We start from the raw sequence: 72089 nt of genomic DNA, 5'->3' as shown, positions 1-72089 counted from the left end.
AACTAGACAACATCAAAGTCGGGAGCATCTAGATTAAAAGGCTCGACAATCCGGGGTCTTTTTGCAAGAGAAATGGCAATAGGAGAAGAAGTAGTAGCAGAGGTCTGTGGAGGATCAACTAAATAGACCTGAGGTGTTGGGATCACCCTCCTCGGCCCAGAAGAACTCGAGCTCGGTCTCTTAGGAGGAACATGAGAAGATCCCTCCCCTGCAACCTTGGCCAAAATATTCTGCGCAGAGGTAGCATTCCTCGCTTTTATAAAAGCTTTCATGGAGTCATTATTCTTGGCCATCTCTGAAAAACAAAATCAAACCATAGAAACATGTTACAAGCTGGAAATAAAAGCAAAAAACAAAGTAAAACAAGACAAAAGGAAGTCGGTCACTACCCAACTCAGCTTGAACAAGAGAAGGGTCCCCTAAAGATCTCTTTGTATCGAGATGAGGAAGCTCCCCCCAAATGTCTTCCAACACATTTACAAAGGCCTGCTCAACCTCATCAAGCATCTCCCATGAGTACCGAGACACCACAACATTCTTTTGCCAACACAAGGGGAAGGTAGGCTCACCATTTGACTCTAAGAAAAATGGTCGAGCTCCCTCAACAGCTCGGACCTTAAAGAAGTAATTCTTAAAGTCCTTAAAGGACTCATCATGCATAGCAAACACCTTATATCCCTGGGCAGATCGAAAGAAAATCCAAGAAGCTTTCTTTTTGGAGGAAATTCTAGGCTTAGTCAAAATAAAGAGGTAAAGAAAGAGAGTTTGGGAAGGCTTGACATCCAACTCTTGGCAAAGCTACTGAAAGATCTTGATAAAACCCCAAGAGTGTGGATGAAGTTGGGATGGAGCAACGTTACATGATGAGCGGATAATTTGTACACTTTTTGGCATTATTTTTAGTATGTTTTTAGTATGATCTAGTTAGTTTTTAGTATATTTTTATTAGTTTTTAGTTAAAATTCACTTTTCTGGACTTTACTATGAGTTTGTGTGTTTTTCTGTGATTTCAGGTATTTTCTGGCTGAAATTGAGGGACCTGAGCAGAAATCTGATTCAGAGACTAAAAAGGACTGCAGATGCTGTTGGATTCTGACCTCCCTGCACTCGAAGTGGATTTTCTGGAGCTACAGAAGCCCAATTGACGCGCTCTCAACGGCGTTGGAAAGTAGACATCTTGGGCTTTCCAGCAATATATGATAGTTCATACTTTGCCCAAGATTTGATGGCCCAAACCGGCGTTCAAAGTCACCCTCAGAAATCCCAGCGTTAAACGCTGGAACTGGCACCCAAATGGGAGTTAAACGCCCAAACTGGCACTAAAGCTGGCGTTTAACTCCAGGAAGAGTCTCTACACGAAAATGCTTCATTGCTCAGCCCAAGCACACACCAAGTGGGCCCGGAAGTGGATTTTTATGTCTTTTACTCATCTCTGTATACCCTAGGTTACTAGTTTTCTATAAGTAGGACCTTTTACTATTGTATTTTCATCTTTGGACATCTAGTTCTTAGATCATGATAGAGAGATCGGGGTAGCTATCTTCATTTTATGCTATCTTAGATCATAGGGAGGCTGGCCATTCGGCCATGCCTAGACCTTACACTTATGTATTTTCAACGGTGGAGCTTCTACACACCATAGATTAAGGTGTGGAGCTCTGCTGTACCTCGAGTGTTAATGCAATTACTATTGTTCTTCTATTCAATTCCGCTTGTTCTTGTTCTAAGATATCACTTGTTCTTCAACTTGATGAATGTGATGATCCGTGACACTCATCATCATTCTCACCTATGAACGTGTGACTGACAACCACCTCCGTTCTACCTTCGATTGGGTGAATATCTCTTGGATTCCTGATTGCACGATGCATGGTTGATCGCCTGACAACCGAGCCAACCATTCCGTGAGATCAGAGTCTTCGTGGTATAGGCTAGAACTGATGGCGGCATTCAAGAGAATCCGGAAGGTCTAACCTTGTCTGTGGTATTCTGAGTAGGATTCAATGATTGAATGACTGTGACGTGCTTCAAACTCCTAGCAGGCGGGGCGTTAGTGACAGACGCAAAAGAATCGATGGATTCTATTCCGGCCTGACCGAGAACCGACAGATGATTACCCATGCTGTGATAGAGCATAGGCAACGTTTTCACTGAGACGATGGGAGGTAGCCACTGACAACGGTGAAACCCTACATAAGCTTGCCATGGAAAGGAGTAAGAAGGATTGGATGAAGACAGTAGGAAAGCAGAGAGACGGAAGGGAAGGCATCTTCATGCGCTTATCTGAAGTTCCTACCAATGAATTACATAAGTATCTCTATCTTTATCTTATTGTTTATTTTCGTTCATCATCATATCCATTTGAGTTTGCCTGACTAAGATTTACAAGATGACCATAGCTTGCTTCATACTAACAATCTCCGTGGGATCGACCCTTACTCGCGTAAGGTTTATTACTTGGACGACCCAGTGCACTTGCTGGTTAGTTGTGCGAAGTTGTGTAATGCCATGGTATTGTTCACAATTTCGCGCACCAAGTTTTTGGCGCCGTTGCCGGGGATTGTTCAGTTTGGACAACTGACGGTTCATCTTGTTGCTTAGATTAGGTATTTATTTTTTTCGAAATTCTTGAAGATGAATTCTAGAGTTTCATGATGATTTGTTGAAGTCTGGCTGGCATAGAAGCCATGTCTAATCTCATTGGACCGAGGTTTCAACTTATCATCACAAGAGCTTGTTGATTTTTATCAATCCTGCTTTTGGAGCAGTGATCTGCTAAGGCTTGGCTGGCCATTGGCCATGTCTAGTGTTTTGGACCGAAGCTTTCTTTGAGAGCTTGGCTGGCTATGAAGCCATGTCTAATTCCTGGACCGGAGTCTTAGACTAGCATTGCACTGATTCCTATAATTCTCATTAAGAATTTTGATATCTTTTTCCACTTAATTTTCGAAAATCACACAAAAAAATTACAAAATCATAAAATCCAAAATTTTTTTGTTTGAGTCAAGTGTCTCATTTTAAGTTTGGTGTCAATTGCATGCATTCATTCATGTGTCTTAAGGATCTTCAAATAACTATTGATGATTTCTTACTCTAATCTTTAAATTCTCTTGACTTGAGTGTTTTGTGTGTCTCATATGCATTCTCATTAGTGTCAGTAGTATACAAACTGCTAAGTTTGGTGTCTTGCATGCATTGTTATTTGATTCTTGTTGCATTTTGATTTTTCCTTACTATCAAAAATCCAAAAATATTCTTAATTTGTGTCTTCTCAAGTCAATAATACAGAGAATTGAAGATTCAGAACATACAGCAGAGGAATTATACAGAAAAAGCTGGGCGTTCAAAACGCCCAGTGAAGAAGGACAGACTGGCGTTTAAACGCTAGCCAGGATACCTGGTTGGGCGTTCAACGCCTAAAAAGGTATAGTTTTGGGCGTTAAACGCCAGAATGTGCACCATTCTGGGCGTTTAACGCCAGGATGGCACAAGAGGGAAGATTCTGTTTTCAATGCAATTTTTTTTCAAGTTTTCAAAGTTTTTCAAAATCAAATCTTTTTCAAATCATATCTTTTCAATCATATGTTTTCAAAATTGATTTCTTTCTATTTTCAAAGATACTTGCTATCAATTAATGATTTGATTCAACATTTCAAATATGTTGCCTTTTCTGTTGAGAAAGGTTTAATGTTTGAATCATATCTTTTCTTGATAGCCAAGTCATTAATTTTCAAAATCAAATCTTTTAAAATGTTTTTCAAATCATATCTTCTCAATCACATCTTTTTAAAAACTAATCATATCTTCTTAACCACATCTTTTTCAAAATAGTTTTCAATCAAATCTTTTTTATTTCTAATTTCAAAATCTTTTTCAAAAATCACTTGATTTCTTTTCCACTTTCATTTTCAAAAATCAATTAGTGTTTTTCAAAAATGTTTTCAAACTCTTTTAGTTAATTTTCGAAAATTACCTCCCTTCTTCTCACATCCTTCTATTTATGGACTAACACTATTCCTTAATGCAAAATTCGAACTCCATCTCAATTGACAAGTTCAAATTTTCTACTTCTGTCTTCTACTCTTCTTTTCCTCTGACACTTCAAGGAATCTCTATACTGTGACATAGAGGACTCCACATTTCTTGTTCTCTTCTCTCTCATATGAGCAGGAGCAAAGACAAAGGCATTCTTGTTGAGGCTGATCCTGAACCTGAAAGGACCTTGAAGAGAAAGCTAAGAGAAGCCAAAGCACAACTCTCTTTAGAGGACCTGACCGAATTCTTCAAAGGAGAAGAACACATGGCAGCTGAAAACAACAATGCCAACAATGCAAGGAAGGTGCTGGGTGACTTTACTGCACCTACTCCCGATTTCTATGGGAGAAGCATCTCTATCCCTGCCATTGGAGCAAACAACTTTGAGCTTAAGCCTTAATTAGTTTCTCTAATGCAACAGAATTGCAAGTTCCATGGACTTCCACTGGAAGATCCTCATCAGTTTTTGGCTGAGTTCTTGCAAATCTGTGACACTGTCAAGACTAATGGGGTTGACCCTGAAGTCTACAGACTCATGCTATTCCCTTTTGCTGTAAGAGACAGAGCTAGGACATGGTTGGACTCACAACCTAAAGAAAGCCTGGACTCTTGGGAAAAGCTAGTCAACGCCTTCTTGGCAAAGTTCTTTCCACCTCAAAAATTGAGTAAGCTTAGAGTGGAAGTCCAAACCTTCAGACAGAAGGAAGGAGAATCCCTCTTTGAAGCTTGGGAAAGATACAAACAATTAATCAGAAAATGTCCCTCTGACATGCTTTCTGAATGGAGCGTCATAGGAATTTTCTATGATGGTCTCTCTGAACTGTCCAAGATGTCCTTGGATAGCTCTGTGGGAGGCTCTCTTCATTTGAAGAAGACGCCTACATAAGCTCAAGAGCTAATTGAAATGGTTGCAAATAACCAATTCATGTACACTTCTGAAAGAAATCCTGTGAACAATGGGACTAGTCAGAAGAAAGGAGTTCTTGAGATTGACACTCTGAATGCCATATTGGCTCAGAACAAAATATTGACTCAACAAGTCAATATGATTTCTCAAAGTCTGTCTGGAATGCAAAATGCACCAAGCAGTACTAAGGAGGCTTCATCTGAGGAAGAAGCTTATGATCCTGAGAACCCTTCAATGGAAGAGGTGAATTACATGGGAGAACCCTATGGAAACACCTATAATCCTTCATGGAGAAACCATCCAAATTTTTCATGGAAGGATCAACAGAGACCTCAACAAGGTTTCAACAACAATAATGGTGGAAGAAACAGGTTTAGCAATAGCAAGCCTTTTCCATCATCTTCTCAGCAACAGACAGAGAGTTCTAAGCAGAATAACTCTGACTTAGCAACCATGGTCTCTGATCTGATCAAAACCACTCAAAGTTTCATGACTGAAACAAGGTCCTCCATTAGAAATTTGGAAGGACAAGTGGGTCAGCTGAGCAAGAAAATTACTGAACTCCCTCCTAGTACTCTTCCAAGCAATACAGAAGAAAATCCAAAAGGAGAGTGCAAGGCCATCAACATGGCCGAATTTTGGGAGGAAGAAGAGGCAGTGAACGCCACTGAGGAAGGCCTCACTGGGCGTCCACTGGCCTCCAATGAGTTCCCTAATGAGGAACCATGGGAATCTGAGGCTCAAACTGAGACCATAGAGATTCCATTGGACTTACTTCTGCCATTCATGAGCTCTGATGAGTATTTTTCCTCTGAAGAGGATGAGTATGTCACTGAAGAGCAAGTTGCTAAATACCTTGGAGCAATCATGAAGCTAAATGACAAGTTATTTGTAAATGAGACTTGGGAGGATGAACCCCCTTTGCTCACCAAAGAACTGGATAACTTGTCTAGGCAGAAACTGCCTCAAAAGAGACAGGATCCTGGGAAGTTTTCAATACCTTGTACCATAGGCACCATGACCTTCAAAAAGGCCTTGTGTGACTTAGGGTCAAGTGTAAACCTCATGCCTCTCTCTGTAATGGAGAAGTTAGGGATCTCTGAGGTGCAAGCTGCAAAAATCTCACTAGAGATGGCAGACAATTCAAGAAAACAAGCCCATGGACTTGTAAAGGATGTTCTGGTTAAAGTTGAAGACCGTTACATCCCTACTGATTTCATAGTCCTAGAGACTGGGAAGTGCATGGATGAATCCATCATCCTTGGCAGACCCTTCCTAGCCACAGCAAGGGCTGTGATTGATGTTGATAGAGGAGAGTTGATCATTCAAGTGAATGAAGAATCCGTGGTGTTTAAGGCCCAAGGATATCCCTTTGTCATCATGGAGAGGAAGCATGAAGAGCTTCCCTCAAAACAGAGCCAAACAGAGCCCCCACAGTCAAACTCTAAGTTTGGTGTTGGGAGGCCACAACCAAACTCTAAGTTTGGTGTTGAACCCCCACATTCAAACTCTAAGTTTGGTGTTGGGAGGTTCCAACATTGCTCTGAGTATTTCTGAGGCTCCATGAGAGCCCACTGTCAAGCTACTGACATTAAAGAAGCGCTTGTTGGGAGGCAACCCAATGTTTTATAATTAACTATTTTCTTTTGTTATCTTATTTTTTTTTTTGTAGGTTGATGATCATGAGAAGTCACAAAATTAATGAAAGAAGCAAAAACAGAATGAAAAACAGGAAGAAAAATAGCACACCCTGGAGGATGCACCCACTGGCGTTTAAACGCCAGTGAGGTTAGCTGTTGGGCGTTTAACGCCCAGTCTGGCACCATTCTGGGCGTTTAACGCCAGAAAGGGGCACCAGACTGGCGTTAAACGCCAGAAATGGGCAAGAAGCTGGCGTTAAACGCCAGAAATGGGCACCAGCCCGGCGTTTAACGCCAGAAATGGCTAAAAACGTGATTTTGTTTGCCATTTGGTGCAGGGATGACTTTTCCTTGACACCTCAGGATCTGTGGACACCACAGGATCCCCACCTACCCTACCACTCTCTCTCTCTTCTTCACCCATTCACCAATCACCTCAACACCTCTTCCCCAAAAACCCTTCACCTATCAAATCCCATCTTTCTCTTCACCACTCACATCCATCCTTCATAAAACCCCACCTACCTCACCATTCAAATTCAAACTACTTTCCCACCCAAACCCACCCTCAAATGGCCGAACCCTACCCTTCCCCTTCTCCTATATAAACCCTCCTTCACTCCTTCATTTTCACACATCCTAAACACCATTTCTCTCCCCTTTGGCCGAACACAAAGCCATTCCCTTCTTCCTCTTTTCTTCTTCTTCTACTCTCTTCTTTCTTCTTTTGCTCGAGGACGAGCAAACCTTTTAAGTTTGGTGTGGTAAAAGCATTGCTTTTTGTTTTTCCATAACCATTTATGGCATCCAAGGCCGGAGAAACCTCTAGAAAGAGGAAAGGGAAGGCAAAAGCTTCCACCTCCGAGTCATGGGAGATGGAAAGATTCATCTCAAGGGTGCATCAAGACCACTTCTATGAAGTTGTGGCCTTAAAGAAGGTGATCCCCGAGGTCCCTTTTTCACTCAAAAAGGGTGAATATCCGGAGATCCGACATGAGATCCGAAGAAGAGGTTGGGAAGTTCTTACCAACCCCATTCAACAAGTCGGAATCTTGATGGTTCAAGAGTTCTATGCCAATGCATGGATCACCAAGAACCATGACCAAAGTGTGAACCCGAATCCAAAGAATTATCTTACTATGGTTCGGGGGAAATACTTGGATTTTAGTCCGGAAAGTGTGAGGTTGGTGTTCAACTTGCCCATGATGCAAGGAGACGAGCATCCTTACACTAGAAGGGTCAACTTTGATCAAAGGTTGGACCAAGTCCTCACAATCATATGTGAAGAGGGCGCCCAATGGAAGAGAGATTCAAGAGGAAAGCCGGTTCAATTGAGAAGGCATGACCTCAAACCCGTGGCTAGAGGATGGTTGGAGTTTATCCAACGCTCAATCATTCCCACTAGCAACCGGTCCGAAGTTACCATAGACCGGGCTATCATGATCCATAGCATCATGATTGGAGAAGAAATAGAAGTTCATGAGGTTATAGCCCAAGAACTCTATAAAGTGGCGGACAAGTCCTCTACCTTGGCAAGGTTAGCCTTTCCGCATCTCATTTGTCACCTCTGTTATTCAGTTGGAGTTGACATAGAGGGAGACACCCCCATTGATGAGGACAAGCCCATCACTAAGAAGAGGATGGAGCACACAAGAGACCCCACTCATCATGAGATCCCTGAGATTCCTCAAGGGATGCACTTTCCTCCACAAAACTATTGGGAGCAACTGAACACCTCCCTAGGAGAATTGAGTTCCAACATGGGACAACTAAGGGTGGAGCACCAAGAACACTCCATCATCCTCCATGAAATTAGAGAAGATCAAAGAATCATGAGGGAGGAGCAACAAAGACAAGGAAGAGACATTGAGGAGCTCAAACACTCCATAGGATCTTCAAGAGGAAGAAAGAGCCGCCATCACTAAGGTGGACCCGTTCCTTGATTTCCTTGTTCTTTATTCTTCTGTTTTTCGAATTCTAGTGCTTATGTTTATCTATGTTTGTGTCTTGTGATCATTAGTGTCTTAGTGTCTATGCCTTAAAGTTATGAATGTCTTATGAATCCATCACCTTTCTTGAATAAAAACGTGCTTAATTGAAAAGGAAAGAATTGCATGAATTTTGAATTTTATAACAGTTTAATTATTTTGATGTGGTGGCAATATTTTTGTTTTCTGAATGTATGCTTAAACAGTGCATATGTATCTTGAATTTGTGGTTCATGAATGTTGGCTCTTGAAAGAATGATGAAAAAGGAGACATGTTACTGAGGATCTGAAAAATCATTAAAATGATTCTTGAAGCAAAAAAAAAAAAAAGAGAAAAAGAGAAAACGAAAAAAATAGAGAGAAGAAAGAAAAAGAAAGAAAAAAATAATAAAGTTGTGATCCAAGGCAAAAAGAGTGTGCTTAAGAACCCTGGACACCTCTAATTGGGGACTCTAGCAAAGCTGAGTCACAATCTGAAAAGGTTCACCCAATTATGTGTCTGTGGCATGTATGTATCCGGTGGTAATACTGGAAGACAGAGTGCTTTGGGCCACAGCCAAGACTCAATAAGTAGCTATGTTCAAGAATCATCATACTTTACTAGGAGAATCAATAACACTATCTGGATTCTAAGTTCCTAAAGAAGCCAATCATTCTGAATTTCAAAGAATAGAGTGAAATGCCAAAACTATTCAGAGGCAAAAAGCTAAAAGCCCCGCTCATCTAATTAATACTGATCTTCATAGATGTTTTTGGAATTCATTGCATATTCTCTTCTTTTTATCTTATTTGATTTTCAGTTGCTTGAGGACAAGCAACAATTTAAGTTTGGTGTTGTGATGAGCGGATAATTTGTACGCTTTTTGGCATTATTTTTAGTATGTTTTTAGTATGATCTAGTTAGTTTTTAGTATATTTTTATTAGTTTTTAGTTAAAATTCACTTTTCTGGACTTTACTATGAGTTTGTGTGTTTTTCTATGATTTCAGGTATTTTCTGGCTGAAATTGAGGGACCTGAGCAGAAATCTGATTCAGAGACTAAAAAGGACTGCAGATGCTGTTGGATTCTGACCTCCCTGCATTCGAAGTGGATCTTCTGGAGCTACAGAAGCCCAATTGGCGCGCTCTCAACGGCGTTGGAAAGTAGACATCCTGGGCTTTCCAGCAATATATGATAGTCCATACTTTGCCCAAGATTTGATGGCCCAAACCGGCGTTCAAAGTCACCCTCAGAAATCCCAGCGTTAAACGCTGGAACTGGCACCCAAATGGGAGTTAAACGCCCAAACTGGAACTAAAGCTGGCGTTTAACTCCAGGAAGAGTCTCTACACGAAAATGCTTCATTGCTCAGCCCAAGCACACACCAAGTGGGCCCGGAAGTGGATTTTTATGTCTTTTACTCATCTCTGTATACCCTAGGTTACTAGTTTTCTATAAGTAGGACCTTTTACTATTGTATTTTCATCTTTGGACATCTAGTTCTTAGATCATGATAGAGAGATCGGGGTAGCTATCTTCATTTTATGCTATCTTAGATCATAGGGAGGCTGGCCATTCGGCCATGCCTAGACCTTACACTTATGTATTTTCAACGGTGGAGCTTCTACACACCATAGATTAAGGTGTGGAGCTCTGCTGTACCTCGAGTGTTAATGCAATTACTATTGTTCTTCTATTCAATTCCGCTTGTTCTTGTTCTAAGATATCACTTGTTCTTCAACTTGATGAATGTGATGATCCGTGACACTCATCATCATTCTCACCTATGAACGTGTGACTGACAACCACCTCTGTTCTACCTTCGATTGGGTGAATATCTCTTGGATTCCTGATTGCACGATGCATGGTTGATCGCCTGACAACCGAGCCAACCATTCCGTGAGATCAGAGTCTTCGTGGTATAGGCTAGAACTGATGGCGGCATTCAAGAGAATCCGGAAGGTCTAACCTTGTCTGTGGTATTCTGAGTAGGATTCAATGATTGAATGACTGTGACGTGCTTCAAACTCCTAGCAGGCGGGGCGTTAGTGACAGACGCAAAAGAATCGATGGATTCTATTCCGGCCTGACCGAGAACCGACAGATGATTACCCATGCTGTGATAGAGCATAGGCAACGTTTTCACTGAGACGATGGGAGGTAGCCACTGACAACGGTGAAACCCTACATAAGCTTGCCATGGAAAGGAGTAAGAAGGATTGGATGAAGACAGTAGGAAAGCAGAGAGACGGAAGGGAAGGCATCTTCATGCGCTTATCTGAAGTTCCTACCGATGAATTACATAAGTATCTCTATCTTTATCTTATTGTTTATTTTCGTTCATCATCATATCCATTTGAGTTTGCCTGACTAAGATTTACAAGATGACCATAGCTTGCTTCATACTAACAATCTCCGTGGGATCGACCCTTACTCGCGTAAGGTTTATTACTTGGACGACCCAGTGCACTTGCTGGTTAGTTGTGCGAAGTTGTGTATGGCCATGGTATTAAGCTACCAAGTTTTTGGGGTTCATGACCGGGGATTATGAGAGTTGTGAAAAGTATTGTTCACAATTTCGCGCACCATTACACGACCACAACAAGTCAGTCTTGAAGGAAGTAAAAGGGAAAGTAATGTTCAGCTGGCTGAAAAAATAGTCATAGGCATAAAAGAAGGGACGCTCCCCCTGAACCAAGGTCGGGAAACAAACCCTCTCATCAGAATCAGGTGGTACAAGCTCATAATCTTTCTCCTGGGCATGACTACTACAAATCCTATGACGTTTTCTCAGCTCTGCACAAAACTCAGCATTTACCACGAAGACACACATCAACATGAGGGAGTCCAGCCAGTCGGACATACCCTCAGGAATCTTGGAAGACGTCTCAACAATATTTTTACGAGAAGACATGGCCAACTAGTCCTACAGCAAGAAAAAGAAAATGGATTACTAACCAAAACAGCTCGGGTGACATGAAAACATCTCGGACAAACATGACTTCGAGCAACACAAACAGTAAAAGGAAAGCCCCAAGACACACACCAAGGTCCAGGGACATCGTTTGGAGGCAGGGACAAGAGTAAGGACCCAGGAAAAGGCTACTAGGCTACACCCCAACAAATTCTTCACAAAGAAAGATGATCCCATTCCAAACAAGCAACAACACATGAAAGAAAATCAAAGCAAAACATCAAAAAATCGAGTGTCTTCTACAAGTTTATCAAAAAATCACTAACATAAGCAAGAATCGTCAAAGGAGCAATCTTTCTTGAAAAGCAAACAGTGGTTCATCAGAAGTACGATCAAGAAAAACAGCGACAACATGCAAAAACCCTAGGAACGTCAAAACTGTCATCTACCTAAGAGTATACATAAGGTCGATCGAAAACCAGAAAGCACACATCACAGTAACAATCAAGCATGGTAATACAAAAAGGCTCTAGCCTTCCAAACACAAACTCAAGCAAAACTGGAACTTTCCCAAGGATAGAACAAAATAAAGAAGTAGAAAGAAAGAACCAACCTGAAAGAGGAAGCAACGAGAGAGGGGCAAAAATCCAGAAGTTGCCTTGCAAACGGAGGAAGCTCTAGTAACCACCAATGATGCCATGAAGAAAAGCGCGAAAAAGGCTCAGGCAAAGACAAATAAAAAAGAAGAAAGATGGAGTTACAGCGAGCAGAAAAGAAATTGCAGATAAGCAAAGAGGAAGGAAATGGAAGCGAAAGGTTTTTTGAAAAGATTTCAAAGTAAGAAAAGGAAACGGCGAAGGGAGGAGTTAATGGGTTTTTAAAACCCTCGCACGTTTCCAAGAAAATGTAAAACACGCGCCACAAGAAGAAACGTCACACATTTAAAGCTACTTAAAGGAAGTTCCACAAACAGATCCAACAAAAAATCCTCGAGTCTGGCTTCCCCAAAAGAAATTGAAAAACTCGACTTCAAAAGAAAGACTGAGCTCGAGCAGGGGCACTGTTCATACCCTAGGTCGAGCTGTTCGACCCGGGATGTTTACGACAAGTCGACCGACCTCTTCAGGACAGGACCATCCGACCTCTTCTCAAAGAGCTTGGCCAAATCACCAGGAAAGCCCAAAAAAGGGCCCAAATAGAGGAGCTCGACCCAAACCCAAAGGCAGCCCAAGCCTAGGGAGAAAAGGGCGGTTTCCTTGAAGATAAGATAACCCCACTCAAAGATAAGATAAACATAAGATAAATATCTTATCTCTAGGAAGGTCATTCCACATCATATACACTGGAGCATCCAAGTATAACTCATACTCTGATTCTACTAAAAACCTGCTTAATACCCTTGCTAACTTAAGCATCAGAGTCCCTTGCAGGTACCACCACCCTCCGGTAACGAAGGATCAGCATGACCCTCCAGTCCAACAAGTCGGACACGGCGGCTCCGGCCACCACCATCAAGTCAGACACACAGCGCTGACCAATACAAAAGATCTCATCTGAGATCGACGTACAGTTTCAGGTAACCCTTGGAACAGTTGCTAATAGCGACCGATTTAGTGACCGATACATAATTTTCAAGACCAGAAAAAAATTAGTCGCTAAATCAGTCGCTAAATTATATTTAGTGCTGATTTTAGTGACCAACAAAATCATTCACTAATAGCAACCAAATTAGCAACCGATAAATTTATTATACAACTAGAATAAAGTTGGTCGCTAAATCGGTTGCTATTTTTTAATTTAGCGACCGAATTAGCAACCAAAACAAGAGAAATAACATCTTTGGAATTCTTGGTCACAAAATCAGTCGCTATTTTTTAATTTAGCAACCAATTTTACAACTGATAGAGAAATAGGGTGAAAATGTGTTTGGTCGCTAATTCGGTCACTATGGCAATGGTTGCTAAATCGGTTGCTAATTTGTTAAGATAGTGATCGATTTAGCGACCAACCAAATCAGTGACTAATAGCAACCGAATTAGTGACCGATAAATTTATTATACAACCATAGTAAAGTTAGTCGCTAAATCAGTCGCTATTTTTTTATTTAGCAACCGATTTTACAATCGATAGAAAAATAAGGTAAAAACTTATTTAGTCGCTAATTCGGTCACCAAAACAATGGTCACTAAATCAGTCACTAATATTAATAAAATAATATAGTTACTCAAATAACCTCCCAAATCCTAACTCAATTCACCCACACCATTCTCATATTCTCCAAACAATTACCGAGTTACAGCATCGTCTTCCTACTTGCATCTATGCCGCTGTCGCAGTCTGCGACGGCCAACACCGCCGTTGCCTCGCACTCATGCTCCCTGTAGTTCTTGTACGACCTGAACAAAGACCAAAACGAATTCACCGACTGGCTCCCGTTCATAGCCGGTAAATCTCTCACACCGTCGAGATCTAAATCGGCGCTGGAGAACCTTGATCTTGAGCGGAGAAACGGAATCGCCATGGAGCACGAGCGGCAGAGTGAGGGCTTACGCTCGATGAGGTTTTAGATGCGACCGACGGCAGATGCGTCACTGGTGACAGAAAAACGATGGAAGGACGAAGAGAAGGAGGAAGAAGAAGACGAGCTGTTTGCGTAGCAGGAGCACGGTCGCATGTTAGCGCAGTCAGGGCAGAGAGTGACAAGTTGATCGCCTAGGCAAATAGGACAAATCTCGCTTCTCCGTCGCTTGGAAGGGTGCTTTGGACATTTCCATACCTCTTCTTCATCCAGGTACAATGCCATTTCCATAGCTCATTCCAGAACCACGAGGAGGAGGTTGATGATGCTAGTATGAATCCTAATGTTGATCTCTCTTACATTGATGTGAAAGTCGAGAAGATCAACACTCACTTTTTTGTGAAAGTCTAAGGTCACACTCACTTCCCCTCTTTTGACGCATTTTATGTCAGAATATAGAAATGCATGTCGCACTCCCTTGATTATTACATGCTCAATGTACAAAATTGTAGATGAGCACCAAAAGAACCATGAAGTAAGTTTCAAATTCACCTTGAAGAGTGGTTAGAATCACTGTTAGTTTACTTCCATTCCAGAAATTGAATCGAACAGACTGTGTTAGGAGACACTATACTAGTATGCTTGCACTTTCATATGAATATGAAACTTCAATGGAAACTGGAAACTTCAATGGAAACTAGTGTTTGCTTATTTTTTCTGAGTTATCAGCTTAACTTTTCTAGTTTATCTTTTGGTGGGAGTTGGTGGACGAAATTGTAATCATCAATAATGGATCCAAAGACTTGGTGCTCTCAAACATAAATCACACTTTGTCACAACTCCGCACAATAAACCAGCAAGTGTACTGGGTCGTCCAAGTAATACCTTGCGTGAGTAAGGGTCGATCCCACAGAGATTGTTGGTATGAAGCAAGGTATGGTCACCTTGTAAATCTCAGTCAGGTGGATTCAAATTGATAGTGGTTTTCAGAAAATATAAAGAGATACTTAATTAAATAATAAAGGATAGAAATACTTATGTAAATTCATTAGTGGGAATTTCGGATAAGTGTATGGAGGTGCTGTGTTCCTCCTGAATCTCTACTTTCCTACTGCTTTTATCCAATCTTTGTCACTCCTTTCTATGGCAAGCTGTATGTAGGGCATCACTGTTGTCAATGGCTACATCCCATCCTCTCAGTAAAAATGGTCCAAATGTCTGTCACAGCACGGCTAATCATCTTTCGGTTCTTGATCATGTTAGAATAGAATCCCTTGATTCTTTTGCGTTTGTCATCACGCCCAACAATCGCGAGTTTGAAGCTCGTCACATTCATTCAATCCCGGAATCCTACTCGGAATACCACAGACAAGGTTAGACTTTCCGGATTCCCATGAATGTCGCCATCAATTCTAGCTTATACCACGAAGATTCTGATTAAGGAATCCAAGAGATATGCGCCCGGTCTAAGGTAGAACGAAAGTGGTTATCAGTAACGTGTTCATAGGTGAGAATGATGATGAGTGTCACGGATCATGAAATTCATCATGTTGAAGTGCAACGAATATCTTAGAATAGGAATAAATCAAATTAAATAGAAACTCCACCGTTGAAAATACATAGGTGATGAAGGTCCAAGCATGGCCGAATGGCCAGCCCCTATGAACATGATCAATAGTCTCCTAAGATGAATATTGGAATAAAACCGAGACCAAAGATGTCTAATACACAAGTAAAAAGTTCTATTTATACTAAACTAGCTACTAGGGTTTACAGAAGTAAGTAATTGATGCATAAATCCACTTCCGGGGCCCACTTGGTTTGTGTTTGGGCTGAGCTTGATCTTTACACGAGCTGAGGCTTCTTTTGGAGTTGAATGCCAAGTTGCAACGTGTTTTTGGCGTTCAACTCTGGTTCGTGACGTGTTTCTGGCGTTTGACTCCAGAATGCAGCATGGAACTGGCGTTGAGCGCCAGTTTACGTCATCTAATCTCGACCAAAGTATGGACTATTATATATTGCTTGAAAGCACTGGATGTCTACTTTCCAACGCCGTTGAGAGCACACCATTTAGAGTTTTGTAGCTCCAGAAAATCTCTTTCGAGTGCAGGGAGGTCAGAATCCAACAACATCAGTAGTCCTTTGTCAGCCTTCTTATAAGAGTTTTGCTCAAGTCCCTCAATTTCAGCCAGAAAATACCTGAAATCACAGAAAAACACACAAACTCATAGTAAAGTCCAGAAATATGAATTTAGCATAAAAACTAATGAAAACATCCCTAAAAGTAACTAGATCATACTAAAAACTACCTGAAAACAATGCCAAAAAGCGTATAAATTATCCGCTCATCACAACACCAAACTTAAATTGTTGCTCATCTCCAAGCAACTGAAATTCAATTAGGATAAAAAAAGAGAATATACTATATTAGTTCTAATTAGATGAGCGGGACTTGCAGTTTTTTGCTTCTAAACAATTTTGGCATCTCACTTTTTCCTTTGAAGTTCAGAATGATTGGCTTCTATAGGAACTCAGAGTTCAGATAGTTTTAATTGATTCTCCTAGTTAAGTATGTTAATTCTTGAACATAGCTACTTTTATGAGTCTTGGTCGTGGCCCTAAGCACTTTGTTTTCCAGTATTACCACCGGATACATAAATGCCACAGACACATGATTGGGTGAACCTTTTCAGATTGTGACTCAGCTTTGCTAGAGTCCCCAGTTAGAGGTGTCCAGAGCTCTTAAGCACACTCTTTTTGCTTTGGATCATGACTTTAACCACTCAGTCTCAAGCTTTTCACTTGGACCTGCATGCCATAAGCACATGGTTAGGGACAACTTAATTTAGCCACTTAGGCCTGGATTTTATTTCCTTGGGCCCTCCTATCCATTGATGCTCAAAGCCTTGGATCCTTTTTACCCTTGCCTTTTGGTTTTAAGGGCTATTGACTTTTTCTTCTTGCTTTTTCTTTTTCTTTCTATTTTTTTCGCCACTTTTTTTTTCGCAAGCCTTATGCTTTTTCACTGCTTTCTCCTGCTTCAAGAATCAATTTTATGATTTTTCAGATCATCAATAACATTTCTCTTTTTCATCATTCTTTCAAGAGCCAACAATTTTAACATTCATAAACAACAAGATAAAAAATATGCACTGTTCAAGCATTTATTCAGAAAACAAAAAGTATTGTCACCACATCAATATAATTAAACTAAATTCAAGGATAATTTTCGAAATTCATGTAATTCTTGTTCTTTTGAATTAAAAACATTTTTCTTTTAAGAAAGGTGAAGGGTTCATGGGATTATTCATAGCCTTAAGACATACTTACTAACTACTAATGATCATGAAGTAGAGACACAAAACATAGATAAACATGAAGCATAAAAATCGAAAAATAGAAAAATAAGAGCAAGGAGATTAAGGAATGAGTCCACCTTAGTGAGGGTAGCGTCCTCCTCTTTGAAGAACCAATGGTGCTCTTTGAGCTCCTCTATGTATCTTCCTTGCCTCTGTTGCTTGATCCCTAGTAATTTTGGTGCTCCTATCCTTAGTTGCTCCCAGTAATTGTGTGGAAGAAAATGTATCCCCTGAGGTATCTCAAGGATCTCTTGATTTGCAGTTAAGTGTTCTACCACTGAGCTATAGACCCTTGAGATGAATCTTTCCATCTCCTATGACTCGGAGGTGGAAGCTTTTATCTTCCCTTTCCTCTTTCTAAAGTTTTCTCTGGCCTTAAGTGCCATTAATAGATATGGAAAAACAAAAAAGCTATGCTTTTACCACATCAAACTAAAAATGTTGCTCGCCCTTGAGCAAAAGAAGAAAGAATAGAAGAAGAAGAAGAAGAAGATATGGAGGAGATGGAGGGGTGTGTGTATGCGGCTATATGGGCGGGATTGGGTGCGAAAGAGCTTTTGAATTTGGAAGGTAGGTGGGATGTATGGGGAAGAGTGGTGAATGGAAAACCGAAGTGATGACCATGAATGGAGAGAGAGGGGGTAAGGTAGGTGGGGATCCTGTGAGGTCCACAGATCCTGAGGTGTCAAGGATTTACATCCCTGCACCAACAAGGCGTGTATAATGCTTTTGCATGCAATTCTGGCGTTTGAACGCCAGATTGATGCTCGTTTTGGGCATTCAACGCCCATCTATAGCATGTTTCTGGCGTTGAACGCCAGTTTCATGCTTGTTTCTGGCATTTAGCGCCAGCTCTTCTCAGAGTGTATTCCGGCGTTTGAACGCCAGGATGTTGCTTGTTTCTGGTGTTCAGCGCCAGATCCATGCTCTGTTCTGGCGTTGAACGCCAGCCAGATGCTCCTTACTGGCGTTTAAACGCCAGTAAGTCCTTCCTCCAGGGTGTGATTTTTCTTCTGCTATTTTTTATTCTGTTTTTAATTTTAATATTTTTTCGTGACTCCTCATCATCATGTACCTATTAAAACATGAAATAACAATAAAAATAAAATTAGATAAATAAAAATTAGGTTGCCTCCCAATAAGCGCTCTTGTAATGTCACTAGCTTGACAGTGGGCTCTCATGGAGCCTCACAGATATTCAGAGCATGATGAGGGCCTCCCAACACCAAACTTAGAGTTTGAATGTGGGGGCTTCTCAACACCAAACTTATAGTTTGGTTGTGGCCTCCCAAAACCAAACTTAGAGTTTGACTGTGGGGGCTCTTTTTGACTCTGTACTGAGAGAAGCTTTTCATGCTTTCTCTCTAGTGTTATAGAGGGATGGCCGTGTGCCGTAAACACAAGGTAGTCCCCATTCAATTGAAGGGCTAATTCTCCTCTGTTAACATCAATCACAGCTCCTGTTGTGGCTAGGAAAGGTCTTCCCAGGATGATGCATTCATCTTCTTCCTTCCTAGTGTCTAAGATTATGAAATCAGCAGGGATGTAAAGGCCTTCAACCTTTACTAACACGTCCTCTACTAATCCATAAGCTTGTCTTACTGACTTGTCTGCCAATTGTAATGAGAATAAGACAGGTTGTACCTCAATGATCCCCAGCTTCTCCATTACAGAGAGTGGCATAAGATTTATGCCTGACCCTAGGTCACACAGAGCCTTGTTAAAGGTCATGGTGCCTATGGTACAGGGTATTAAGAATTTACCAGGATCTTGTTTCTTTTGAGGTAAAGTTTGTTGAACCCATGTATCTAGTTCACTAATGAGCAAGGGGGTTCACCTTCCCAAGTCTCATTACCAAACAACTTGGCATTCAACTTCATGATAGCTCTTAGATATTGAGTGACTTGCTCTCCAGTTACATCTTCATCCTCTTTAGAGAAAGAATAATCTTCAGAGCTCATGAATGGCAGAAAGAGGTTTAATGGAATCTCTATGGTCTCTATATGAGCCTCAGATTCCTTTAGGTCCTCAATAAGGAACTCCTTCTTACTTGAGAGACGTCCCATGAGGTCTTCCTCATTGGGATTCACGTCCTCTCCTTCCTCTCTAGGTTCGGCCATGTTGACTATGTCAATGGCCTTGCACTCTCTTTTTGGATTTTCTTCAGTATTGCTTGGGAGAGTACTAGGAGGAGTTTCAGTTACTTTCTTACTCAGCTGGCCCACTTATGCCTCCAAATTTCTGATGGAGGATCTTGTTTCACTCATGAAACTTAAAGTGGCCTTAGACAGATCAGAGACTAAGTTTGCTAAATTAGAGGAGCTCTGTTCATAATTCTCTATCTGTTGCTGAGAAGATGATGGAAAAGGTTTGCTATTGCTGAACCTGTTTCTTCCACCATTATTAAAGCCTTGTTGAGGCTTTTGTTGATCCTTTCATGAGAAATTTGGATGATTTCTAAATGATGAATTATAGGTGTTTCCATAAGGTTCACCCATGTAATTTACCTCTGCTATTGCAGGGTTCTCAGGATCATAAGCTTCTTCCATCAAATTTGGACGTGGGTCTAGTATAATCACCAAGCATCCTTCTTGCATAATTGTTGTTGGGTTCGGCTGCCATCTCCTTTTCTTGTTCAAAAATTTCAGTAAGGTTGTCTCTGGATTGTTGTAATTTAGCTTCTCTTAGTTTCCTCTTTAGAGTCCTTTCAGGTTCTGGATCAGCTTCAACAAGAATTCATTTTTCCTTGTTCCTGCTCATATGAAAGAGAAGAGAACAGGAGAAGAAGAGGAATCCTCTATGTCACAGTAAAGAAGATCCTAATCATTAGTAGAAGAAGAAAGGAATAAAAGTGAAGAAGAATGGAGAATCCAAACACAAGGGTGAGGATAGAAGCAGTGATTTGAGATGAAGAGAAGTGTTGGTGAATAAATAAATAAATAGAAGAAGATGAGAGAGAGAATTCGAAAATTAATTTTGAAAAGGAGTTAAATAATTTTCGAAAATAAAAGGGAAGATAAAATTAAAATTAAAATTTAAAATAATTAATTAATTAAAAAGAATTTTTGAAAAAGAAGGAGGTATTTTCGAAAATTAGAGAGGGGGGAGTAGTTAGTGGTTTTGAAAAAGATAAGAAACAAACAAAAAGTCAAATAATTAGTTGGAAAAGATATTAAAATCAAATTTGAAAAGATAAGAAGGTAAGAAGTTAGATAAGATATTTTGAAATCAAATTTTTGAAGAAGATAAAATTTTAAAAAAGATATGATAAAAAAGATAAGATAAAAAGATATGATAAAAAGATATGGTTGAAAAAGATTTAAAATTTTTTTAAAATTAAAATTAATTACTTAACTAACAAGAAACGAAAGGTAAGATTCTAGAATTTAAAGATTGAACCTTTCTTAACAAGAAAGTAACAAACTTCAAATTTTTGAATCGATCATATTAATTGTTAGCATAATTTTCGAAAATAAAGATAAAACTAAGGAAAAGATTTTTGAAAAATATTTTAAAAGAAAAATTAAATTTTCAAAAATTAAATAAAAATGAAAGAGATTTTATTTTTGAAAAAGTTTTGAAAAGATAAGATTTTTAAAATTGAAAATTTGACTTGACTTGTAAGAAACAACTAATTTCAAAATTTTTGACTAAGTCAACTCAAATTTTCGAAATTTTGAGAGAAATGAGGAAAAGATATTTTTTATTTTTTTGAATTTTTAATGAGGAGAGAGAAAAATACAATTATGACCCAAAACATGAAAATTTTAGATCAAAACCAATGATACATGCAAAAACACTATGAATGTCAAGATGAACACCAAGAACACTTTGAAGATAATGATGAACATCAAGAACATATTTTTGAAAAATTATTGATGCAAAGAAAACATGCAAGACACCAAATTTAGAAATCTTTAATGCTTAGACACTATGAATGCAAGAATGCACATGAAAAACAACATACAACACAAAACAAGAAAATTTAAAGATCAAACAAGAAGACTTATCAAGAACAACTTGAAGATCATGAATAACACTATGAATGCATGAATTTTCGAAAAATGCAAGAAAATTTTTAAAGCATGCAATTGACACCAAACTTAAAAATTGACTCAAGACTCAAACAAGAAACACAGAATATTTTTTGTTTTTATGATTTTATTGATTTTTTTTGTATTTTTATTATTTTTTTGAAAATATTCTTTAGAAAAACGAAAAAGAGAAAAGGTTTTTGAAGGATTTTTTTGAAAACTTTTTTGAAAAAGAAAATAAAAAGAAAATTACCTAATCTGAGCAACAAGATGAACCGTCAGTTGTCCAAACTCAACAATCCCTGGCAACGGTGCCAAAAACTTGGTGGACGAAATTGTGATCATCAATAATGGCTCCAAAGACTTGGTGCTCTCAAACATAAATCACACTTTGTAACAACTCCGCACAACTAACCAGCAAGTGTACTGGGTTGTCCAAGTAATACCTTACATGAGTAAGGGTCGATCCCACAGAGATTGTTGGTATGAAGCAAGGTATGATCACCTTGTAAATCTCAGTCAGGCGGATTCAAATTGATAGTGGTTTTCGGAAAATATAAAGAGATACTTAATTAAATAATAAAGAATAGAAATACTTATGTAAATTCATTAGTGGGAATTTCGGATAAGTGTATGGAAGTGCTGTGTTCCTCCTGAATCTCTGCTTTCCTACTGCTTTTATCCCATCTTTGTCACTCCTTTCTATAGCAAGCTGTATGTAGGGCATCACCGTTGTCAATGGCTACATCCCATCCTCTCAGTAAAAATGGTCCAAATGCTCTGTCACAACACGACTAATAATCTGTCGGTTCTCGATCATGTTGGAATAGAATCCCTTGATTCTTTTGCGTTTGTCATCACGCCCAACAATCGCGAGTTTGAAGCTCCTCACAGTCATTCAATCCCGGAATCCTACTCGGAATACCACAGACAAGGTTAGTTCCCATGAATGCCGCCATCAATTCTAGCTTATACCACGAAGATTCTGATTAAAGAATCCAAGAGATATGCGCCCGGTCTAAGATAGAACGGAAGTGGTTGTCAGTCACGCGTTCATAGGTGAGAATGATGATGAGTGTCACGGATCATAAAATTCATCATGTTGAAGTGCAACGAATATCTTAGAATAGGAATAAATCGAATTGAATAGAAACTCCACCGTTGAAAATACATAAGTGATGAAGGTCCAGGCATGGCCGAATGGCCAGCCCCCATGAACGTGATCAATAGTCTCCTAAGATGAATAATGGAATAAAACCGAGACCAAAGATGTCTAATACACTAGCAAAAAGTTCTATTTATACTAAACTAGCTACTAGGGTTTACAAAAGTAAGTAATTGATGCATAAATCCACTTCCGGGACCCACTTGGTGTGTGTTTGGGCTGAGCTTGATCTTTACACGAGCTGAGCCTTCTTTTGGAGTTGAACGCCAAGTTCCAACTGTTTTTGGCGTTCAACTCTAGTTCGTGACGTGTTTCTGGCGTTTGACTCCAGAATGCAGCATGGAACTGGCGTTGAGCGCCAGTTTACGTCCTTTAATCTCGAACAAAGTATGGACTATTATATATTGATGGAAAGCTCTGGATGTCTACTTTTTAACGCCGTTGAGAACGTGCCATTTGAAGTTCTGTAGCTCCAAAAAGTCTATTTCGAGTGCAGGGAGGTCAGAATCCAACACCATCAGTAGTCCTTTGTCAGCCTTCTTATAAGAGTTTTGCTCAGGTCCCTCAATTTCAGCCAGAAAATACCTGAAATCACAGAAAAATACACAAACTCATAGTAAAGTCCAGAAATGTGAATTTAGCATAAAAACTAATGAAAACATCCCTAAAGGTAACTAGATCATACTAAAAACTACCTAAAAACAATGCCAAAAAGCGTATAAATTATCCGCTCATCAGGAATACATTTAATCGAAATATGCATCTGCATATTATAAATTATTATCTTATTTGGAAGTCTAGGGATTAGATAGTGAGGAATTTTTTAATGTGATCCTCCAAACCCCTATTTAACTATCCATTTGTATGAACATTTTGAAGTACCATAAATCTTGGAGGATTATATATTTATAATTATCCATTCCAAAGAAAGGAAAATCATCACTTAAAACACCCCCCACAATCAAAGAAAGGAAAATTTTAAAGATTAATGTTTTACTAACTCAATTACTACTGTTCTGTTTGCTTATTCTTTATTTGATAAGGTGCTTTACTAGCATCGCCTTTTGAAAATCTATTAAATAATAACATCATTCAATAAACGCAAACATATTTCAACTGAGAGCTATGTCTTGTAATGCTATAATGAAGGCCAGTAAACTTGTTATAAGCATTTACTTTTTCAGTAGTATGTAGATAATTATACTGATGTTATTGGGGTCATTCTTTAGCTTCTTGTCATATCTAATACTAATGTTGACGTAGATGTGAACACGTCTATTGATCAGCTCTCTGAAGATTTGAACATCAAGATGCCAGAGATTCTTTACTTTTGATTTACAATCTTTAGCATCTCAACTTGTTAATAGGTCTAAAACAAAAGTAAAGTAGTTTGGGGATTTCATATTAGATCTTTGAATATAATTGGTATGAACCAATTCTTTTAAAAGCTTAAACTATTTTTTTAGAAAGAAAGTGTGTTGCATGCCATTTAAAAAAATAATAATAAAAGAGTAGCTCAATTTATGTTCCACTAGGTTGAGAGAGCATAGGAGGAAGCATAAACATATATAAGATAGATAGATAGATAGATAGATAGGGGCAGAGGCAGGGGGCAGGGGGCAGGGACAGTGCACAGAGGTTGTACTGAGATAAAATAAAAACGCTCGTGCTGCTATGTTAATGCTATAGTTTAATTATTTGTGTGGGGAGTGATGCTAGTACTTGATTTTTGGTTCATTTTGGGGGGGTGGTAATGCCCTTGTGCTTGTGGACTGTGGTCCCAAACATTAATAACAAAGGGGTATGCAATGTTAATGTAACGTAATGTAATGTTTGAATTTTACCCTACTCCAAGTTCTTAGGGACATGGGTTCTTGTAAGATTTGCATGTTATACATCCCCTTTTCAGCGACCACAAAGGCCCTTTAACTCCTCCCCAAGTTCATTTACAGTGACACTACGGGGCCTTATACTACTAAATTGGGATACAGTGCCTTGTATACTTGCAAGTTCATTGACTGTTAGTCATTATATTATATTGAGCTACTCTTTTTATTGCATTTCAAATCATGATTGTGTTGAATTCTGTGGTGGTTGCAAATTATACTTTCTGCAGTCCAGCAGTTACCTTTAGTTTTTATCACCTTTTCGCATGGAGCATAAGCGAGGTGATTTGATTTTTAATTATTCTATGGATTGGATTGGTTTGGTTTCATTTAATTTTCTAGCATGACCTTGCCATGTGAACAGTCATAAGTTACTAAATCATTACCAAATTCTGATGCACATATGTGTTATATATGCACATGCATGACATGTCCATTTTCCTAATAAGATTTATTAATAATATAGATGATTGTGCTGCAATAATCTTTGGAGATGCAGGTCATTAGATACCACGTTATGCTTTTAGCTGCATTGGAAATTGCCCTTATTGGATAACCTATCTCAGGTAATTCTTCTATTTTATCAGAATTTCTCAAACTGTCACATAAATGAACTGAAATCTGAATTTAAAGTGTTCTGTTATTAGCACAATACATTTCAAATTTTTCTCAAGCCTAAGATTGACTTGTTTTATCCTTTAATTAAGTACACTGCGTTTATTGTGCTGTATCCTTTGGGAGTAGGTCCTGGTGAAAGTGAGTTCATATATTATATGGCTATCTGGTTTTCTGAATTTTGTTTCTGGTTGACTTTAAAATTCATCTTTTCCTTTCATATTGGAATGGCAAACTGTTTTCTTTTCTTTCTTTTTTTCATTATATTAAGTATTGCAACTGATCAGCGAATATCATGCCGTTTGGATCATGTACCGGGCACTTCCATTTGTAAAGAAGTTTCTCTATTCGGAAACCTTTTCAGGCCTCCCATTTAGCTACTATAATTTTCTCAAGGCACGTTTAACATTTTGTTTAGATATTTCAATAATTATCTACTCTTATAACTAGTTTAGTTATGGCTATTATCCCTTCAAAATAAAGAAGAAAAAAAGAAAGAAAAAATACAAAGATAACTGCTATGATATGTTTCCTATAAATGGAGCTGGTACTTTAATTTGCATTAAATAGAAATTAGAAAGTGGTTATATGATAAATGGCCTGACTTATACTTTGCTTTATATATTTCGTTCATAAAGGAACAAGCATTTTCTTTAAATGAAAAATGCAAGATGTTTTCCCTTTTTATTTTTCATTTGTGAAATTGCTTCCATACTGGTGGATTGGCTTTTCCTATTTTATTTATACGCATGAGTGTCAATTGTTCATCAAGAGAGTGGCTTGCACTTAATTTTATTTTCTCCTTTTGCCTTTTATTATTTTACCTATTTCTTATTGGAGCAGTACCTAGTGAAGTGGGCTTCACCCAGGCTTCACAGTGGTAGGCTAATTGAGGAGCAGCATTTGAACTGTATGAAAGTGAAAAAGAAAAATTAAGGTCAAGGGTAACTATGATTGAATACATTTATCCATAGAACTGAAAAGTACTAATTCTTCCTCTCCTGGGTTTATCTAGTGAATTTACGAAAGGGGTAAAAGAACTGATAAGTACTATGATTTTTCATGTGTGAAAATGTTGTGTGCTGAATTTGTTGTTAATTTGCAGCCGAACTGTATCAACTTTATTCTGAATATTTCCTTCTTGCAGTTGTTGATTCATTAGAGAAAATGAGAGAAGAAAGCAAAAAAGTATACTAATTTTTGACGTGGTGCCCTTGAAAGAAGCTTGAGTTATATCAAAGTGTACAAGCTGAGATAGATACAGTTGCTTAGTCTAAGTAGATATAGAATAGAGCGTAGTTATGTTGTTGGTGGACGAAATTGTGATCATCAATGTTGTATTCTTTGTTGTTGTATGGAATAATTATAATGGCTCTTTGCTATGTGTGGACACAACTCCGTTCAACTAACTAGCAAGTGTACTGGGTCGTCCAAGTAATAAACCTTACGTGAGTAAGGGTCGATCCCACAGAGATTGTTGGTATGAAGCAAGTTATGGTCATCTTGTAAATCTCAGTCAGGCGAATAATAATTGATTATGGATTTTCGAATATTAATAAATAATAAACAGAAAATAAAGATAATTAAAGTAGGATAGAAATACTTATGTAAATTAATGGTGGGAATTTCAGATAGGCGTATGGAGATACTGTGCCCTTTCTTTTTCTACTTTCCTACTTCTTCCTTCCAGTTCCTTCATTCCTTCCTATGGCAAGCTGTATGTAGGGCATCACCGTTGTCAATGGCTACATCCCATCCTCTCAGTGATAAAGGTCCAAATGCTCTGTCACAGCACGGCTAATCATCTGTCAGTTCTTAATCAGGTTGGAATAGAATCCCTTGATTCTTTTGCGTCTGTCACTAACGCCCAGCCTTCAGGAGTTTGAAGCTCGTCACAGTCATTCAATCCCAGAATCCTACTCGGAATACCACAGACAAGGTTTAGACTTTTCGGATTCTCATGAATGCCGCCATCAATCTAGCTTATACCACAAAGATTCTGTTTAAGGAATCTAAGAGATACGCGCCCGGCCTAAGGTAGAACGGAAGTGGTTGTCAATCACGCGCGTTCATAGGTGAGAATGATGATGAGTGTCACGGATCATCACATTCATCAAGTTGAAGTGCAACGAATATCTTAGAATAGGAATAAAGAGAATTGAATAGGAAATAGTAGTAATTGCATTAAAACTTGAGGTACAGCAGAGCTCCACACCCTTAATCTATGGTGTGTAGAAACTCCACCGTTGAAAATACATAAGTGAAAGGTTCAGGCATGGCCGAATGGCCAGTCCCTCAAAACGTGATCAATAGTCTCCTCAGATGAAGAATAAAATAAAACTGAGACCAAAGATGTCTAATACAATAGTAAATTATCCTACTTATACTAGACTAGCTACTAGGATTTATATGAGTAAGTAATTGATGCATAAATCTACTTCCGGGGCCCACTTGGTGTGTGTTTAGGCTGAACTTGATCTATCCACGAGCTGAGGCTTCTTTTGGAGTTGAACGCCAAGTTGTAATGTGTTTTGGGCGTTCAACTCCGGGTCGTGACGTGTTTCTGGCGTTTTACTCCTGACAGAAACATGGAACTGGCGTTGAGCGCCAGTTTACGTCGTCAATTCCCGAATAAAGTATGAACTATTATATATTGCTGGAAAGCTCTGGATGTCTACTTTCCAACGCCGTTGAGAGCGCGCCATTTGGAGTTCTGTAGCTCCAGAAAATCCATTTCGAGTGCAGGGAGGTCAGATTCCAACAGCATCATCAGTCCTTTGTCAGCCTCCTATCAGAGTTTTGCTCAAGTCCCACAATTTCAGCCAGAAATTACCTGAAATCACATAAAAACACACAAACTCATAGTAAAATCCAGAAATGTGAATTTAACATAAAAACTAATGAAAACATCCCTAAAAGTAGCTTGAACTTACTAAAAACTACCTAAAAACAATGCCAAAAAACGTATAAATTATCCGCTCATCACAACACCAAACTTAAATTGTTGCTTGTCCCCAAGAAACTGAAAATCAAATAGGATAAAAAGAAAAGAATATACTATAAATTCCAAAATATCAATGAATATTAATTCTAATTAGATGAGCGGGACTTGTAGCTTTTTGCTTCTGAACAGTTTTGGCATCTCACTTTTTCCTTTGAAGTTCAGAATGATTGGCTTCTCTAGGAACTTAGAATTTCGGATGGTGTTATTCATTCTCCTAGTTAAGTATGTTGATTCTTGAACACAGCTACTTATGAGTCTTGGCCGTGGCCCTAAGCACTTTGTTTTCCAGTATTACCACCGGATACATAAATGCCACAGACACATGACTGGGTGAACCTTTTCAGAGTGACTCAACTTTGCTAGAGTCCCCAGTTAGAGGTGTCCAGGGCTCTTAAGCATACTCTTTTGCTTTGGATCACGACTTTAACCACTCGGTCTCAAGCTTTTCACTTGGGCCTTCATGACACAAGCACATGGTTAGGGACAGCTTGGTTTAGCCGCTTAGGCCTGGATTTTATTTTCTTGGGCCCTCCTATCCATTGATGCTCAAAGCTTTGGATCCTTTTTACCCTTGTCTTTTGGTTTTAAGGGCTAATGGCTTTTTTTTTTGCTTGCTTTTTCTTTTTCTTTCTATTTTTTTTCTTTCACAAGCTTTTACTTTTTCACTGCTTTTTCTTGCTTCAAGAATCAATTTCATGATTTTTCAGATTATCAATAACATTTCTCTTTGTTCATCATTCTTTCAAGAGCCAACAATTTTAACATTCATAAACAACAAGATCAAAAATATGCACTGTCCAATCATTCATTCAGAAAACAAAAAGGTTTGTCACCACATCAATATAATTAAACTAAATTCAAGGATAAATTCGAAACTCGTGTACTTCTTGTTCTTTTGAATTGGTAACATTTTTCTTTTAAGAGAGGTGAAGGATTTATGGAATTTATTTATAGCCTTAAGACATAGTTACTAAACACTAATGATCATGAAGTAGAGACACAAATATAGATGACATAATAAGCATAAAAACTGAAAAACAGAAAAAAAAATATAAGAACAAAGCATGAGTCCACCTTAGTGGTGTCTTCTTCTTGAAGGACCAATGATGTCCTTAAGCTCTTCTATGTCCCTTCCTTGCCTTTGTTGCTCCTCCCTCATTGCTCTTTGATCTTCTCTTAATTTCCTCTTCAGAGTCCTTTCAGGTTCAGGGTCAGCTTCAATAAAAATGCCTTTTTTCCTTGTTCCTGCTCATATAGGGAAGAAGAGAACAAGAAAAGAAAGAGGAATCCTCTATGTCACAGTAAAGAGGTTCCTTATTGTTAGTAGAAGAAGAAAAGGAATAAAGAAAGGAGAATCCAAGCAGAAGGGTAAGGATAGAGGCAGTGATTGGAGATGAAGATAGGTGAAGAGAAGTGTTAGTAAATAAATAAATAAATAGAAGAAGAGAAGAGAGAGAGAATTCGAAAATAATTTTGAAAAAGTAGTTAATAATTTTCGAAAATTAAAGATAAGATATAATAAAAATTAAAATTTAAAACAATTAAAAAGAATTTTTGAAAAAGAGATGAGATATTTTCGAAAATTAAAGAGGGAAAAGTAGTTATGTGGTTTTGAAAAAGATAAGAAACAAACAAAAAGTCAAATAGTTAGTTGGAAAAGATATTAAAATCAAATTTGAAAAGATAAGAAGATAAGAAGTTAGAAAAGATATTTTAAAATAAAATTTTTTGAAAAAGATAAAATTTTGAAAAAGATATGATAAAAAGATAAGATAAGAAGATATGATAAAAAGATAAGATTCTTAAGAAAAAGATATTTTGAAAAAGATTTAATTTTTAAAATTAAAATTGATTACTTGACTAATAAGAAACTAAAAGATAGGATTCTAGAATTTAAAGATTGATCGAACCTTTCTTGACAAGAAAGTAACAAACTTCAAATTTTTGAATCAATCACATTAATTGTTAGTAAAGTTTCAATTTTTTTTTTGAAAAAAAAAAAGATAAGAAAATGATTTTGAGAATAAATTTTTAAAATTTCGAAAATTATTAAAAAAATGAAACAGATGTGATTTTTAAAAAAGATTTTGAAAAGATAAAATTTTTAAAATTGAAAATTTGACTTGACTTATGAGTAACAACTAATTTTAAAAATTTTTTTGACTAAGTCAACTTAAATTTTCGAAAATTTAGAGAAAATTAAGGAAAAGATATTTTTTTTTGAATTTTTAATGATGAGAGAGAAAAACACAATTATGACCCAAAACATGAAAATTTTGGATCAAAACACATGATGCATGCAAGAATACTATGAATGTCAAGATGAACACCAAGAACACTTTGAAGATCATGATGAACATCAAGAACATATTTTTGAAAAATTTTTGATGCAAAGAAAACATGCAAGACACCAAACTTAGAAATTTTTAATGCTTGAAAAATATGAATGCAAAGATGCACATGAAAAACAACAAAAGGCACAAAACAAGAAATCATCAAGATCAAACAAGAAGACTTACCAAGAACAACTTGAAGATCATGAAGAACACCATGAATGCATGAATTTTTCGAAAAAATGCATGAACAATATGAATATGCAATTGATACCAAACTTAAAAATTGATTCAAGACTCAAACAAGAAACACAAAATATTTTTGGTTTTTATGATTTTATGATTTTTTTTGGTATGTTCTTTATTTATTTTCGAAAAAAAAGGAAAAAAAATTTTTGAAAATTTTTTGAAAACAAAACAAAAAGAAAATTACCTAATCTGAGCAACAAGATGAACCGTTAGTTGTCCATACTCGAACAATCCCCGGCAACGGCACCAAAAACTTGGTGGACGAAATTGTGATCATCAATGTTGTATTCTTTGTTGTTGTATGGAATAATTATAATGGCTCTTTGCTATGTGTGGACACAACTCCGTTCAACTAACCAGCAAGTGTACTGGGTCGTCCAAGTAATAAACCTTTCGTGAGTAAGGGTCGATCCCATAGAGATTGTTGGTATGAAGCAAGCTATGGTCATCTTGTAAATCTCAGCCAGGTGGATAATAATTGATTATGGATTTTCGAATATTAATAAATAATAAAAAGAAAATAAAGATAATTAAAGTAGGATAGAAATACTTATGTAAATTAATGGTGGGAATTTCAGATAGGCGTATGGAGATACTGTGCCCTTTCTTTTTCTACTTTCCTACTTCTTCCTTCCAGTTCCTTCATTCCTTCCTATGGCAAGCTGTATGTAGGGCATCACCGTTGTCAATGGCTACATCCCATCCTCTCAGTGAAAAAGGTCCAAATGCTCTGTCACAGCACGGCTAATCATTTGTTGGTTCTCAATCAGGTTGGAATAGAATCCCTTGATTCTTTTGTGTCTGTCACTAACGCCCAACCTTCAGGAGTTTGAAGCTCGTCACAGTCATTCAATCCCAGAATCCTACTCGGAATACCACAGACAAGGTTTAGACTTTTCAGATTCTCATGAATGCCGCCATCAATCTAGCTTATACCACGAAGATTCTGTTTAAGGAAACTAAGAGATACGCGCCCGGCCTAAGGTAGAACGGAAGTGGTTGTCAATCACGCGCGTTCATAGGTGAGAATGATGATGAGTGTCACGGATCATCACATTCATCAAGTTGAAGTTCAACGAATATCTTAAAATAGGAATAAAGAGAATTGAATAGGAAATAGTAGTAATTGCATTAAAACTTGAGGTACAGCAGAGCTCCACACTCTTAATCTATGGTGTGTAGAAACTCCACCGTTGAAAATACATAAGTGAAAGGTTCAGGCATGGCCGAATGGCCAGCCCCCAAAACGTGATCAATAGTCTCCTCAGATGAAGAATAAAATAAAACTGAGACCAAAGATGTCTAATACAATAGTAAATTATCCTATTTATACTAGACTAGCTACTATGGTTTATATGAGTAAGTAATTGATGCATAAATCCACTTCTGGGGCCCACTTGGTGTGTGTTTGGGCTGAGCTTGATCTATTCACGAGCTGAGCCTTCTTTTGGAGTTGAACGCCAAGTTGTAACGTGTTTTGGGCGTTCAACTCCGGGTCGTGACGTGTTTTTGGCGTTTTACTCCAGACAAAAACATGGAACTGGCGTTGAGTGCCAGTTTACGTCATCAATTCCCGAATAAAGTATGGACTATTATATATTTCTGGAAAGCTCTGGATGTCTACTTTCCAACACCATTAAGAGCGCGCCATTTGGAGTTCTGTAGCTCCAGAAAATCCATTTCGAGAGCAGGGAGGTCAGATTCCAACAGCATCAGCAATCCTTTGTCAGCCTCCTATCAGAGTTTTGCTCAAGTCCCTCAATTTCAGCCAGAAATTACCTGAAATCACAGAAAAACACACAAACTCATAGTAAAGTCTAGAAATGTGAATTTAACATAAAAACTAATGAAAACATCCCTAAAAATAGCTTGAACTTACTAAAAACTACCTAAAAACAATGCCAAAAAGCGTATAAATTATCCGCTCATCAGTTGTTCATGAATTATTCTTACCATGTTTTAGTTTAGATTGTAGATTATAAATTAGATATATTTAGGAATTTTCAATATTTTAAATTCTATATTTCTATGTAGACATTGTGAATGTTTTGGTATTTATTTGGAAAATTAATCTATGCTTGATTCTTTTTATATTTTGTGGAAATATAATTATTTATTAAAATTAAGTTTTAATAATAGTAAATATGAAATTAGTAAAAATCTATAATTATAAAATTAGGAACAACAACTGATTTAGTGACCGATTTAGATTTTTAGTTTAGGAATTAGCGACCGATTTTAGATTTTTAAATCAGGTATTGCCGACCGATTTAGCAACCAATTTCATGGTGACCGATTTAGCAACCGAAAAGTTGGTCGCCATTTAGCGACCGATTTACTCAGTGACCGATTTAGCGACCAATACTCTTTGGTGAAGGTTTGGTGGCCTTGTTCAAAAATCGGTCGCTAATGGTTAGCGACCGAAGTTGGTCGCTATTTTCTGATTAGCGACCGAAGTTGGTCGCTATTTTCTAATTGGCGACCAAGGTTTTAGAGATCACCAGAATCGGTTGCTAAATTGGTCATTAAATTGGTCGCTATTCCGATAATTTCTTGTAGTATCCTTTGTGCCTCATTAAGGACTTTGCTAGCATAGTAAATTACATGAACTAGCTTATCTTTCCTTTGCCTCAACATGTAACACACTCACTATCCGAATGTCACGCTTCCGGCTGCGCCACTTTGATAGCTTGGGCATTATGACAACTCTATACATATTTAATATTAAAATATGAGCCGGTTTAAAACTTAAAACTGCATAACCTTTCAAAAACACTTTTTCAATGATAACATAAATATACATGTACAAACAACCAGATACAATACCTTAAGATATATATACACACACACACACACATAACACTAGCTTACAAACATACATCATATAATTTCCTATCCCTCTTACAAACTTTATAAAGATAAGGCGAGGGAAACATAATAGCTAAGATAATACAAAAATACCGAATAAACAGAAAATAAACATGCTCTTCTGAAACTTCGTCATCCATATCCTGAAAAGGAATAACCTGTAGGGGAATGAGAATGTCATCCTCGCTTGTTCTCACCATAGGATTACAGAAATTGCTAAAACAAGATACGTAAAATAAAATTATTCTTAGAGTACAGTGATCATTGCTCGTCTTATGAGTCTTTCCAAAAACCATGGGTTCACATTTCGAAATCCAGAAAATCCTTTTCGAAGACTTGGTAAATTTCTCAAATATTTTGAAATAAAACCTTTTTTCTTTCGTGCAAGATCTGAAAAGTTTTTCCTAGATAGTATGAATGACCAACATGTCCCAAAGATAGGTTCAATTAAGTCTATGCTGTAAGAGTTTGATTTTTCATACTTTTCTAGACCATAACCATGAAAGCAGTTACCTACGCGTTATAAATGATCATCCCATTCCAAACATAGGTCCATTAAGACTATGCTGAACCGGTCAGATACTTTATACAAAACTAGAACTCAACAAACCAACCACGGCCTCAAGCCCATCCAATCCAACACAAACAACTCAATCATCAACCAATTCTTCACAAACCAACCAATCAAACACAATCACAATTAATGTAGTTCAAATACAATCAATAGCAATTATAACAATTATAGCAGTTAGCAGTTAACATAAGTATTCACATAAGCAAAACCAATTACAATTTGCACACCCAAACAATGTCACATAAATGCATATGATGCATGCCTATCCTAATGGCCATGAGCTCACGCATTGGTTATGTTGCCAAACCCGACTCGGATAAGCGGGATTAAACCACCATCCTTGCCCAAGAACACACAAGTAGGATTAAACCACCGTCCTTGCCTCTACCGTAAGCAGGATCAAACCACCATCCTTACGCGGACGTTGCACCCTCGAAAAGTGGAATTAAACCACCGTCCTTGCCAGGTGGCAGCAACTTATCAAAAATCTCATCTCAGCATAAGCGGGACGAATCCGGCCCTTATGCCTACCAAACCATAACTCATCAATCTTGAGGACATCCATAATCAATCAGGCTCAGTAACTTATTTCAATTTTATTCTTGGCCCATTTTCTGTTAAATAACAAACGTGTTTAATTTACATCTTGCCAAGAATCACTTTTCAAAACGGAGCCACTTTCCACATCTTTCCAACACTTCCAAACAATCACAAAATCATTCCAAATTCAAAATCTCTTTAAAAGATTCAAAATCATTCATTTCTAAATCAAGATTTGGTCGTAAAATTCATCAGCGAAGTCTCAAGACTTTAGGGGAGAATAACCTAACTCATTTCTTAAATTCATTAAAATCTGCCAAAACTTTAACTTCTTGGTTTAAATAAATAGAAATGAATTTAAACAAAAACCAAATCGTGTTTCCAATTATTCCGAACCAATTTCAAAACCAACTAAACTTAAGCCAAAACCAAATCATTTTTAAACCAAAAATCAATTTCAGTTTCATTCTTAAATATGTTTCCAAAGGCTCGGAAAATGTCTCAATTTTACTAAGTCAAAGTTTCAGAAAATACTTCAAACTCTTCCTAAAATGTCGTAAAGAGAAATTAGTTAATCGAACTCCATTAAAACTCCTTCAAATTTGCATATTCAATCAAATTCCATAACTTGATTCTTTTCATCTTTAAATCGACTTCAAAACATGATTCTTTTTTAAAATAGTTTACATTCAAAATATAACAATTTTGTTAATAAAAGGGTTCAATCTAATTCTTTTATTGGTAATACAGTTCAAGGCATAATCTGTTCCTTCTTAAAATACCGTTTCAAATAAAGTCTCGAATTTTATAGAAATTTCAGTAGCATCTCCCCTACAACTTGGACTTTGCCACCCTATCTGGGTCCTAACCAAACCAATCCTTAACTCTTTCCAATAGGTTCAAGACTAAATTAGTTTCCAATAAAACAAAAACTCAAACTTTTAGATTATCAAAAAAAACCATTTCAAATCAACCAAATCCAGAATTTTCCAATTTATCAAAGCAGACATTATTTCAATCAAATAGGCAACCATATCCATTCAAGACAAAATTAGACAACTCATAAGACTCAAATAATCACTAGAAATACATTCTGCACAACATGTCTATTTATAACAATTTTCAATTTAAAATAAACTAGTTTGTATAAAAGGCCCCTTCTTCGACTCGTCGAAAACATAACCCAAACGCATCAACCAAACTCTTTCCCCTCAACCCGGAACCAACGACAACCACAAACTCAGCCCCTGATCACTTTCGCAGCACTCCCTGCAACATAAAAGTGACATGCAACATACAAAACTCGAACCTACGTTACCAAAACTCATATTCATCAACCAAACGCAACCGAATACTAATGCGAAGCTTTTTGAAACATAATTACTTACTCAAATAACAAAACAAAGCAGATGTGACTCCGAATCGGCCTGGCAGTAGCTCCGACAATAACTCCAAGTGACAATCGTGAGCAAAACCCCGGTGACGATGACTGTAACAACCACGACGTGATGATAAAAACCGAGAAAATTAAGAGAACGAAAACCCAACTACAAAATCCTTACCGATGGTGGGTCTCAAGGCAGCAGCGGTGTCTCCAAGCGACAAAGGCGCGGCTGGATTTTCCACCGGCAGCGGCTGTAATGGAAACAGCTTCTTCTCCCTCCATTCGCGATCCTGTCGGCGGCTTCCGACGGTAACGACTCTTCTCTGTTCGTGCTTCCAGTGGCGGTGGCAAGGACGGTTTGGCGGTAGAGACCCGACGATGCTGGCGGCGACGGGCTCCCTCTCGGCGACAGCAGCAGGTTCGGCAGTGATGCGGGCTCTAATGGTGACGACGGACCCATCTTAGATGGTGGCAGCTCCCTCGCGAGCTCCCTCCCCTCTCCTCACGTTCACCTATTTCTATCTCCTCCATGGATGGCGATGACAGTAGCAACTAGCGGTGGGCTGGACGCGGTTGGGCGGCGGTGGGATGAGCTCGATGGCGAGGCGTGGTGGCGCGGCAATGATGCTCCTCCTTCCCCTCTCTGTTTCTTCTCCGTGGATCCCTCTCCTCACTTCCCTTTCTGTTTCATTTTCTTCTCTTGAAGAAGTTTTATGGTGTTGTATTTTGGGTAGGTTGGCTAAAGAAAAAAGAGAGATAATGGCTAGGGTTTCATTTGGTAAGGGAAAATTGGGTTTAAATAGGGTTAGAGTTTGTGTATAAAATTAGGGATTTTGGGACTTAATTTGAAAACTAATTTAATCTCTAAAATCACTTTAAAATATTATCTGTGACATAAAGATACTAATTAATTCTCAATCACTTTCTCTAATTGAAAATACATATTGATATAATTAATTTTCTTTATTCTTAAAACTTAAAGATTGAATGATATAAATATATTTGATCTAAAATCAAATCATATAAAATTTTTATTATTTCATAACTACCAACTCCATAATTTAATTATAGAAGATAATTCAATAATCATAAAATTAGATGAAATTCTGGTTTAAATAACCAAACCTCATTATTTTCAAATTTCTAAAACTTTAAATCATAAATAGAAAAATAATCTATAAGTATAGAGTTTGGATAAAAACCTTAATTTATTTTCAAATCCAATTAATCAAAGTTGCCGTTAATTATTTTCAGTAAAAAGAATTTTTGAAATTAAAACTGTAAATAAATATATGATTTGAGATTAGTTCAAAATAGGACTTTCAAAAGTCTTGGATCTTACATTCCACCCACCTTATAAAAATTTCCGTCCTCAAAAATTAAAATAATGCATAAGATAATACATAGCCTTAAATACCTTTTAGAAATGTAAGAGATCTTAACACACACACACACACACACACACACATATATGTTCAAATACCTGATATACATAAGATTTAAACATAATGGTGAATTATAGTGCAAGGCAGAAGATAAAGATAGGCTCAATACAAATAGTTATATGGTTTTCAAAACTTTATAAAAGCTTGGAGAAACAATATAGGGTAAAAATCAAGATAAGCAAAGCAGTGGTTAACATGGCAAAAAGGCTACAAGGTAAGTTGGTATTGAAACAGCGGATATAACGTTCCCTCATAGCTCTCTTACCCATTCAAAACTTCAACTTCCTAACTCCATCAATCACTTTAGAACTCCATAACTGCTCGCAAGCCTAACATCCACAAACTTGTCTATGAGAAACGAAACTCTCACACTTCTCGTAACGTTGCACACTTACCGCTTCACCTTTCGTACCCACAAACAGGTCTTAAAGAACTAACACATCGCATTACTGTACCTAAAGATCGCACGTGACATCAAAACAATTCTTGAGTTTACTCAGAAAGATAAAAGACTTTGAAAAAGAAGGACAAACAACAAGGATAATCCCCGTAAGAATTTTGAAAGAAATGCTGATCTACAAGTAAATAAGGATGTACAATCGATGAAGAGTATTGGAAGGAAGTTCAGTTTAACAACCTCAAGGATGACTCCCGAATCAGAGATAACTGATGGGAACACAAAAAGGATAAGCAAGGCAGTAGTTTAAAACTAAATCTAACTGAGTTAAAAAGTATAAAATCATAGAAGAAGGTTAACTAAAGCTAGTGATGACACTCTCAAGGTTTAAAATTTATGATTAAGTACGCATAATACATTTGAATATAAAGAATGAAAAACTGAAGGAAGATCATCTCATGTGCTAAAAGAAAGGTATATAACTCGCATTTCACAAAAGGGTGACATAATGTATATCAAAACTGCAATATGGTCAAAAGGAAACTAAATTGCATTTTGTTTAAATAATTTCCAAGTAAAAGACAGAATAGGTGAGCTTTGAAAAATGAAAATCAATTGAGTTAAGGCCAAACAATTTTGAAAATCCTAAAAGACATTTAGGTACTCAATCAAATAAAGGTATATACTGAAATTATGGCAAGGTTGTAAGAAAATCAAACGTTTGTTCAAGAACTCTCAAAGTTTAAATTCAAACAAGCACGTCTAAAAATTTATAGCAAATATGGAACAAGTTAAACTCTATTTAGAAAAGGAAACTCCGAGGTAAAAATTTGCTTATCAGTCGGTTTCAAAACTTTATTTAAAACAGTGCATGCAAACTTCAAAATAACTTTGTCAATTTAAAGAATAGCTATGGATGCAATTTAAGCGAGAAAAATTGATTTAAATTTCTTAAGAGAACTCAAAACTTGTTTCAAAAGTTCACATTAAAACTCTAAGAATACACTTGAAATTGCCATCACATGAGAACATTTAAGAATATTAAGATGTACTTAAAAAGAAATCAGACCAAGCAAGAAAGGATCTTAAATAAAGGGAGTTCAAACAAGTTTCACGAAGCATGGAACATCAAACAAGCTTTCCATTGGTGCAAAAGAATACAAAACTCGTAAGGAAAAATAACTCAATCAACAGTGAATTTTCAAGAAGGAACATTTGACTAAAGAAGGACAATTAAGAGGACAAACAACGCACTAGATAGAAACAAATTCTAGTTGACTCGGATGAGTATGAAATTTACAAGAGAATGGAAAACTAAGACTAATAGTGATGTTCATAAAGGAAAAGAACAGTTAAAAATAAAATCAAGTATCAAAACCATAGAAACAAAAGCTTAAAGAATTAGCCCATACTTGAGAGGAAAGGTATGAACCCAATATTTTCGAAAGAACAACGAAAGCATAGGTAATGGATCATGCCAAATTAAAGTCAATTTGTCAAACGAAAGCTAACTGGAATAAAAGCGAAAATCCTTTCCTTTAAGAATAAAAACTACTTAAGTACATAATCAAATAAAGTTACGTATAGGAACCGTAGTAAAATTATTTGAAAAGTCAAATTGTATTTAAAGTAAGTGTAGTTCCGTAAACAAGTAAAAAAACATGCGAGGTATTAAATAAATAGTTTTTTTAAGTTGTATAAGAAATTTTCAAAGTTTTATATAGATAGGTGTATATCAAATCAAAAGCGATTTTATAAAAGTTTGAAAAATGGTTATAAATACAGTCAATTAAGAAAAAAAATGAATCACCATTTCTTTTAGAAAGGACTCAGAGTAAGGACATAAAAAGGCGCAATGCATCAAGTCAAGTTCAAAGTCATGTCAAAAAATCACATGGACCAAGAAAAAGAGTTCAAACAGAGAAAGACAGATACACCAAGAAATTCAAACCGGCATATGCAATTTAGGAGCAATTAAGAATGCATATGAACAGAAAAATAGGATTGGAAATACCAAACTGCTTTCCAAAAGAAATGGCAACAAGAACATCAAGATAGGTTAAGAAACAATAAGTCACATGACATCCAACAGAATCCAAAGCACATAACTGACTAACCTCGAGAAATAGCTTCTAACGTTCCCAAAACCCGCAATTCGCTTTACCCAAAACTCGTATATCATCAATGATAACCCATTAGTGCTTTCATATACATAATTCACTAGTATTAAGTCGGCCAAACTTAATACCAGGAATTATGCAATGCAAGACCAACGACATTAATCAATAGACTGTCATGTGCAAAAGGCTTTAATTCTCGTTATTCGAATAAGACTATTACATGACAAATGCTCAGAGTATGCAATTGAAGCATAGTCAGTCCATTCCTCAGGCTCTATAGAAAAGACTGCTCTGATACCACAAATGTATCACCCTCACTATCCGAATGTCACGCTTCCGACTGCGCCACTCTGATAGCTTGGGCATACGACAACTCTACACATATTTAATATTAAAATAGGAGCTTGTTTAAAACTGAAAACTGCATAACCTTTCAAAAAAATTTTTTCATGAAAACATAAATATACATGTACATACAGCCAGATACAATACCTTAAGATATATATATATATATATATATATATATATATATATATATATCTTAAGGTATTGTATCTGGCTGTATGTACATGTATATTTACACACACACACACACACACATATATATATATATACACACATAAAACTAGCTTACAAACATACATCATATAATTTTCTATCCCTCTTACAACTTTATAAAGATAAGGCGAGGGAAACATAATAGCTAAGATAATACAAAAATACCGAATAAATAAAAAATAAACATAACTCTTCTAAAGCTTCGTCGTCTATATCCTGAAAAGGAATAACCTGTAGGGGAATGAGAACGTCATCCTCGCTTGTTCTCACCATAAGATTACAGAAAATGCTATAACAAGATACGTAAAATAAAATTATTCTTAGAGTACAGTGATCATTGCTCGTCTTATGAGTCTTTCCAAAAACCATGGGTTCACATTTCGAAATCCAGAAAATCCTTTTCGAAGACTTGGTAAATTTCTCAAATATTTTAAAACAAAGCCTTTTTCCTTTCTTGTAAGATCTGAAAAGTTTTTTCTAGACAGTATGAATGACCAACATGTCCTAAACATAGGTTCAATTAAGTCTATGCTGTAAGAGTTTGATTTTTCATACTTTGGTTTACTATTCCTTTATCAATTCTTACCCCTCTACTCTCCCTCTCTCTAGTTTTGTACTTTAATCCTTGTAATTCTTTACTTTGTTGTGGATCTACTTTTGTTTCTCTTATTTTCTCTTAATGCAATTTGAGGTAATTCATGATAATTGTGATTTCCTTTATTGTTGTTGTTGATTCTTTGCATTTGATTGTTGTTAGAATTCATTCTTGTTGTGATTTACTATACTTTTCTTTTGTACCTTCCAAGTATTTGATGAAATGCTTGGAAGGATGTTAGAGTAGAATTTTATGTTCTTGGCTTGGGACGGTAACTAGGGAACTCTTGAGTTACTAATGTCCAAGTGATTGATAGTTGATAGCCATTGACTCTAGCCTTTATTAATTCTATTAGTGGAAAGCTAGGATTTATGGACTTGGATTAATATAACTCACTTGACCTTCCTTGCTACTTGTTAGAGGATGACTTAGTGGGATTGTTCCTTGCAACTATCATAATTGTGGTTAGTGATAAGGATAGAGACTCTTGACAACCAACCTTTGCCATGACCGTTTTGTTAATAGAAATTCATCACCATTTACTCTTCATGTTTCTCATTCAAAACCCCAAAATATACAAGTCCATAACCAATAACAAGAACGCCACGTTTAAATTTTTTTATGAAAGGATTATTGTTGGTTTAGAGACTATACTTTACAACGAGATCTCATTAGTGAAATTCTAAACCGTAAAAAATCCAATCATCAGTGACGGTGGTCTTCTTGGCCGCGGAGAGGTGCTTGGGGACGGCGAGGGCTTCTTGGACGATGGCGCTATCTGTGACGGAGAAGAGTGCCACGGTAGGGACTCGCGTCTTGGTAATGAGGAACACGCCACCGCCGTGGATTGCGTGAGAAGGATGGCAGGGCAGGAAAAGGGCGCCGCAGATAGAGGAGGAGGTAGGGACGCGCTACGGTCTACGATTCTACAGATGGAAAGGGTGCTATCGAGGAGGATGGAGATTTCAAAACAGGGGTTAGGGACTGAGGGCGGCGCTACGTGAGTGAGTCTCACTTAGGGTTAGGGATTTCGTTATTAGGAGTATTAGGAATAGGGATTAGGGATGTGAATATGTGATAGATTAAAAGAAAGAAATCTTTCTATGGCTACGCTATTCAAGCGTGACAAAAAAACGAGGCCAAATCTTGAATCAGTTGCCACCCTCATAAAAGCGTGGTTGTTGACCCCTTTCGCCATGCTTTTAAAGCGTAGCAAGAAAAAAGGTGGTCAAATCTCTATTTAATCGCCACCCTCATAAAAGCGTGGCCATTGACCACTTTCAAAAGCGTGGCAAGAAAAAAGCGTAGCCATAGGCTTTTTTTCTTGTAGTGAATAGAGCTCACTCCCCCAATGAGAGGGAGTTTAGCTACTCATAGCTCAGAGAAAAGTACAAGAGATGGAATGTAGAAAAGTAAGGAAAAGTGAAGTCTTTAGTGCTCAAAAGGTTCCCTAACAACTACTTTCCTAGGGTTTAAATACTACTCCTACCTAAAATATAAAAATTACAAAAAAATGCAAATAAGTAAATCTCTAACTAAGTCCAATTGGACCCATCCTTGCTGAAGGTTTTAGTGGCTAAGAGATTGGGGGGTTGAATCTTAGCCCCTTTTTCACTTCTGAACACTTGCTGGTCTTTGAAGCAACTTCTGGAGACTTTTTTATTTTTGTCTTGTCCCTAGCCACGAGACTTTTTCTTTTTGTCTCGTCACTTGGCACGAGATATTTTACGGTTTTATCTCCTGTGCGGCTGAAACAGAAAAAGAAGTAGAAGAGAAAGAAAATTACACCCAGATATATCCTGGTTCAGCTACTAAGTGTAGTGCAGCCTACATCCAGTCTCCATCACAAAGATGATGGAATTTCACTATAATCATTCTTGATTACAAGCCCAATTCTCCCTAGGAACTACCTTTCCTATCTGGGACAAGTCCAGAATTCTAAACTCAATCCTGAACTTGACTTGGTCACTGCCAAGCTTTCAACTGTAAAGTGCTTACCCAACTTACAAGGAAATTTTCATAGAATCATGAAACACAACACAGATGTACAAAGGAGCTCTAAGGACATCTATAGCTTTTTCTTTTAATTTTGCACTCTCTGCCTTTTTTCGCTCTATGGCTTTTTCTTACAAACCTCACTGTTTGCCTTTTTTCATGAGACTCAAGACAGACAAAATTAAATAGAAAATTACAAAATAGAATACATTGAAGGAGAAGAAAATCTGCTAGCTTAGGTAGCTATGAGAACTCTGTGCCTTGCACTCTCACTCCTTGCTTCAAACCTTGGCTGTTCTCCCATATTTATAAAAGGAGAAGCCTCCACGGTTGAAACCAAAGACCAAGCTAAACTTCTTCTTCTTCATGCAAACCGGTTTGGCCACAAAGAGAAGAGAAGTAACCGAATGCAATAACCAACATGCAATTACCTCTGGTTCTTCCTTGGTCACCAATAATCATCAATCCGATCCTTTCATCTTGCCTTGCACTCCAAGATGAACTCCTAGCTCTTGATGCATGCTTGATGATGATAACTCCTCCTGCTCTACTTTTGCTTCCTCTTTCACGTAGCCACCCTAGCTACCTTCTGTGATGTGTGAACCCAAAAGCAGACACGAGCCATTCCTCCAAGAAATATTCCTTTCACCGAAATCTTCATCATCTATTTTTGGATATGGAGAAGCCAAGATCTCTTCACCAAATCTTACCATTCTTGGTTAAAGATCTTAGCCACTACATACTTTATGTTTTCTTTTTCTTGTCATCATTGTGATGGTCTTGTCACTTGCTTTTCCTTCTTTTCGGTGTCTAGCCGTAGCCTCCATGCTTTCTCTGTGTTTGATATGATCGAAAGAGAAGAGAGATTAGTGAAAGAAGAGAGAAGATTTTGAAATGCTTTTAGTGAAGCTAGGAAAGAGAGTGAAATGATTAATTAGTTTTGAAAGCTAAGCCTAGAAGCGCGTAGTGCACTTAATGCTATCACATCATTTTTTCACTTTCTCTTTCCATTTTCCAATGTCTGCATTAAGTGTAATAGAACAAAATTTGAAATCCATCCAAAGGTAAGTCTGACTTCCGTGGAGGCATGCATGGATCTCCTTCTCTCTTTTTATCAATTTGGACCAAGTTAATGGATCTTTCCATCAAACTTAATTTGGGCTAATTAAGAACAATTTTGGCCCAATAACAAGCATAATAATTCAGCTACACTTCGTTGGATATTTTTGAACCAATGCTAAATAAAAATTCACACTTGGGCTTGCAACATTTTCTTTCCTTTTCGGCCCATTATAAAAAACTGCATCAACAAAATCATTAATTAGCAAATGTTACATGTAAACTATATTAATAATTTTGTAATTAAACATATTAATAATGTTTGATCATCATCAAATTAAATTAGAGTTTTCCAAACTCATTAATCTCCCCCTTGATGACAAACATTATTAAAAATTGAAATGGAAAGAAATCACAAAGTTAGAATACTCCCTTTTGAATACATGGATTCCTTCCTTTCTAATTGTCACATGGCTCCCCTTCAATGTATGCTATTTTACCAAGGGAAGCTCCTACTTGTAACAATTTTTATCAAGCCTAAAGTAACAATGTTATTCAACATATTCATTATATGAAGTTGAATGGCTTGATTTATGAGAAGAATTGAATGATAATCAAAACCCATTTGTTATCAATAATTTGATTTTCTGCTTAAACACATACAAAGCAATTGAGTTCATATCAACCAAACATATTTTTTATGTTTCAAGAGATTATTGTTCAAGCTGTTTTGAGAATATTTTCCAATTAACAAATCAGAGCAAATTAATCATAGCAAGGAAAATATTTCTGATCAAGCATGATCATTTCAAACCATAGCAACTATCAAACTTTATTTTTATATCACAGCTTAAAGGAACTACCAAAAATAGGTCCAAAACAGCAAACATTTTATCAAGGTAAATCAAATGAATCAAGTGCATCACAAACACAGCAACATTTTACCAAGATAAATCAAATAGGTCACAAACATCAAGCAGCAGCAATCAAGATAGAACTAATGCATTATCAACATCAACTATATCATCACAACAAGATTTTGAAACAAGGGTGATCATGAATCCATAAAAGGATTTCATCCCCTGTTTTGTTAATTTCAATTTTCCAGTATTTTATTCCCCTTCTGGCATCAAGGGACACCTGCAAAAAATACCATTAGTAGCAAAATATTTCAAAATATAACCAACATTCAAAGAGTTAAACAGAGTGTCTTAGGTCTGAAGTATCTACACAAACTACTACAGTATCAGATTGAGCCAGCACAAGCGAATATCAGATAAAATAAAACAGTTATCAATTATCAGATAAATTGAACTCCGAGTCATTATCATCATCAGCATCACTGGCCGCTTCTATTTCTTTCTCAAAACTCTGCAACATCAAAGGCACTCTATCTTTGCATTTTACCCAAGCCCTCTCATTTTCAAAAGCTTGCTTGCGGGCCTCCTTGTAGGACCGAACCATTAGTTTGGACATGTTGGAAAATTCCGTTAAAATTTCCTTGATTGAGTCTGCTGTCTTGGAAGGCTCAGATGGCCGACTTTCAAACTCACTATCTGAGGGTACAGATTTCTTCCCTTTGGTACCCTTCATGGCTCCTCCTCCTTTGATCATTGATAACTTATTCTCTACAGCTTCATTTAGGAGATCAACTTTAAAATATTCAAAAATACTCTTTAAAAGAATGCCATAAGGCAGATTCACCTTTTTGGTGCTCTTAACTGATTCCCACATGTATCTGATAATAAGGTAACCAAATGATATAGGAGTAGATGTAACAAGAGCAAAAAGTATGAGAGAGTCAGAGAAGGTTACTCTGTTATGGGAACCACTTTGAGGGGTCAGGATGTGAGTGATAATACTATAGAGTAGAGAGTTTGTAGGGCCGAGGGCTTTGTGGGTTGGAGTTGTGCCATCCAAGCCGGATAGGTTTTCACAAATATGCTGCAAAACAATCTTGTAGGGGACTCCAACCTGGGAGTCCCACTTCTCAGCCATATACACTTTTGGCCCATCCTCTTGATAGCCTAGGGCCGTTCCAACAGTCTCAGTGTTTAGAGTTATCTGAACCCTCTTGACATAGGAGTGGATGGTGCCGTCGATCAACCGCATGTTTGCATAGAATTCACGTACCAACCGGGGGTAGAATGGTTTCTAAATGTGAAGCAGTGGTGTCCATTGAAGAAGTTCAAACAGAGAAGCAATGTTGATCCCTTTGTTTGTGAGTGAGTTGAGATTGACTAAATAGGTGGCACAAAGGTGGCGTTTTTCCAAGACCTCCTTATGGAACTCATAGGATGCGTATGCGTTGAACCTGGCCAAATCAAAGTAGGAGTGTGATTTGTGGAACTTGTTTTTGAAATCCAATGACTCCAAGTTTGCTGGCTCCTTGGTGTTATTTAAGGCAAACCCTTTGGTCTTCTGAGTACTGCGTCCGGGTGTGGTTTTCCTTGGTGGTGATGGCGGTGGTGATGGGATAGGTGAAGTGTGTGATTCTTCTTCCTCTTCGATTGGTTCCTTCCTTCTTTCAGATTTTCTCCTTCCAGAGGGTTTCTGGGCAATCACTTTTTGCCTCATGGATTCGGTTTGCTTGGTATGAGGTGAGGGAGATGATGAAGAGGTGGAATGAATGTGTATGTGAGTGTGAGTTTGAGGTGTGAAAGGTTTTTGAGATAAGAGTATTCTTTCACTTTTCTAGAGTGGGTTTTCTTTATCATGATAAAGAAGATGGAGAAGTGGAAGAGGGAGAATTGAAGAGAACCAAATTGAGTAAGGGAGATAAGAGGTTAGGGATGCATTAAATGTGGAGTGGAGATGACAATTGGAGGGAGTTTAATGACCATTAATGGGCGGTTATTAACCAAGGGAGTTTCTCTTTTATTTGAAATAAACTGAAAAGTGGTTTCATAGAATCAAGGGATTAGATGAAGGAGAAAGATTTGATTTGACAATAACCACTTCCAACAAGATTTGATGAGACAACAAAAAGAGATTGTGATTTACACAAAGAAAAACTAACAAAACAGGGTCAGGATGGGGTCAAAGAAATTTGGTGGGGCCCATAAGGATTTATTTCTGTGCAGTCTGTCCCTTGAACATAGTGTAACAACTCCGGTTTTTGAGTACGCGAGATCTTTTCTGAAAGTACGGATTTCTCCAGAGGATCAATAAGGGAAGAACCTCTCATATATCATCAAGTATCTTAATCCTCATTGTCATTACGTCTTCTTTAAGCTAGAACCTTTTTTGAGGCAAGCTCGATAACGCAGTCACGAGGAACCTAGTTTTTGAACCGTATCGGTTAGGAGTTTTGATCCGATTTTTCGTAAATAGTCTCAGTTTGATGAACTTGACTCGATTCATGAGATAAGAGATATAATAGGATAATATTATTATTATATTAGTATTAAAATCTTCTTGAATGATATTATAAGGTTACCTGGTCAGTTTTAGTTAAAAATAGAAAAATCGGTTTAACCGGGTTCACAGTTTATTGGTGCAGCTTAGCACCAGCACTCTCGGATGACTTTAGCAAAGCTAAGGCCTCATTATACATATTTTATTCTCAAAATAAATATGTTACTAGTGTCAATTATGCTAGTATCTCAGAAAATAATTTCGAGAGATGTTTTTACAAGTGTTCCGATACATCTAGTTTTAGTAGTTATACACCTGAGATATTTTAATATTATTTTAATCCACCTCCAAGCCAACCAATCACAACTCACCCTACACCCCCAAAACCCCCAAGGCTGGTTCATTTGCTCCTTGTGGCCGAAATTTCCAAGAGAGAAAAAGAGAGAAAAGTTCTTAGTTCCAAATCTTCAAAGCTTGATTTCTGCTGAACTAAAACTCAAATCAAAATTCCAATCCGACCAAAATGATCCTCTCTTCTTTCTCTACATGATCATATGACTCATCAAGGCTGGAATCAAGGTGAGTTGGCTGCACCATCTCCCTTTTGATTCGGTTTCAAGGAAACATGCTTAAAAATGTGTTTTCTTGATGTTCTTCCTTAGGAATCATGCTTAACTTGACTTGAGGGCCAAGAAATGTGACTTTCCAGCAAGTATAAGGTTAGAAATCACTTCCTAACGTGATGAGGGAGATTTGGTTAGTTGAGGGTTTTTGGATTTAAAATTGTTCTTGATGTGATTTAGGAGGAAAAACTACTTAAGGACCACCTGAAAGTCTAACAGGATTTGGAGCAGCAAATCAAGGTAGGGCGTGACGAAATTAATCTTGATTGATTGAGTTTGAGATGTGTGATTATGATATGGTTTGGTTATGCTTGAAATTGATTGCTTATATGAGTTATTCTTGGTGAAAGTTTGTTGAAATTTTGATGAAATTTGATGATATTCAAGCTATGAATGTTGTTCTTGAGGGATACTAGAAAAACGAACCCTAGGCCTTAAATTGGGGTTCAATTTGTGTTAAAACCATGTAGAAAAGATGGGGTTTTAGTGGCTGGGAATTTATTTTGAATTTTGGTAAAAATCGGTTGCTAAAAAGACTGAAAAACGAGTAAAAACAGAGAAAGAATCCGAAGAATTTACGAAGAACACGAAGAACACTTTGAGTATAGTGAAGAAAAATGAAGAACACCTTTTAGATCTTATAAAGGGAAAGGTTGTAATTATTTTGGTGTTTGAGGGGTTATTTGGTAATTTCTGAAAGTTAGGGTGGTTAAAGTAGAAATATTAAAGGTTACCGGGATAAAAAGTGAATTTTAAAGGTAAAAAGGTAAACGTAAGGTAATTTTCAAAAATATATTAATAAAATAATAAATAATAATAAAATATTAAATAATAATATTTAATTAAAAATAATATTTTAATAAAAATAATAAAATAATACGAAAAAAGGTAGTTTTCTGTAAAAGCTTTAGAAAGAAAACTTTAAGCGCAGAATCTCATAGTTACCTTCATAAAATACTTAGGGAGTGGTAATAACATGTTAGTCAGCCAAAGATAAAAGAAAGATAAAAAGTTGAAGAAAAGATAAAAATCAAAGAAAAATTCTGTAAAGTTTTAATGACAGAAAAACAGACAGAAATTAGTGAACGAACTAGGGCAACATAGTTAGTCCTTGAATTACGACTAGGGTTAGGTATTATATGAAAAGTTAAACTATTTCAGTATAGACTTAATGAACCTATGCTTGGGACAGGCTAACTATTCATACCGAAATTTTCATAAGCTTTAAATACATACGTTAAGCAGAGAAATCAGAGGAGAGTAAAGAAACACAGAGAACAGAGTAACAAGAGTGAAGTAAAGAGAAAAAGAGAAAAAGAGTAAATATAGATACAGAAGAATAGTAATTAGAGAAGAGTAAAGAGATATAGAGAACGGAGTAACCAGAGCAGAGTAAAGAGATACAGATAATAGAGTAACCAGAGCAAAGTAAAGAGATACAAAGAAAAGAGAAACCAGAACAGAGTAAAAAGATATAAAGAGAAGAGTAATTTAATAAAGATATATATATATATATATATATATATATATATATATATATATATATATATATATATATATATATATTAGTTGCTTGATGCAACCCGGAGCTATATATATATATATATATATATATATATATATATATTAGTTGCTTAATGCAACCCAGAGCTATATTTATATATATATTAGTTGCTTGACGCAACCCAGAACTTCTGTAGGGAAACTAAGTTACCTACAGCTATTATTATATGCGCATAAATTTAGGAACGGAAAATCGTATTCGGGAAATCGGGATTACTCGTGACCAGATAAATGTCGGGATTGCGGGCAGCCAACCGACACATGAGCTCATGGCCTGTACCAGGGCTAGACATGCATCATTCTGGTCTGCGCATCATTCTCTATTGCATTCCTCTCTGTGTGTGATCTATTTCTTTATGTTTGTCTGCTTGTATGCTATTTCTGTGTTTTATTTTCTTGTATTCCTTTGTCTGTGTTCTGCTTTTTATTTTCTCTACTTTCTCATCCTATCTTTATCTTCTGTTTACTGCTTCGTTATATGATGTTATTCGTCTGCTAAACGACCCCAAATAAATGAACGTAACTAATAACCCCGACCCTACTAAGAACTCCCCAGTTCTTACCCCTTCTCTCTCCCTTCCCCCTTATATGGAAGCAAAAGTACCCTTCCGTAGTTCGTTAATGATCGTTCTGCAAAGAGGATTCCGCTCTAGGTAGTCTTCTGAGTCTAGGGTGAATCTCGTTCTCTGTTTATATGTATATACTGTGAGGCCAGCCAACGTCTGCATCCTGCTTATCTACAGACTTTAGCCTAAGTCCTCCGTACGATGTTGCTGTTATGTGACCATTCGATGAAGTACTTGAGAGACGCTATTCGATGACATATGACCGTGCAGAGGAGTAGTAGACGACCTTCCACCTTTTGATGATGTTCCACCTGACTTGAGTTTTGAAGACCTAGAACGTACTTTCCCTCACTTTAGTAGTTTAGAGGGACTAGGTGAGTATAGAGTCTAGGCTAGCCTGGGTGCCAGCTTAAGGACTTCTTGAACAGGTCAGGGCCTGGGATGTTATATGTATATATATGTATATAGTTATTATCTAGTTATATTTAGGGGTGTTCTAACTAAAAGTCTACACCTAAATAAAGGCTGGATCACTGAATGTTATTAACTGCTTGTGATGTATTTATGAGTGGTTGTTTATAACTGTTTTATCTATTATTATTTGTGAATTGTTTATGAATGATTCTGTTTATTAATCCAAACATTTTTTTTAAAAGTATCTTGCAAAATAACTACGCTTTTAACAACGAATCAGGCTCATATAATAAATATTAGATAATAATTAGGAAGACAAGTTGGTAGCGCTCAGTTTCTAGTATGATCATGACGTACCAGAAATTGGGTCGTAACAATTTGGTATCAGAGCAGTTCGTTCCCAGTAGAGCCTGGGGAGTGGACTGACTATGCTTCATTGCATACTCTACTTGTGTGTTTCATGCTGTTAGGGTATCTTCAAGATACGTTTAGCATGAATGTCTATGAGTGCTCATTTTTGAAATGTTCGTGCCTTACTTGAAATATTAAGACTGATCACCTTAATGTTGATTGTTTGGTGCAGATAGGACCTTAATGATTGCAAATAGGCATAGTTTAATTGAGCTCTGAACGACGAATCATTGTGAGGCACAGCTATCTGATGAGCGGATAATTTATACGCTTTTTGGCATTGTTTTTAGATAGTTTTTAGTATAATCTAGCTACTTTTAGGGATGTTTTCATTAGTTTTTATGCTAAATTCATATTTCTGGACTTTACTATGAGTTTGTGTGTTTTCCTATGATTTTAGGTAATTTTTGGCTGAAATTGAGGGACTTGAGCAAAACTCTGATAAAAGGCTGACAAAAGACTGTTGATGGTGTTGGATTCTGACCTCCCTGCACTCGAAATAGATTTTCTGGAGCTACGGTACTCCAAATGGCGCGCTCTTAATGGCGTTTGAAATTAGACATCTAGAGCTTTCCAGCAATATATAATAGTCCATACTTTATTCGTGATTAGACGATGTAAACTGGCGCTCAACGCCAGTTCCATGCTGCATTCTGGAGTCAAACGCCAGAAACACGTCACGAACCAGAGTTGAACGCCAAAAACACATTACAACTTGGCGTTCAACTCCAAAAGAAGCCTCTACATGTATAAAGCTCAAGCTCAACCCAAGCACACACCAAGTGGGCCCCGGAAGTAGATTTCTGCATCAATTACTTACTTCTGTAAACCCTAGTAGCTAGTCTAGTATAAATAGGACATTTTACTATTATATTCAGTGTCTTTTGACCACGTTACATCTTTGGTCTCAGTTTTATTCCATTATTCATCTTATGAGACTATTGATCATTCATGGGGGCTGGCCATTCGACCATGCCTGGACCACCATCACTTATGTATTTTCAACGGTGGAGTTTCTACACACCATTGATTAAGGGTGTGGAGCTCTGCTGTACCTCAAGTTTTAATGCAATTACTACTATTTTTTATTCAATTCAGTTTATTCCTATTCTAAGATATTCGTTGCACTTCAACATGATGAATGAGATGATCCGTGACACTCATCATCATTCTCACCTATGAACGCGTGACTGACAACCACTTCCGTTCTACCTTAGACCGGGTGCATATCTCTTGAATTCCTTATTCCGAATCTTCGTGGTAGAAGCTAGAATTGATGGCGGCATTCATGAGAATCCGAAAAGTCTAAACCTTGTCTATGGTATTCCGAGTAGGATTCTGGGATTGAATGACTGTGACGAGCTTCAAACTCGCGATTGTTGGGCACGATGACAAACGCAAAAGAATCAATGGATTCTATTCCAGCATGGTCGAGAACCGACAGATGATTAGCCGTGCTGTGACAGAGCATTTGGACCTTTTTCACTGAGAGGATGGGATGTAGCCATTGACAACGATGATGTCCTACATACAGCTTGCCATGGAAAGGTGTAAGAAGGATTGGATGAAGGCAGTAGGAAAGCAGAGATTCAGAAGGAGCACAGCATCTTCATACGCCTATCTGAAATTCCCATCGATGATCTACATAAGTATCTCTATCTTTATTTTTTGTTTATTTATTATTATTATTTGAAAACTCCATAACCATTTATTATCCGCCTGACTGAGATTTACAAGATGACCATAGCTTGCTTCGTACCAACAATCTCTGTGGGATCGACCCTTAGTCACGTAAGGTATTACTTGGACGACCCAGTGCACTTGCTGGTTAGTTGTGCGGAGTTGTGACTAAGTGTGATTCACATTTGAGAGCGCTACCAAGTTTTTGGCGCCATTGTTGATGATCATAATTTCTTGCACCAAGTTTTTGGCACCGTTGCCGGGGATTGTTCGAGTTTGAACAACTGACGGTTCATCTTGTTGCTCAGATTAGGTAATTTTCTTTTTTATTTTCTTTTCAAAAAGTTTCCAAAAATATTTTTCAAAATTTTCCCTTTGTTTTCAAAAAATCCTTCAGAGTTTTTAAGAATGAATTCTAGAGTTTCAAAATGGTTTGCTGAAGCTTGGCTGGCCATCAAGCTTTAGACTAACCTGGTATGATTCTTGGGATTTTGATTGAGGACTTTGAATTCATTACTTCCTTTTTCATATATGTTTTTCGAAAAATATAAAATAAAATCCAAAAAATAATAAAATTATAAAAATCAAAAATATTTTTGTGTTTCTTGTTTGAGTCTTGTGACATGTTTTAAGTTTGGTGTCAATTGCATATTCATATTGTTCTTGCATTTTTCGAAAAAAATTCATGCATTCATAGTGTTCTTCATGATCTTTAAGTTGTTCTTGGTAAGTCTACTTGTTTGATCTTGATAATTTCTTGTTTTGTGTTCTTTGTTGTTTTTCATATGCATTTGTGCATTCATAGTGTCTAAGCATTGCAAATTTCTAAGTTTGGTGTCTTGCATGTTTACTTTGCATAAAAAAATTTTCGAAAAATATGTTCTTGATGTTCATCATGATCTTCAAAGTGTTCTTGGTGTTCATTTTGACATTCATAGTGTTCTTGCATGCATCATGTGTTTTGATTCATAATCTTCATGTTGTGAGTCATTTTTGTTGTTTTTCTCTCTCATCACTAAAAAAAATTTTAAAATCAAAAAAATATTTTTTCCTTTTTTTCTCTCAATTTAATTTGGGTTGACTTAGTCAAAAATTTTTAAAATTAGTTGTCTCTTGTAATTCAAGTCAAATTTTCAAATTTTAAAAATCTTATCTTTTTAAAACTCTTTCAAAAATTAAATCTTTTTCATTTTTCTTATTAATTTACGAAAATCTTTTAAATATTTTTCAAAAATCTTTTTCTTAGTTTTATCTTTATTTTCAAAAATTATGCTAACAATTAATATTATTGATTCAAAAATTTGAAGTTTGTTACTTTCTTGTTAAGAAAGGTTCAATCTTTAAATTCTAGAATCATATCTTTTAGTTTCTTGTTAGTCAAGTAATTAATTTTAATTTTAAAAATTAAATCTTTTCTAACCATATCTTTTTAATCATATCTTTTTTATCTTATCTTTTATATCATATCTTTTTCAAAATTTTATCTTTTTTCAAAAATTTGATTTTAAAATATCTTTTCTAACTTCTTATCTTCTTATCTTCTTATCTTTTCAAATTTGATTTTCAAATCTTTCTCAACTAACTATTTGACTTTTTGTTTGTTTCTTATCTTTTTCAAAACCACCTAACAACATTTCTCTCACTAATTTTTGAAAAATACCTCCTTTTTTTTCAAAAATTATTTTTAATTAATTAATTGTTTCAATTTTTCATTTTAATTTTATTTCTTATCTTAAATTTCGAAAATCACTAACTCTTTTTCAAAATTTATTTTCGAAATTCTCCTTCTCTCATCTTATTCTATTTATTTATTCATTCACAAACACTTCTCTTCATCTCAAATCTCTGCCCCTATCCTCACCTTTGTGTTTGGATTCTCTTTTCTTTATTCCCTTCTTCTTCTACTCACATAAAGGAATCTCTATACTGTGACATAGAGGATTCCTCTTCCTTTTCTATTCTCTTCTCTTTCATATGAGTAGGAACAAGGAAAAAGGCATTATTGTTGAAGCTGATCCAGAACTTGAAAGGACTCTGAAGAGGAAACTAAGAGAAGCTAAATTACAACAATCTAGAGACAACCTTGCTGAAATTTTTGAAAAAGAAAAGGAGATGGCAGCCGAACCCAACAACAATAATGCAAAAAGGATGCTTGGTGATTATACTACACCTACGTCCAAGTTTGATGGAAGAAGCATCTCAATTTCTGCCATTGGAGCAAACAATTTTGAGCTAAAACCTTAATTAGTTTCTCTAATGCAACAGAACTGCAAGTTTCATGGAGTTCCATCAGAAGATCCCTACCAGTTCATAACTGAGTTCTTGTAGATCTGTGAGACTGTTAAGACTAATGAAGTAGACCCTGAAGTGTACAGGCTCATGATTTTCCCTTTTGTTGTAAGAGACAGAGCTAGAACATGGTTGGATTCACAACCTAAGGATAGCCTGGACTCCTGGGATAAGCTGGTGACGGCCTTCTTGGCTAAGTTCTTTCCTCCTCAAAAGCTGAGCAAGCTTAGAGTGGATGTTCAGACCTTCAAACAAAAAGATGGTGAATCCCTCTATGAAGCTTGGGAAAGATACGAGCAGATGACAAAAAGATATCCTTCTGACATGTTTTCTGAATGGACCATGATAGATATATTCTATTATGGTCTATCTGCGTTCTCTAAGATGTCACTGGACCATTCTGCAGGTGGATCCATTCACCTAAATAAAACGCCTGCAGAAGCTCAAGAACTTATTGACATGGTTGCAAATAACCAGTTCATGTACACTTCTGAGAGGAATTTCGTGAATAATGGGACGCCTCAAAGGAAGGGAGTTCTTGAAATTGATGCTCTGAATGCCATATTGGCTCAGAGCAAAATGTTGACTCAGCAAGTCAACATGATTTCTCAAAGTCTGAATGGATGGCAAAATGCATCCAACAGTACTAAAGAGGCATCTTCTGAAGAAAAAGCTTATGATCCTGAGAACCCTGCAATAGCAGAGGTAAATTATATGGGTGAACCTCGTGGAAACCCCTATAATTCATCATGGAGAAACCATCCAAATTTCTCATAGAAGGTTCAACAAAAGCCTCAACAAGGCTTTAATAATGGTGGAAGAAATAGGCTCAGCAATATCAAGCCTTATCCATCATCTTTCCAGCAACAGACAGAGAATTCTAAACAGAGCACCTCTAACTTAGCTAATCTAGTCTCTGATCTGTCTAAGGCCACTTTAAGTTTCATGAGTGAAACAAGGTCCTCCATCAGAAATCTGGAGGCACAAGTGGGCCAGCTGAGTAAGAAAATCACTAAAACTCCGCCTAGTACTCTCCAAAGCAATACTGAAGAGAATCCAAAAAGAGAGTGCAACGCCAATGATATAATCAATATGGCCGAACCTAGAGAGGAAGGAGAGGACATAAATCCCAATGAGGAAGACCTCATAGGACGTCTCTCAAGCAAGAAGGAGTTCCCTATTGAGGACCCAAGGGAATCTGAGGCTCATATAGAGACCATAGAGATCTCATTAAACCTCCTTCTACCATTCATGAGCTCTGAAGACTATTCTTCCTCAGAAGAGGATGAAGATGTAACTGGAGAGCAAGTTGCTCAATATTTAGGAGCTATCATGAAGCTGAATGCTAAGTAATTTGGTAATGAGACTTGGGAAGGTGAACCTCCCTTGCTCATTAGTGAACTAAATACATGGGTTCAGCAAACTTTACCTCAAAAGAGACAAGATCCTGGCAAATTCGTAATACCCTGCACCATAGGCACCATGATCTTTAAAAAAGCTCTGTGTGACCTGGGGTCAGGTATAAATCTTATGCCACTCTCTGTAATGGAGAAGCTGGGAATCATTGAGGTACAACCTGCCACATTCTCATTACAAATGGCAGACAAGTCAGTAAGACAAGCTTATGGATTAGTAGAGGATGTATTAGTGAAGGTTAAAGGCCTTTACATCCCTATTGATTTCATAATCTTAGACACTAGGAAGGAGGAGGATGAATGCATCATCCTTGGAATACCCTTCCTAGCCACAGCAGGAGCTGTGATTGATGTTGACAGGGGAGAACAAGTCCTTCAATTAAATGGGGACTACCTTGTGTTTAAAGCTCAAGGATCTTCCTCTGCAACCATGAAGGGGAAGCATAAAAAGCTTCTCTCAGTGCAGAGTCAAACAAAGCCCCCACAATCAAGCTCTAAGTTTGGTGTTGGAAGGCCACAGCCAAACTCTAAGTTTGGTGTTGAATCCCCATATTCAAACTCTAAGTTTGGTGTTGGGAGTCTACAACATTGACCTGATCAACTGTGAGGCTCCATGAGAGCCCACTATGAAGCTAGTGACATTAAAGAAGCGCTTATTGAGAGGCAACCCAATTTTTATTTATCTAATTTTATTTTTCTTTTATTGTTCTTTTATGTTTTATTAGGTTCATGATCATGTGGAGTCAAAAACAGCAGAAGAAAAATCACACCCTAGAGGAAGGACTTACTGGCGTTTAAACGCCAGTAAGGAGCATCTGGCTGTTGTTCAACGCCAGAAAAGAGCATAGATCTGGCGTTGAATGCCAGAAACAAGCAGCATCCTGGCATTTGAACGCCAGGAATATACCCTGAGGAAAGCTGGCGCTGAACGCCAGAAACATGCATGGAACTGGCATTCAACGCCAGAAACATGCTGCAATTGGGCGTTGAACACCCAACATAAGCATCACTTCGGCGTTTAAATGCCAGAATTGGATGCAAAGGCATTTTACATGCCTAATTGATGCATGGATGTAAATCCTTGACACCTCAAGATCTGTGGACCCCACAGGATCCCTACCTACCTCAACTAACATTCTCTCCTCTTTTTCACATTCAAACTCTCTTCCCCATAAACACTATTCCGCAAAAACCCTTCACCAATCACCTCAATCTCTCTTCCTAATTACCCACCTTCACTACTCACATCCATCCACCCTTCCCCATAAACCCCACCTACCTTCAAAATTCAAAAACACTTTCCTACCCAACCCACCCTATATGGCCGAACCTTAACCCCTCTCCATCCACTATAAATACACCTCCATTCTTCTTCATTTTCACACAACACAACCCTCTCTTCTCCACCTGGCCGAAACACAACCTTCTCTCCCTCTCCTCCATATCTTCTTCTTCTTCATCTATTCTTTCTTCTCTTGCTCGAGGGCGAGAAATATTTTAAGTTTGGTGTGGTAAAAGCATAGCTTTTTGTTTTTCCATAATCATTAATGGCACCTAAGGCCGGAGAAACCTCTAGAAAAGGGAAAGGGAAGACAAAAGCTTCCACCTCTGAGTCATGGGAGATGGAGAGATTCATCTCCAAAGCCCATCAAGACCACTTCTATGATGTTGTGGCCAAGAAGAAGGTGATCCCTGAGGTCCCTTTCAAGCTCAAGAAAAATGGGTTTCCGGAGATCCGACATGAGATCCAAAGAAGAAGTTGGGAAGTTCTGACTAACCCTATTCAACAAGTCAGAATCTTGATGGTTCAAGAGTTCTATGCCAATGCATGGATCACTAGGAACCATGATCAAAGTATGAACCCGAATCTAAAGAACTATCTTACAATGGTTTGGGGGAAATACTTAGATTTTAGTCCGGAAAATATAAGGTTGGCATTCAACTTGCCCATGATGCAAGGAGATGCACACCCCTACACAAGAAGGGTCAACTTTGATCAAAGGTTGGACCAAGTCCTTATGGACATATGTGTTAAAGGAGCTCAATGGAAAAGAGACTCTAAAGGTAAGCCAGTTCAATTAAGAAGACTGGACCTCAAGCCTGCGGCTAGAGGATGGTTGGAGTTCATCCAATGCTCCATCATCCCCACTAGCAACCGATCTGAAGTTAATGTGGATCGGGCCATCATGATTCATATCATCATGAATGGAGAGGAAGTAGAAGTTTATGAAGTCATCTCCCTTGAATTCTACAAAATAGCCAAAAAGCCCTCTACCTTGGCAAGGCTAGCTTTTCCTCATCTTATTTGCCATCTATGTTACTCAGTTGGAGTCATTATAGAAGGAGACATCCCCATTGAGGAGGACAAGCCCATCACTAAGAAAAGGATGGAGCAAATAAGAGATCCCACTCATGGAACCCAAGAGACGCATGAGGAAGCTCATCACCAAGAAATCCCGGAGATGCCTCAAGGGATGCACTTTCCTCCCAACAACTATTGAGAACAACTCAACACTTCTCTAGAAGATTTGAGTTATAATATGGATCAATTAAGGGTGGAACATCAAGAGCACTCCATCATTCTCCATGAAATTAGAGAAGATCAAAGAGCAATGAGGGAGTAGCAACAAAGGCATGGAAGAGACATAGAAGAACTCAAGAACATCATTGGTTCTTCAAGAAGAAAGCGCCACCATCACTAAGGTGGACTCATTCCTTGTTCTTATTTTTTTTTCTATTTTTCAGTTTTTATGCTATATGTGTGTTTATGTTTTGTGTCTCTACCTCATGATCATTAGTATTGAGTAACTATGTCTTAAGGCTATGAATAATTCCATAAATCCTTCATCTCTCTTAAATGAAAAATGTTTCTAATTCAAAAGAACAAGAAGTACATGAATTTCGAAATTATCCTTGAATTTAGTTTAATTATATTGATGTGGTGACAATACTTTTTGTTTTCTGAATGAATGCTTGAACAGTGCATAATTTTGATCTTGTTGTTTATGAATGTTAAAATTGTTGGCTCTTGAAAGAATGATGAACAAAGAGAAATTCTATTGATAATATGAAAAATCATGAAAATTGATTCTTGAAGCAAGAAAAAGCAGTGAAAAAGCAAAAGCTTGCGAAAAAAAGCAAGCAGAAAAAGCCAATAGCCCTTAAAATTAAAAGGCAAGGGTAAAAAGGATCCAAGGCTTTGAGCATCAATGGATAGGAGGGCCCAAGAAAATAAAATCCAAGCCTAAACGGCTAAATAAAGCTGTCCCTAACCATGTGCTTGTGGCATGCAAGTCCAAGTGAAAAGCTTGAGACTGAGTGGTTAAAGTCGTGATCCAAAGCAAAAAGAGTGTGCTTAAGAGCTTTGAAAACCTCTAACTGGGGACTTTAGCAAAGCTGAGTCACAATCTGAAAAGGTTCACCCAGTCATGTGTCTGTGGCATTTATGTATCTGGTGGTAATACTGGAAAACAAAGTGCTTAGGGCCACGGCCAAGACTCATAAAAGTAGCTGTGTTCAAGAATCAACAAACTTAACTAGGAGAATCAATAACACTATCTGAAATTCTAAGTTCCTATAGATGCCAATCATTCTAAACTTCAAAGGAAAAAGTGAGATACCAAAACTGTTCAGAAACAAAAAAGCTACAAGTCCCGCTCATCTAATTAGAACTAATATTCATTGATATTTTCGGATTTATAGTATATTCTTTTCTTTTTATCCTAATTGATTTTCAGTTGCTTGGGGACAAGCAACAATTTAAGTTTGGTGTTGTGATGAGCGGAAAATTTATACGCTTTTGGCATTGTTTTTAGATAGTTTTTAGTATAATCTAGCTACTTTTAGGGATGTTTTCATTAGTTTTTATGATAAATTCACATTTTTGGACTTTACTATGAGTTCGTGTGTTTTTCTGTGATTTCAGGTAATTTCTGGCTGAAATTCAGGGACTTGAGCAAAACTCTGATAAAAGGCTGACAAAGGACTGTTGATGTTGTTGGATTCTGACCTCCCTGCACTCGAAATAGATTTTCTGGAGCTAGATAACTCCAAATGGCACGCCCTCAATGGCGTTGGAAATTAGACATCCAGAGCTTTCCAGAAATATATAATAGTCTATACTTTATTCGTGATTAGATGATGTAAACTGGCGCTCAATGCCAGTTCCATGCTGCATTCTGGAGTCAAACGCCAGAAACACGTCACGAACCAGAGTTGAACGCCAAAAACATGTTACAACTTGGCGTTCAACTCCAAAAGAAGCCTCTGCACGTGTAAAGCTCAAGCTTAGCCCAAGCACACACCAAGTGGGCCCCGGAAGTGGATCTCTGCATCAATTACTTACTTCTGTAAACCCTAGTAGCTAGTCTAGTATAAATAGGACATTTTACTATTGTATTCAGTGTCTTTTGACCACGTTATATCTTTGGTCTCAGTTTTATTCCATTATTCATCTTAGGAGACTATTGATCATTCATGGGGGCTGGCCATTTGGCCATGCCTGGACCACCATCACTTATGTATTTTCAACAGTGGAGTTTCTACACACCATAGATTAAGGGTATGGAGCTCTGCTGTACCTCAAGTTTTAATGCAATTATTACTATTTTCTATTCAATTCAGTTTACTCCTGTTCTAAGATATTCATTGCACTTCAACATGATGAATGTGATGATCCGTGACACTCATCATCATTCTCACCTATGAACGCATGACTGACAACCACTTCCATTCTACCTTAGACCGGGTGCATATCTCTTGGATTCCTTAATCCGAATCTTCGTGGTAGAAGCTAGAATTGATGGTGGCATTCATGAGAATCCGAAAAGTCTAAACCTTGTCTGTGGTATTCCGAGTAGGATTCCGGGATTGAATGACTGTGACAAGCTTCAAACTCGCGATTGTTGGGCATGATGACAAACGCAAAAGAATTAATGGATTCTATTCCAGCATGATCGAGAACCGATAGATGATTAGCCATGCCGTGACAGAGCATTTGGACCTTTTTCACTGAGAGGATGGGATGTAGCCATTGACAACGGTGATGCCCTACATACAGCTTGCCATGGAAAGGAGTAAGAAGGATTGGATGAAGGCAGTAGGAAAGCAGAGATTCAGAAGGAGCACATCATCTTCTTATGCCTATCTGAAATTCCCATCGATGATCTACATAAGTATCTCTATCTTTATTTTCTGTTTATTTATTATTATTATTCGAAAACTCCATAACTATATATTATCCGCCTGATTGAGATTTACAAGATGACCCTAGCTTGCTTCATACCAACAATCTCCGTCGGATCGACCCTTACTCACGTAAGGTATTACTTGGACGACCCAGTGCACTTGCTGGTTAGTTGTGCGGAGTTGTGACTAAGTATGATTCACGTTTGAGAGCACTACCAAGTTTTTGGCGCCATTGTTGATGATCACAATTTCGTGCACTACTATCCTCATAGCTGTTATGATCTCCATGGCTATGTTAGATTTGGATACTGTAAGGAACGAACGCTTGTTTTACTTGTGAGGAATCTGGACACACAGCTGGGATCTACCCAAGAAAGTTTGTTTGGAATCCAGTGCGAACCCAGCAACAAGGCCAAGTGTTTGCCATGACTACTGATGATGCTATGCAATCAGACGCCCTGATCCAAGGTCAGTGTTATGTCAAAAATCGATTTCTAACTGTACTGTATGACTCGTGTGCATTGCATTCCTTTATTTCTTTAACTGTTGCTCGTGAGTTGGGACTAGATTTCTCTGAGTTGAACTTTGATCTAATTGTCCATACATCTGCATCCCAAAATGCTTTGACCAGTTTAGCGTGCCTGCAAGTACCATTCACTATTAGGAACAGGACTTTTATACATAATCTAATATGTTTGCCTCTATCTGGTTTAGAAATTATTTTAAGATTAGATTGGTTATCTAAGTACCATGTTTTCCTTGATTGCTATAAGAGAACTGCTGTTATTCCATCTGATAGTTTAGATATTAAACCATTTCTGTCTCATACTTTATATCTGAATTCCGTAAGGGTTACCTTAGATGGGAGTGATTGTGAGGGATACGTACTATTAGCGACTAGCTCGAATGACAGTGAATTAAGCTTAGAACGAATCCGAGTGGTGAAAGAATTTCCTGATGATTTCCCGGACGACATACCTGAATTTCCTCCTTAGCGAGAGATAGAATTTAGTATTGAACTAGTGCCTGGAACTGGACCGATTTCCATAGCACCGTACCAGATGTCACCACTGGAACTCGCGGAATTAAAGAAGCAGTTGGATGAGCTACTTGGAAAGAAATTTATTCGTCCCAGTGCATTACCTTGGGGAGCTCCGGTATTACTTGTAAAGAAGAAGGATGGTGGAATGAGACTTTGCGTAGATTACCGACAATTAAATAAAGTCACTATCAAGAACAACTATCCACTTCCACGAATAGATGATTTGATGGATCAGTTGAAAGGTGCAACTGTGTTCTCAAAGATTGATTTGCGATCGGGCTATCACCAGATTCGAGTGAAAGAGTCAGATATACCGAAGACTGCATTTAGAACTCGATATGGTGACTATGAGTATACGGTTATATCGTTTGGACTAACTAATGCTCCTGCGATTTTCATGGATTACATGAATCGTATTTTCCATCCGTACCTTGATTAGTTCGTAGTAGTTTTCATAGACGATATTCTCATCTATTCGAAGATAGAAAGAGAGCATGAAGAGCATCCAAGGACTGTATTGCAGATATTAAGGACTCGGAAAATTATATGCTAAACTATCAAAGTACAAATTTTGGATAGAGAAGGTGACTTTTTTGGGACATGTTATATCATAGGGAGAAATTGCAGTGGATCCTTCAAAAATTGAAGCAGTAGTGCAGTGGGAACCACCTACGACCATTACAGAAGTTCGGAGTTTTCTTGGACTTGCTGGCTATTACTGGGGGTTCATCAAAGGATTTTCATAGATAGCCTTACCTTTGACTTACCTTACATGAAAGGAAGTTCCATTTATCTGGACGGCGGAGTGTGATAGAAGTTTCAAGATGCTTAAGAAAAAGCTAACAACTGCACCTGTATTAGTACTACCCGATCCACAAAAACCTTTTGAAGTATACTGTGACGCCTCTTATAAAGGACTTCGATGTGTGCTGATGCAAGACAAAAATGTGGTGGCTTATGCTTCCTGGCAGCTGAGACCTCATGAACGAAATTATTCGACGCATGACTTGGAATTGGCTGCAGTGGTGTTTGCTCTGAAGATCTGGAGGCACTATTTGTATGGTGCTCAACTAGAAGTTTTCTCCGATCACAAAATTTTAAAGTATATCTTTGACCAGAAAGATCTTAATATGCGACAGCGAAGGTGGATGGAGTTCCTGAAGGACTATGATTTTAAGTTAAGTTATCACCCAGGAAAAGCAAACGTGGTGGCAGACGCCTTGAGCAGGAAGAATTTGAGTATCTCTTGGATGATGATAAAGGAAGAGAAGCTACTTGCGGAATTTGAGGACCTTAAGTTGGCTATGACTGAGACGTCAAGTGGAGTCCGTTTGGCGCAGTTGCATATAACACCAGATTTTAAGATTAAGATTCCCCAAGCACAAGCACATGACTCAGAAATGATGACGATCCTAAGACGGATGAAAGTAGACGAACCAGAAACTGTAAGACTAGATCGTAGCAGTCTCTGGATATACAAGAACAGAATTTGTGTGCCTAGCTCTAGAGATTTACGGCAAAGGATTCTTGCATAAGCTCATCAAAGTAGATTTTCTATGCATCCTAGAGTAACAAAGATGTATCAAGATTTGAAACAAATGTTTTGGTGGCCAGGATTAAAAAAAAGAGAGGTAGCTGATTATGTCTCAAAATGTTTAACCTATCAGAAGGTGAAGGTGGAACATCAGAAACTGTCAGGAACCCTGCAACCCTTAGAAATACCACAATGGAAATGGGAGGAAATCACTATGGATGTTGTCACAGGATTGCCAAGGACCTCAATAGGACACGATGCCATTTGGGTAATTATGGACAGGTTGACAAAGTCAACGCACTTCCTTTCGATTCGAGTTGACTATACTTTAGAAAGGCTGACATGGATATATATTCAAGAAATCGTACGATTGGACGAAATACCTTCGTCAATTGTTTCAGATCGAGATCCGAGGTTTACCTCCAGATTCTGGGGAGCTTTCCAGAAAGCTTTAGGAACAGAATTGCACATCAGTACAGCATATCATCCTCAGACAGACGAACAATCAGACCGAACAATCCAGACATTGGAAGACATGTTAAGATCTTGTGTGATGGATAACCAGGGCAGTTGGGATAGGTATTTGCCATTGGTCGAGTTCGTCTACAACAACAGTTACCAACAAAGTATCGAGATGGCACCATATGAAGCTCTCTACGGAAGGAGATGTCAGACACCATTATTTTGGAATTATGACGGAGAAGCTAGTGTCTTAGGTCTAGACCTAGTGAAAGAAACTACTGAGAAGATAAAAGGGATTCGCCAGAAGATCCAAATAGCATAGAGCCGTCAAAAGAGCTATGCCGATAATAGACGTAGACCCTTAGAGTTTAGTGAGAGAGACCATGTCTTTCTTCAAGTAACCCCGACTACGGGAATAGGTAGAGCCCTTAAAACTAAAAAGCTTAACCCTCGATACATAGGACCTTTCCAAATACTTAAAAGAGTCGATCTAGTAGCTTATCAAGTAGCCCTTCCTCCATATCTGTCAAACCTTCATGATGTTTTTCATGTCTTGCAACTTAAGAAATATATTCCCGACGAGAGTACATTTTACAACCAAAGACAGTACAGTTACGAAATGATTTGACATATCAAGTATCACTAGTTACGATCGTAGAAAGAAGTGATAAGCAGCTAAGAGGCAAAAACTGTTCGCTTAGTCAAAGTAGCTTGGGGACAAAGAGGAAAAGAAGAGCACATTTGGGAACTGGAAGATAAAATGTAAGCTGATTACCCGCATCTATTCTTAGGTAACTAAAATTTTGAGGGCAAAATTTTCTTTTAGGAGGGTAGAATGTAACAACCCCGGTTTTCGAGTACGCGAGATCTTTTCTGAAAGTACGGATTTCTCTGGAGGATCAATAAAGGGAGAACCTCTGATATATCATCAAGTATCTTAATCCTCATTGTCATTACATCTTCTTTAAGCTAGAACCTTTTCTGAGGCAAGCTCGATAACACAGTCACGAAGAACCCAGTTTTTGAACCGTATCGGTTAGGAGTTTTGATCCGGTTTTTCATAAATAGTCTCAGTTTGATGAACCAGACTCGATTCATGAGAGAAGAGATATAATAGGATAATATTATTATTATTATATTAGTATTAAAATCTTCTTGAATGATATTATAAGGTTACCTGGTCAGTTTTAGTTAAAAATAGAGAAATCGGTTTAACCGGGTTCACAGTTTACTGGTGCAGCTTAGCACCAGCACTCTCTGATGACTTTAGCAATGCTAAGGCCTCATTATACATATTTTATTCTCACAATAAATATGTTACTAGTGTCATTTATGCTAGTAGCTCAGAAAATAATTTTGAGAGATATTTTTACAAGTGTTCTGATACATCTAGTTTTAGTAGTTATACACCTGAGATATTTTAATATTATTTTAATCCACCTCCAAGCCAACCAATCACAACTCACCCTACACCCCCAAAACCCCCAAGGCTGGTTCATTTGCTCCTTGTGGCCGAAATTTCCAAGAGAGAAAAAGAGAGAAAAGTTCTTAGTTCCAAATCTTCAAAACTTGATTTCTGTTGAACTAAAACTCAAATCAAAATTCCAATCCGACCAAAATGATCCTCTCTTCTTTCTCTACATGATCATATGACTTATCAAGGCTGGAATCAAGGTGATTTGGCTGCACCATCTCCCTTTTGATTTGGTTTCAAGGAAACATGCTTAAAAATGTGTTTTCTTGATGTTCTTCCTTAGGAATCATGCTTAACTTGACTTGAGGGCCAAGAAACATGACTTTCCAGAAAGTCTAAGGTTAGAAATCACTTCCTAACGTGCTGAGGGAGATTTGGTTAGTTGAGGGTTTTAGGATTTAAAGTTGTTCTTGATGTGATTTAGGAGGAAAAAGTACTTAAGGACCACCTGATAGTCTAACCAGATTTGGAGCAGCAAATCAAGGTAGGGTGTGACAAAATTAATCTTGATTGATTGTGTTTGAGATGTTAGATTATGATATGGTTTGGTTATGCTTGAAATTGATTGCTTATATGAGTTATTCTTGGTGAAAGTTTGTTGAAATTTTGATGAAATTTGATGATATTCAAGCTATGAATTTTGTTCTTGAGGGCTGCTGGGAAAATGAACCCTAGGCTTTAAATTGGGGTTCAATTTGTGTTAAAACCATGTAGAAAAGATGGGATTTTAGTGGCTGGAAATTTATTTTGAATTTTGGTAAAAATCGGTTGCTGAAAAGACTGAAAAACGGGTAAAAACATAGAAAGAATCTGAAGAATTTATGAGAACATGAAGAACACTTTGAGTGTGGTGAAGAACAATGAAGAACACCATTTAGATGTTAAAAAGGGCAAGGTTGTAATTATTTTGGTGTTTGAGGGGTTATTTGGTAATTTCTGAAAGTTAGGGTGGTTAAAGTAGAAATATTAAAGGTTACCGGGGTAAAAAGTGAATTTTAAAGGTAAAAAGGTAAAGGTAAGGTAATTTTCAAAAATATATTAATAAAATAATAATAAATAAAAATAATATTAAATAATAATATTTAATTAAAAATAATATTTTAATAAAAATAATAAAATAATACAGAAAAGGCAGTTTTTTGTAAAAGTTTTAGAAAGACAACTTTAAGCGCAGAATCTCATAGTTACCTTCATAAAACACTTAGGGAGTGGTAATAACATGTTAGTGAGGCAAAGATAAAAGAAAGATAAAAAGTTGAAGAAAAGATAAAAATCGAAGAAAAAGTCTGTAAAGTTTTAATGACAGAAAAATAGACAGAAATTAGTGAACGAACAAGGGCAACATAGTTAGTCCCTGAGTTGCGACTAGGGTTAGGTATTATATGAAAAGTTAAACTATTTCAGTATAGACTTAATGAACCTATACTTAGGACAGGCTAACTATTCATACCGAAATTTACATAAGCTTTAAATACATACGTTAAGTAGAGAAATCAGAGCAGAGTAGAGAAACACAGAGAACAGAGTAACAAGAGTGAAGTAAAGAGAAAAAGAGAAAAAGAGTAAATATAGATATAGAAGAACAGTAATTAGAGAAAAGTAAAGAGATATAGCGAACGGAGTAACCAGAGCAGAGTAAAGAGATACAGAGAATAGAGTAACCAGAGCAAAGTAAAGAGATACAGAGAAAAGAGAAACCAGAACAGAGTAAAAAAATATAAAGAGAAGAGTAATATAATAAAGAGATATATATTTATATATATATTAGTTTCTTGATGCAACCCAAAGATATATTTATATATATATTAGTTGCTTAATGCAACCCAGAGCTATATTTATATATATATTAGTTGCTTGACGCAACCCAGAGCTTCTGTAGGGAAACTAAGTTACCTACAGCTATTTTCTGCTTCCCTAGAGTAGAGCAGAGTAGAGTGTATTTATATTTTCCTGCAGTAAGCAGAGGCTGTCTCAAATGAGCAGCTATTATTATATGCGCATTTATTTAGGAACGGAAAATCGTATTCAGGAAATCGGGATTACTTGTGACCGGATAAATGTCAGGATTGCGGGCAGCCAACCGACACATGAGCTCATGGCCTGTACTAGGGCTAGACATACATCATTCTGGTCTGCGCATCATTCTCTATTGCATTCCTTTCTGTGTGTGATCTATTTCTTTATGTTTGTCTGCTTGTATGCTATTTTTGTGTTTTATTTTCTTGTATTCTTTTGTCTGTGTTCTACTTTCTATTTTCTCTACTTTCTCATCCTATCTTTATCTTTTGTTTACTGCTTCGCTATATGATGTTATTTGTCTGCTAATCGACCCCAAATAAATGAACATAACTAATAACCCCGACCCTACTAAGAACTTTCCAGTTCTTACCCCTTCTCTCTCCCTTCCCCCTCAGATGGAAGCAAAAATACCCTTCCGTAGTTCGTTGATGATCGTTCTGCAAAGAGGATTCCGCTCTAGGTAGTCTTCTGAGTCTAGGGTGAATCTCGTTCTCTATTTATATGTATATACTGTGAGGCCAGCCAACGTCTGCACCCTGCTTATCTACAGACTTTAGCCTAAGTCCTCCATACGATGTTGCTGTTATGTGACCACTCGATGAAGTACTTGAGAGACGCTCTTCGATGACATATGACCGTGCAAAGGAGTAGTAGACGACCTTCCACCTTTTGATGACGTTCCACCTGACTTGAGTTTTGAAGACCTAGAACGTACTTTCCCTCGCTTTAGTAGTTTAGAGGAACTAGGTAAGTATAGAGTCTAGGCTAGCCTGGGTGCCAGCTTAGGGACTTCTTGAACAGGTCAGGGCCTGGGATGTTGTATATATATATATGTATATAGTTATTATCTAGTTATATCTAGGGGTGTTCTAACTAAAAGTCTATACCTAAATAAAGGCTGGATCACTGAATGTTATTAACTGCTTGTGATGTATTTATGAGTGGTTGTTTATAACTGTTTTATCTATTATTATTTGTGAATTGCTTATGAATGATTCTGTTTATTAATCCAAACATTTTTTTTAAAAAAGTATCTCGCAAAATAACTACGTTTTTAACAACGAATCAAGCTCATATAATAAATAATAGATAATAATTAGGAAGACAAGTTGGTAGCGCTCAGTTTCTAGTATGATCATGACGTACCAGAAATTGGGTCGTTACACATAGCCCTCTCAAGACACTCTGATTTTTATCTCCTCTATTCCTACGAGACAAAACTTAGCAGAATCAGAAATTTCACATGTTATCAATAGAACTTAAATCAATCATTCCCAAGCTTTTTCTTAAAGTGAAGAATCTGTCTTCACAGAGGTGTTTTGTAAAAATGTCAACAAGTTAGTCGTCTGATTTTACAAATTGAATATCAATAGTACCCTTTTGCACATGTTCTCTAATGAAATGATATTTAATTTCAATGTGCTTGGTTCTTGAGTGCAGAACATGATTTTTTGAAATATTTTTATCACTCATATTATCACAAAATAAGGGTATACTATTGATCTTTAATTTGTAATCTTCTAACTACGTTTTTAACCAAATTAATTGTGAACAATATGCAGATGCAGAAATATATTCAGCTTCAGCTGTGGATACGGCTACGGTTGCTTGTTTTTGGCTTGACCACATGTTGAGTGATCTCCCAAGGAAGCAACACATGCCGGATGTCCTCCTTCTATCCACTTTATCCCCCGCATAATTTGTATCACAAAACTCTACTGCACAAAAATCATCAGATTTTGGATACCACAAGCCATAATCACTAGTTCCCTTAATGTATCTAATGATGCGCTTAACGGCTGAAAGATGGGATTCTTTTGGGTGAGATTGAAATTTTGAACATACACCCACAGTTTGAACAATATCCGGTCTAGAGGAGGTAAGGTACATGAGTGAACCTATCATTCCTCTATACCTTGTTTCATCCACATCTTGTCCATCATCATCCTTTTCAAGTTTAGTATTTGGATGCATTGGAGTTCCCATTGGTTTGGAATTTTCTAGGCCAAATTTCTTTATTAGCTCTTTAGCATACTTTCCTTGGTGAAAGAAAGTGCCACTAGGAGTTTGTTTAATTTGGAGGCCAAGAAAGAAAGTTAGCTCTCCCATTAAACTCATTTCAAACTCACTAGTCATGAGTTTTCCAAACTCTTCACACAAGGACTCATTGGCCGATCCAAACACAATGTCATCCACATAAACTTGAACTAAGAGAATATCATTATTAGATGCTTTAATAAATAAAGTAGTATCCGTGGTACCCCTTTGAAAGTGATTTTCCAATAGGAAGGCACTAAGCCTTTCATACCAAGCTCTTGGAGCTTGCCTAAGGCCATAAAGGGCTTTTGAGAGTTTAAAAACATGATTTGGAAAATCTTTATGTTCAAAGCCGGGGGGTTGAGCCACATACACTTCTCTATTAATAAATCCATTAAGGAAAGCACATTTGACATCCATTTGAAACATTTTAAAACCTTTATGGGCAGCATAGGCAAGAAGTAACCTAATTGCTTCTATTCTAGCTACCGGAGCAAAAGACTCATCAAAATCTATACCCTCTTCTCAATCGTAACCTTGGGCCACTAATCTAGCCTTGTTACGAACAACTTGTTCATCCTCACCAAGTTTATTTTTAAAAACCCAATTAGTACCTGTTACCTTCTTACCATCCGGATGAGGTACTAGTGTCCAAACCTCATTCTTGTCGAATTGAGCAAGCTCTTCTTGCATGGCTTTGACACATGATGGATCTTCAAGAGCTTGTTTCACATTGTTAGGCTCCATTTGTGACAAGAGTACAAAATTGCTTGGTTCAGATTGCCTTTTGGTTGAAGATCTTGTTGTTACACCTTGAGATGGATCACCAATGATAAAGTCATACGGATAACCCCTCATGGGCTTCCATTCTCTAGGCTTCCGGAGTGGTGTTGGGTTTTGATGAGCTTCTGTGGGTCTCACTGTTTCAGTTTCACTTGCTGGCTCAGGAGACAAAATGGAAATGTCTCCTCTAATTTGACGAGACAAAACTGGACTGGTAGATTCTTCATTTTGAGCAGACTTGGAATTTTCTTTACTGACTTCTTTATTGACAACTTCCTCACAATCTGTATCATCTTCAATCATAGCACTGGGAATTGAGTTAGAGTCACAAAAAGAGACATGTATTGGTTCCTCTATGGTCCTATGTTCTTTGAGATAAATCCTATAGGCCTTGCTAGTGGTGGAATATCCAACAAAAGTTCCCTCATCCGATTTTGGATCAAATTTACCAAGATTTTCTTTGTTATTAAGCACAAAACATTTGCATCCAAAAACATAAAAATACTTAAGATTAGGAGGGGTTCCTTTCCATAGCTCATAAGGAGTTTTCTTCAACCCTTTTCTAATTATGGTCCTATTCAAAATATAACAAGCTGTATTCATAGCTTCATCCCATAGGAATTTTGGAACCTCATTTTCACATAACAAAGCCCTAGTCATCTCTTGAAGGTTTCTATTCCTTCTTTCAACAACCCCATTTTGTTGAGGTGTTCTAGTGCATGAAAAATTATGAGCAATTCCAAAGTCATCACAGAATTTTTCAAAATCATGATTTTCAAATTCCTTTCCATGATCACTTCTCAAATGGGCCACTTTTAAGTCTTTTTCATTTTGAATTTTCTTGCAAAGGGTTGAGAAAGCATGAAAATCATCATTTTTATGAGCAAGAAAAAGTATCCAACCAAATCTAGAGTAATCATCTACCACCACAAGACCATAGTGTTTTCCTCATAAACTTTGAGTTCTTGTTGGACCAAAAAATCAATGTGTAACATTTCTAATGGCCTTTTGGTTGAGATTCCATCTTTTGATTTAAAAGAGGATTTTACTTGTTTGCCCAATTGGCAAGC

This window comes from Arachis hypogaea, chromosome 6 (assembly GCF_003086295.3).
Source record: "Arachis hypogaea cultivar Tifrunner chromosome 6, arahy.Tifrunner.gnm2.J5K5, whole genome shotgun sequence".
Classification (NCBI taxonomy): Eukaryota; Viridiplantae; Streptophyta; class Magnoliopsida; order Fabales; family Fabaceae; genus Arachis; species Arachis hypogaea.
Note: the sequence above shows the minus strand (reverse complement) of the source record.